The sequence below is a fragment of the Myxine glutinosa genome, chromosome 8, assembly GCF_964187855.1.
Source record: "Myxine glutinosa chromosome 8, kmMyxGlut1.1, whole genome shotgun sequence".
NCBI lineage: Eukaryota > Metazoa > Chordata > Myxini > Myxiniformes > Myxinidae > Myxine > Myxine glutinosa.
In genome coordinates, this window is record NC_136268.1 from 64,437,054 (window position 1) to 64,509,142 (window position 72,089).

General features: G+C 44.1%; 2 protein-coding genes across 2 annotated transcripts in view; one reads left to right on the forward strand and one right to left on the reverse strand.

Annotated features, from left to right (window-relative positions):
- The first annotated feature begins 32,305 nt into the window (after window positions 1–32,305).
- Window positions 32,306–48,140, forward strand: LOC137432555 (fatty acid-binding protein, heart). Its single transcript, XM_068124589.2, has 4 exons — window positions 32,306–32,608; window positions 39,809–39,981; window positions 46,206–46,307; window positions 47,744–48,140. Exons 1-4 carry the CDS (start codon window positions 32,332–32,334, stop codon window positions 47,792–47,794), a joined length of 603 nt encoding a protein of 200 aa, XP_067980690.2. The 5' UTR covers window positions 32,306–32,331; the 3' UTR covers window positions 47,795–48,140.
- Window positions 48,141–67,467: 19,327 nt separating this feature from the next.
- The window catches only part of ZCCHC17 (zinc finger CCHC-type containing 17), a 55,331-nt gene continuing 50,709 nt past the window's right edge, over window positions 67,468–72,089 (reverse strand). The window contains exons 7-8 of the mRNA XM_068124585.2: window positions 70,797–70,924; window positions 67,468–68,320 (exon numbers count right to left, since the gene is read on the reverse strand). Coding sequence (XP_067980686.1) covers window positions 68,102–68,320; window positions 70,797–70,924 — 347 coding nt within the window. The 3' untranslated portion in view covers window positions 67,468–68,101. The remainder of the gene's footprint in view (window positions 68,321–70,796; window positions 70,925–72,089) is intronic.

A 72,089-nucleotide genomic window follows, 5' to 3' on the forward strand; every position in this document is an offset into this window, starting at 1 on the left:
TAAAAGCAGAGTCATTGTAAATAATGCTCCCCACCATCAATGTATAGTTTGAAGACCATTCCGCAATTCGGTTAGCTGTGGGCGTGAGTCTGTTAGGTAGGGTGCAATGGAGCAGCGGGACATATTTATTTATGTTTTAAAACTGTCGCACTCAGGGTCAGGTTAAAAGTAGAGGGAACTACACCTACGTGTCACACTAAGTTAAAGTTATAGGCCCGGGAGGTGCCTAAGAGGAGGAGGGTGCAGTGGTGCAGTGTTGCGGTTATGAGGATTGTGTTTTTTTATTGTGTTGTATTGTATAGTAAATTGTTGTAAATATCACCCTCTGTAAAATGTAATGATTCCTTGTAAATACCCCCGTAGTGTAAAGGTCAAAGGGCGTCCCATAATTAGTCCATAAAGCATACACGTTAGCCAATCATAGAATACCCCTGTTCAATAGTTATATCTTTATTATGTGTATTAGGGTAAGGCCTTGTCTTCCATTAAGATGACACTCCATTGCACTGCATTAAATAAGAGTAGATCCCCTTCCTTTCACATTCCCCTTTCATCATTGCCAAGCCTCAATTGCCAATTACATCCCCTCCAAAACCACCATTGAACATGTGCTCGGGTCGGGGAAGAAAGGCGTGCCCGCCCGTCGTCATCAAGGGCGGAGCCAGAGGGTCACGCGACCAACCAGGGCCGAGGTGAGCACACCGATGGGCGTGTCCTGAAGGCCGGCGGCTTGATCGCCGGGGGCGCTATAAAGGCGCGCGCAAGAAGCAAGGAGTGGTCGGTGGTGAGGAGTGATTGGACCAAGAGAGAGAAAGAGTGGTTGGACCAAGAAAGAGAACATAGAGAACATCCAAGGAGAGGACATCCCGGAAAGCACAAAGCCTGCTATTCGTCGCCTTGCTCGCCAAGGTTGGACTGAGCAGTAGTTAATAGCAAGAAGCCTGTTGTAGTCCTGGAAAAGCGCGCGACGTCCACCGCCGCAGCAGCGGACAACAGCAGCAGCAGCGGCGGCCACAGCAGCAACGACAGCAGCGTGGGGCCTGGACGGCAGTTCCGGAGCAGGGCCGCGAAGGAACGGCGGCTGCTAAACGCGCCGATCGTGCTGCAGGACCCCCTTGGACCTTCCTCTCCCTCCAGCCATCCACCTGCTGCCTTTCCATCCTTTTGTGTACATGAGTTTGTTCTGTTTGTTTTGTCCTTGGGGATTTAATTAAGTTTGTATAAGCTAGGTTGCACTGTGTCTAATATCTTCTGTAAATTATTTTATTATCTTTCCTTCTTCCTTGGTTATTTTGAGCCTGTATATAGTAGGAATAAATTTAGTAGTATTTTCAACCTTTTTTTCGTCTTCTTCTTCTTCTTCACATCCGTGTCGCTTTTGTCTTTTCCATATTGAATATCTGTGGCGCGATCCGGCCAACGTTCGGGAATCGGGTTAGTCGGGGTAACTGTACGGCCGCGGGGCCATCCGCTCGGCAAACACAACATCTTATCCGCGGTCCGTAACAATACATTATGGTATACATATGCACATTATTACCCTGCGCTCGCAAAGCGAAAAGCAGGGTTAAGCATTTGTTTGCGTACGTGTGCCGTGTGCCGTACGTGTGCCACGTCTGCATTTTTAAAATTCATTTTCTCGGCAACCGTTGGTCTGATTGACACTAAATTTTACCATAGAAGCGCCTCCGCCTGTAGAAATGTTTTATTCATAATTATGATGTCATCGGTCACGTGGTACGGACACCATTTTAGAAAAACGTTACACCTCTATATCTCCCAAACCTCTCAATGGAAAAAATGGAAACATGGCTCATTCCCCATGGAGAATAAGATGTGTTGATGATGATGTCATCGGTGTCTTAATTATGACGTCGTCATAATTCAACAAGTGCAATGCTTGATCTGATCAGTATGAAAAAAAATTCCTCTGCAACTGTTAGTCCGATTGGCACGAAATTTTCAGAATATGAGCGGTTCCTCCTGTGGAATTTTTTAAATGATCATTTATGACGTCATATATCACGTGGTATGGGCGCCATCTTGGAAAACCCCAAAAACTTTGCACCTCTATATCTACGAAACCACTCCATGCAAAACAAGTACAAAAAGTTTTAATTAAAACAAAAGCCGCGTCGATGTTACACAATGCCTAGATGCAGCTGTGCCTATAACGTCGATGTTATAGGCACAGGACATTCCTATTGATTCGATTACTTGATGTTATTTTTGTGCAAAGTGAAAATATATCTCGGCAATTTCCCGTGTGTGGCGACGAATTTTTAATATATCTCGGCATTTTCCCGTCTGTTATTTCAGGCGGTGTCTGACTGACCATGCCGCGATTTTAAAAATATATATCTCGGCAATTTCCCGTGTGTGGCGACACGTGAACGAAGCTATGCTCCTCTCTCCACATTATTGTGACGACGTATAAATTAAATATTTCATCGTGACGATTGTCATCAAATGGACGAATTTTTAATATATCTCAGCATTTTCCCGTCTGTTATTTCAGGCGGTGTATGACTGACCATGCCGTGATTGTAAAACAAATATATCTCGGCAATTTCTCGTGTGTAGCGACACGTGAACGAAGCTATGCTCCTCTCTCCACATTATTGTGATGACGTATAAATTAAATATTTCATCGTGACGATTGTCATCAAATGGACGAATTTTTAATATATCTCGGCATTTTCCCGTCTCTTATTTCGGGCGGTGTATGACTGACCATGCCGTGATTGTAAAAAAATATATCTCAATGGACTTGAAGTTACAGGCCTTTGAGAATTCATTTCGTTCTATAAAGGGCAACTTTCATCGGATTTTCTTCCCGTTTTTTTTCAACCGAGTCTAAAACTATGTTAGCGACTGTGAAAAATGAAATGATATATCGAATTTGATTTGAAATAAAACTGTGTGAGAGAGGAAGACACCACGGGCCTACAAAACAGGCCTCAAAGCTATGCGAGTTAATAAAATGGTGGATATTTGTTTATATGAAGCCTCTCCCAAAATGGGTGGAGCTATGGTTCCCAGAATGGGTGGAGCTTTGAGGTTTTGTCTTCTCTGCAAGAACAAGAACAAGAAGAAGAAGAACAAGTAGAACAACAACAACAGCAGAGGGCACTCTATTAGTGGCGTCTGCGACGCGGCTAAAAATTGAGACCTGGCTCATTGTCACCGACTCCCCATGGGGAATAAGATATGTTAATGATGATGTCATCGGTGCCTTTGTTATGACGTCATAATTCGAGAAATACAACACTTATCCATCCGATCATTATCTTACTATAATTCACCAAATGTCTGTCTGTCCGTTCGAAGGTACCGTAAAAACTGCTTAACCGATCGCAAAGATATTTTGGGTGAATAATCCTGGGATCTCCAGGAGTAAAATAGGCTATTTAGATTTCCCAATTTCAGCTTTAGTCTCCAGCATTCTCAGGTTTGGACTCCCGCATAACATTCGCGTTTGCATGACGTTCATTGTGACGTCTTCTTACGTCGAGCAACGGTACCCGCCATATGGGCGGGGCTTCAATTGGGAGGCCCAAATGAAAAGGCTAAATATCGGAAATTGAAGGCTTTTTTTCTTTTAAACGATTTATATAAACATCCGTTAAATCTCGATCATTGCAGTCGTTTGTGCGGCACCCGGGAAAATAACGTCATGCGGGAGCAAGTATCAGCAGGATGTGGCAGTGTGGGAGTCAATGTTTGCACCGATTGCTGCACCGTGTGCCACACAAACGGCTGCACCGATCGCTGCACCATGTACCGCACAAACGATTGCACCGATCGCTGCACAGCTGCATCGATCGGATGTGGCATGAAGGAGGATCTGCACTTCGGCATGAAGGAGGATCAGATCTAACAGATCGCTGTCTCCATCGATCTTGCCAAGGCCATAACACCTATCGGCTCAAAAACCTTTTAACTGTTGATTTGGTACAGTTACACGTTTCGGGAATTTGGTACACGTATCGGGAGTACATACGACATAGCGATTGTGAGCACGATTATCGATCACGATTCACGATCATCACGATCATAGTGTATCGATCACGATTTGAAACACGATGGAATAATATTTACCGATATGAACAGTGATGTGTTTTTTATTGAAATTCTAAAGATACTGTTTAGATTTTGATGATTTGCCTGTGATATGATTCAACGGATGTTTATATGAATCGTTTAAAATAAAAAAAGCCTTCAATTTCTGATATTTTGCCATCGCCATATGCAGATTCGCCACGGACCCACGATCGATGTTTCTCTACGTGAACGTACCCGTTTGTTTGCGAACAGGTACGTTTTTCATGGAAGTCCTTCACGAACTTGCTGTCCATGTCTGACGTGCGACTGAAGGTGCTACAGGAATGTGGAAGTTATTGGTTTCATGCTTTAGCATTCACCATATCTGCATTGCCTGTTTGCTTCTGGCCTCCCACCTGTGCGTAGCACGGGTGTTTCTCTAGTTTTAAAAATTTCATCAACTGTTGGTCTGATGGACATGAAATTTTCACCATAGGAGCACCTCTCCTCCGTTAGAATATTTTAATGATAATCATGACGTCATAGGTCATGTGTTACACGCGCCATCTTGGAAAAACCGAAAAACGTTGCACCTCTATATCTCCAAAACCACTCTGGAAAAATTGAAACGTGGCTCATTGTAAATAACTCCATTAAACATGCATTTACTGATCTTGTTCAAATTTGGCACACAGATAATGATTGATGGGTTACATATGGACATCATTTTTTTCGAGATCAGATCCAAGATGGCCGACTGGCGGCAATTCTGTTACTTAAATGTGTCCCCATCCATTTGTTGGACATGCATGGACCGATTTTCTTCAAACTTGGCACAAAGACAATACATGAGTATGCATATGCAGAAGATTTTGTTTTGTCATCCGACCAACGATAGCCGGCTGACAGCCTTTAACTCCATACAGCAAAATTACTAAAACCATGGCGGGGGACAGGACATTTTATGTCTTTTTTTATTGTTCCATATATTTTCGCAACCTCTCAAAGGTTTTTGATATGGTAGTCGAGTAGCAGGGCTTAAAAGAAACGTAATGGCTTCTGTAATAGCAAAAACACCTGATTGACATAAACACTTGTAAAAGGTAAATAAAAATTGGTTAAAGTATTACAAATTAGTTGTTAAAATATATCGACAATTGTGATTAGTATGCAGTACTGTATATGCCAGCCCTCTCTGTTTCCACGTGCATACGTATTAAATGGATTATCCCTGAACTGGGTCGTGCCCAAAGTGAAATTGCATGATTAAAGCCTCGGAAATCCCTCCAATTTCGACATCGTATTATGAAGCGTCATCCTCTTTAATTAGTATGTGACCCAACATGTCTGCTTCGGTGTATATCCTGCAAAGGAAGGTTTTTCAAAGGTTATCTCCATTCTGCGGTTACATTGGAGAAATTGAAACCTCATTTAATTTCTTTACAATCTGAGAAATTCTGCACCATCGTGACGGTGATCTACGATTGTTTGGGTAGTCGCAGGGTAACATGGTCGTTGGTGTGAATGCGATTGACCGAAACCTTTCATCCTTGCTAGCTCCGCCACCAATGGTGGATGCAGGTTATGTTTTCACTTCAGTCTGTTTGTGGACGGATTCGGACAAAACTTGGTGGACAGGTCGGGTATGTGACAAGGAGGAAATTATTAGATTTTAGTGAAGATCCGGATCCGGCTTCTATAATTTGAAAGTAATTCTTCTCCATTGAGCGATAGGACAAAAAACGATATATAGCACGATATTTCAAAAAGTTTTGGACGGATTCGAACGAAACTTGGATTGGCTGGGTGTGTGACAAGGACAAATTGATTCGAGTTTGGTGAAGATCTAAATCCAGATCTGGTTCTGAGAGATTTCAAATCTTCAAGTGATTCTTCATCATTGAACAATCGGACCAGAAACGATATATAACATGATATTTAAAAAAGTTATGGACGAGTTATGACAAAACATGGTGGATGAGTTGGTTCGGTGACAAGAACAAGCCAATTCCATTTTGGTTCAGATCCAAATCCAGATCTGGTCTATCATGGGTTACAAAACATAAACTGTTCAGCCAGTGTCGTTCTAGTTTCCTCTAAACACAAAACCCAAGGTTGTTGACGGTGGTGGAGTCCACGGCTAGACTGATTCACTTTATCTGGCATCTGGTCATGAACCTCCTTTTTGGCTTGGTAGATGGACTCTCGTAAATTTGATGTCAACTTAGAGGACAAATGGCATAGCCAAGCTATGATAGAAGAACCCTGGTCTTGAAGATCGCCGCTAAATGTTGGTTGCATTATTAAATGCAAAGCATAACCGCGACCTCCAAGGTGCTTCTGATAAATGACCTATTTTCGAGCTAGTGATGGTGTTTCCTGAGCTACCAACAACCTTGTTGCTTGTTCAAGAGCAAAAGTAATTTGCTGCGACTTTAAGGCCCCAAAATGCGATCATTGTGTGCATTGACATTCTCTTTGTCTGCGCTTTCATGTCCCATGTCACTTTTTTTTCCTTTTCTTTTTTTACTGACCTTCCTCTGCGCCTACTGACTACTGACCTTCCTCTGTGCCTCTCAAGGGCTTGTTTGTGCAGGATGTGGGTTGTGCTGACATCTTCCGATCTGAACCCCTGGCTCTTGATGCAGAGAACCCAGGTTCAAATACCAAAACCAGAAATGTTTGTCCATTGTTTACTAAAATCCTTGTATATTTCATGTCAATATATGTATGTATATATACAGTCACGTGAAAAAGTAAGTACACCCCATGTAAAGTTTTGACTTTTTCAACATATTTCAACATACAGCTATTTGATCTTCATTTCAACAATATTGATAGATAAAGGTGATATAATATAACAAATATCATGAAACATTTACATTTTGTAGTCCATTGTATAATTTAAATAAACATAAATGCAAATTTCCCATGTGGAAAAAGTAAGTACACCCCTACATTTATCACTACTTCAAATATCTAAAATTAGAATCAGGTGCACCAGCTCAGGTGCAAATGATTAGAACATCGTTGGAGAGGATCTTGGAGGAACCTGTCTTATTTAAACCTTAGACATTTAGTTTGGTTTGCTCTTTGTTGTTGAAGTGTGCGGCGTCACCATGCCTAGATCAAAAGAGCTCTATGAGGCCTTCAGAAAGAAGGTTATAGATGCCTACGAGTCTGGGAAGGGATTTAAAAAGATCTCCAAACAATTTGAAATCAATCATTCGACTGTCCGGAAGATTATCTACAAGTGGAGAAGATTCCAAGCAACAGCCAACTTGTTCAGGCCAGGCCGCCCCAGCAAGTTCAGCCTGAGAGCAGACCGCAAGATGCTGAAAGAAGTCTCTAAGAACCCCAGAATGTCATCACGGGACCTACAGGTAGCTCTTGCCACTGTTGATGTCAAAGTGCACGAGTCTACCATGAGAAAGAGGCTGCACAAATTTGATCTACATGGGAGGTGTGCCAGGAGGAAACCTTGGCTGTCCAGAAAGAACATCAGGGCAAGACTAAAGTTTGCCAATGAACACCTAGGCAAAGACCAGCACTTCTGGAACAATGTGCTCTGCACAGATGAGTCAAAGGTAGAGCTATTTGGCCACAGTACCAGAAGACATGTTTTGCGAAAACCAAAGACAGCATTTGACCACATGAACCTGATACCAACTGTAAAGCATGGTGGTGGAAATATTATGGTTTGGGGCAGCTTTGCTGCATCAGGGCCTGGGCAGCTCACCATCATAGAATCCACTATGAATTCTTCATTGTACCAGAGGGTGCTTGAGGATAATGTGAGGCCATCTGTCAGAAAGTTGAAGCTCAACCGAAGGTGGACCTTGCAACATGACAATGACCCTAAACATACCAGTAAATCCACCAAGGAATGGCTGAAAAGAAAGAAATGGAGGGTTCTGGAATGGCCAAGTCAAAGCCCGGATCTAAATCCCATCGAGATGTGGGGGGATTTGAAACGAGCTGTGCAACAATTTTTTGTTGAATAAATTATTGCAAAGTCAATTTTTCATTGTTTTTTGTTCAATTAGATCACCTTTATCAATAGATACTGTTTAAATGAAGATCAAATATTGATATGTCCACATATGTTAAAAAGATTAAAAAATACATTTCATGGGGTGTACTTACTTTTTCCACATGCGAAATTTGCATTTATGTTTATTTAAATTATACAATGGACTACAAAATGTAAATGTTTCATGATATTTGTTATATTATATCACCTTTATCTGTCAATATTGTTGAAATGAAGATCAAATAGCTGTATGTTGAAATATGTTGAAAAAGTCAAAACTTTACATGGGGTGTACTTACTTTTTCACGTGACTGTACATATATATATATATATTGATGTCTTTGGCCTGCAAGTGATATATGGACAGTACCAGATCCTGTTTGAGAGTTAGATAATAAAAAAAAAAAACAAGCAATAAGAGGTTGCATGAGCCAATGGATTGCTTTTTTTTTAATTAGCTTCCTGATAACGTTGGGTTTATTCCATTGCTTTTGTCATGCTATGGATTCTACAAGACTAACCAATGACCTGTTCATCAGCAATATGTGTAGGTTATGATGCAAGTTGAATATGTGTAGACATCCGCAAACATCAGCAATATGTGTAGGTTATGATGCAAGTTGAATATGTGTAGACATCCACAAACATCAGCAATATGTGTAGGTTATGAAGTTAGTCAAGGTCAACTTCTGAAGAGTGAGGACTTGCATCATAACCTTAATGTAAACAGGTGAAAGTCGCATGATAATTCGTAGTAAAAGTGAAGAAAGTTATTAAACCTAAACAAGAAATGGTGGTGTGTAAAAATGGATGGTATATTCTGTCATGTCTTAATAATAATAATAATAATTCATTTATTTTGTATAGCGCTTTTCCAGAAGCCCAAAGGCGCTTTGACAGAGTGGCAAACATAATGCATAACAATACATGAAAACAACAATTGCAAAAAGACAAGAATCAATAGGGAAATATTTAAAGCAAAAGGAGGGAGAAGGAGAAGAGATAGTCAGGGGTTAAATGCTGTGGGTTGAATGTTGAATGCAGTGTTGAACAGGTGGGTCTTTAGTGATGTTTTGAATGTGGTGAGTGAGGAGGAGTCTCTGATGGTGTGAGGTAGTGAGTTCCAGAGGGTGGGAGCAGCGATGGAGAAGGCCCTGTCCCCCCAGGATCTGAATTTGGTCCGGATGGAGGGGGTCAGGAGGTTGGTACCAGCAGAGCGGAGGTTGCGGGTGGGAGTGTGTCTGGAGAGGAGGTCAGCCAGGTAGGATGGGGCCAGGTTATGGAGGGCTTTGTATGTCAAGAGGAGGATTTTGTACTGGATTCTCTGGGGGATGGGGAGCCAGTGAAGCTTGTAAAGGACGGGGGTGATGTGGTCACGGGTCCGGGAATGGGTGAGTAGACGGGCAGCGGAGTTCTGAATGTATTGGAGTTTATTGGTGATTTTTGAGGGTGAACCATAGAGGAGGCTATTGCAGTAGTCCAGACGGGAGGTGATGAAGGCGTGGATGAGGGTTTCTGCAGCCGTGGAGGAGAGGGATGAGCGGAGACGGGCAATGTTTTTCAGGTGAAAGAAGGCTGACTTTGTGATCTGTTTAGTGTATTTGTCGAAGGAAAGGGTTTGGTCAAAGATGACGCCAAGATTCCGGATGTGAGGGGAGGTGGATACTGGGATACCGTCGATGTTGAGGGCAAAGTTATGGGTGGATTTTGTGAGCGTTTTTGGGCCAATGATGATTATTTCAGATTTATCACAGTTAAGCTTGAGGAAGTTGATTTGAAGCCAGGATTTTATTTCAGTGATGCAGTTTGTCAGGATAGAGTGGGTGTCGGTGGAGACGGACTTGGTGGAGATGAAAAGCTGGATGTCATCGGCGAAGCAGTGGAATTGGAGACCATGACGGCGGATTAAGTGACCGAGCGGGGACAGGTAAAGGATGAAGAGGAGGGGGCCAAGAACTGAACCTTGGGGGACACCTTGGGGGAGGGGAGCAGTGGAGGATTTGCAGTTATTGATGGAGATGAACTGGCATCTGTCAGAGAGGTATGATTTAATCCAAGAGAGGGCAGTGCCGGTAACGTTAAAGGTGGATTCAAGTCGGGTGAGGAGGATGGTGTGATCGATGGTGTCAAAGGCAGCGCTGAGGTCGAGGAGGACGAGAATGTTGAGGTTGCCAGCGTCAGAGGAGAGGAGAAGGTCATTGGTGATTTTGAGGAGAGCAGTTTCAGTACTGTGGTTGGAGCGGAATCCGGATTGGAATGTTTCATACAGGTTATTGGCAGAGAGGTGATGTTTGAGTTGAGTGGCTACAGCGCGTTCCAAAACTTTTGACAGAAAGGGTAGGTTGGAGATGGGTCTGAAGTTGTTTAGGGTGTCAGGGTTTAGACCAGGTTTTTTTAGAATGGGGGTAACAGCAGCAATTTTGAGGGAAGGTGGGACGATGCCTGTAGACAGGGAGGAGTTTATTGTTGCAATGATAAGTGGAGAGAGAGCAGGGAGGGAGGCCTTGACAAAGCTGGAGGGGATGGGGTCAAGAGTGCAGGTGGCAGTTTTCACTCCGATGAGGAGTTCAGAGAGGTCAGTAAGGGAGATTGGGGAGAACCGAGACAGGGGATGGCAGGACAAGGGGGGGGCAGGTGGTTGGAGGGGGAGCGGGTGCGGCGGTGGTCAAGCTGTTGTAGATGTTGTCAATTTTGCGTTGGAAGAAGTTGCGTCTTGGTCAAAATATGAATGAATGAAAGAGATCATCACTATACATTCACCTTGGAGGAGGGTGAGGCAGGAGTGGTGGTGGTAGAGGTGTGGAGGTGTGGAGTGGTGGATGAAGGTGGAGAGGTGAGGGATGGGAAGGAGAAAAGGAAATTTTTATGATGTTTGTGCCTTGGCAAGATACTAACCAATAAAAAAAATAATCTTCTAACGTCATCAGTACCCACCTGGCCACGCTCCCAACCCCACCTCCCTCCCAAAAGTGTGTAAAATCAGAAACTCAAACTGAGGTGACAAGTCTCGTTAATCCCAATCCATGTCCAAATGGACTTGGTGTGACTTGAACATAGGATCGAGGATGATAAAGTGCACAAATACTTATTTTAATCTATCACGGGGTAGCATTCCAAGAGGTGGACAACCTGTAAAACTGAAAGTTTACGCTGGAAAAGTCTTCCATTACAGGTTACGGTCAAAGATGCCCGTTAATGAGGAAATTTGAAATGTACAGGTGCATGGTACACAATGGCCTACTTGTTTGAAAATGCAGTGTTTTGTGTTCAGAAAATGCAGGAAGTGCTACTTCCTGATAACATCCCCACCAAAACTTCAGGAAAATGTATGCTTTGATGTGACATCCTGACTTTGAAGCATGTTTGTTTGTGGCCGGATCGTACTCAGACAGATTCAACCAAGGCTGGTGGACATGATCAGTTGTAAGATCTCATTGTGTGTTATCAATGACAAATGTAACATTTCTTGACAGTTCAGCATGAATGAAAGTATTGTTAGGGTAGGAAGTCACACTCACCCACGTGATGTGCCTACATATGACCACACTCTAAATGAAAAATAAGGAATCCTGAATCACAGGGATGCTTTACAGTGAGACCTGGGAGTGAATGTGTCTAAATAATATTTTGTCCAAGTACTGCTAAAAAGGTGATTTGTGTTCTACATTATGATATTCAAGTATATAATTCGATTTAAATAAAATAAAGATTTTAAAGGTTGTACAATTTTTATTTTTAGAAGTTTACCGCTGTTGATGCAGCGTCTTTTACACCACATTATTTAACACGTTACATTATTTATTTGTGCCTGTTGTATGTGTTGTTTATGACGTCCTTAAACAGTAAGTTTCCTGTTTGGAATGATTTTCAATTTTGTTTTACTGTCAGGCAGGCGGACAGAGTAAAACGAGAATGACCCCACTGTGGTCACAATCTGCGACAAAATACGATAGCGGGCAGATCGTGAAACACACATTTAAAGCGCTCTTAAATGATGACAGAGCAGTTGTGAAACACACATTCAATGTGCTATTAAAAGATTAACTCGACACCTTTCATCCATGTCAGCCTCCACCACGGTTATATCAGAACAAGCTTATTCATCTCACGGTTAAGGATTGTTTAACCCCAATATGGGGCTGTTTAGAAATTACGTAACACTATTTTTTAGGGAGGCGTGTACCGACGGGCTTGATTAAACCAACCAACAAGACAAAATTAAACCTCGACCCAAACAAGAAATCTGAAACAAGAATAGAAATCTGATGCAACAAACCTGAGCATGTGGATGGGGGTGCTATGGTGGGTGGATTCAAGTCTGGGTGCTGTGGTGGGTGGAGTCGAGCGACAAATGCAGGTGGGGTCCGGCAGCTGTCCGATCAATAGGTGCACATTTCAAAAATCGATCCCTAACAAGAACGACAAAACATCCATGCGGAGCTCTTGTGGACCTGCATAACTAAAAATTATCTCACTCCTCTCTAGTGGGGCGGTTTAACCCAAATATTCAAAAGAATTGTGCATTTTGTGAAACAAGCACCAAATTTGGCACAAATGTACAGTAATATGTTGTGAACATTTTCAGATATTGGGCCACTTGAAATTCCGTAATTTTTTTTTTCAAATTTTTTCAAATTTCGTAATTTCAAATTTTTCGGGTGACACCGTCACAATTTCGGTCTTCGAGGCCGGCCGATAGGCAAAGTGTGACCGGAAGGGACGAGGTTCTCCTGACCACGTGGCCCTCGATCTGGGAAGCGAGAGGCGTTCCATTAGTGGACGCGCCCCTCACGCCCGACTTTTGGGCGGCCCCGGCAGGCCGTTTGTTTTGACGTTCCGTGACAGGCCCCGCACCCCCACCTCCAGGCCGACCGGAAGCTTGTGCTGAGTACATCATACCTGAACAACTCAGTGAGGCAGAACACAGCAGTGCACACCAGGGTGACCCCTTCAGTGCATAAACCAATTAACCTGTCCACTGCAGGGCATATAGAAATGAAGTTATTTTCTGCATATAATAATAATATAAGTTCAGTTCTATATAACAATTTCTGTTATCACCACTACCACTACAACTACCACTACTACAAGCTTTGTCTGGAATTTTGTGGACTAACAGACAAACAGACATACAGACAAGCTGGGATCAAAACATTACCTCCTTCCACCATTGAGTGAAGAGGTAAACATCATGGAAATTATATCATGCCCTAGATTTAATTCATGCTTACCCGTGTATTTGCTTCACTGGTTCACAAGGTCTTTTGCATACATGTAATTCAGACTCTCGTCTTCATTGCTGACCACACAATGTTCGCAACATATTGTTACAGATCGCGGATTAAGATGTTATAGACCGAGCGGTGGTGTAAGACCGCGACCTAACAAAACTCACCCGATTCACCCAGACTTTGGCCGTATCGCACCCCCGCTGCTCAATGAGGGAAAAGACGAAAACGACGCAATGCAAAGAGGAAAACGAAGGCAAAGAAAGGTTTGGAAATACGACTGAATTTATTGACTATTTACACACAAGCAAAAAGAAAGCAGTCACGTTTATTTACAAGCACATAAGACGCAGGTGACACAGGGAAAATACTAGCTTATACAGACTTAATTAACCCAGGACAGAACAAACAGAACTCTGACTCACGTGGGGAATGCCAGGAATGGCAGAAGGTGGATGGCTGGAGGTGAACGCTTGGTGGAGCCAACACGGAGCTTGGTGGAGCCAACACGGAGCTTGGTGGAGCCAACACGGAGCTTGGTGGAGCCAACACGGAGCTTGGTGGAGCCAACACGGAGCTTGGTGGAGGGGAACGCTCGGTGGAGCCAACACGGAGCTTGGTGGAGGGGAACGCTCGGTGGAGCCAACACGGAGCTTGGTGGAGCCTTGGTGTGACGGGTTCTCTCTTCTCTGTAAAAGCTCAACCGTCTTGTCTCTGGTAAAAGCTCAACTCTTCCAGTCTCTTGTAAAAGCGAATCTCTCTGACTCCTCTCCACGGCTTGGGCTGGGCTCCCTTGTGTCTGCCGGTAAAAACTCATCTCCTTGGCACACCCCTGCCTTGGGTTATATAGGCCCCCGCCCCTCAACCTTTGCGAACCTCCCCGACCGCTCTTCCTCCGCCCTCTGTAGCCAAACCCCTGGCTCATGGTTGGTCGAGCGGGGCTGGTTCACTCCTCCCCCTCTATGACGAGGTGGAGACACGCCTTTCTTCCCCAACCCTGCCTCGTGGCCAATGGTGGCAATTGGATCGGAGGTAATTGGTGATGGGAATGGAAGGGAATCTATCTCTTTCACTGGTGCAATGGAGTACTTCAATTAATGGGAGACACAGCCTTACCCTAAAACACAGAATAAGAGATAACTATCAACAGGTATATTCTATTACTTGGCTGACGTGTATGCTTGTGGACTATGGGACGCCCTTTTGGTCTTTACACAGCTCCGGAGGCAGGAGGCACAGAATAAACAATAATCACAATAGTACAGCACACAATCAAAAAATATACAGTCCTCATATCCACAACACTGCACCCTCCTCCTCTTAGGCACGTCCCGGGCCTACAACTTTTATTTAGTGTGACACGTAGGTGTAGTTCCCTCTACTTTTAACCTGACCCTGAGTGCGACAGTTTTAAAACATAAATAAATGTGTCCCGCTGCTCCATTGCACCCTGCCTAACAGACTTACGCCCACAGTTAACCGAATTGCGGAATGGTCTTCAAACTATACACTGACGGTGGGGAGCATTATCTACAATTGACGCTACTTTTATTTACAAAACTAACCCAGGACCTGTAATTGTTCTTTCTGGGGGGGAGACAGTCTGCTCTGCATCAATGCACCATGAAAGCACCTATAACGCACCAACACACCCTCAAGCACCAATCAGTGCAGTCACCACTGTTCATCAATAAAATAAATTCAACAACCCCTAACCCTGCAGGTGTCTCTTGCTCTTCGGCTCCCTCTGCTGGTAATTATTATTTGTTCTTCCAGATGTTGTCATTCTTTTGCTTTGCTTACTGGCGGCCTATTTTCAATAAAGTGTGCCCAATGTGTCCTTATTATTTGCTTTATTTATGGCCCACAGGGCCGACTACGTGTGGTTCACCTGTGGGGCATCGGTGCCCTGTGGCCAAGGTCCGCCAGCAAGATTTCGGGCCCTCATGGCCGGTTCCAGCAGAGGGGCCATGCCCCAACCCATGGGGTCCATAGGTGGTGCTCGGCCACAGACATGTGGTCCATAATGTGGTGCATCGATGCAGACAGCTGGTTCTGGGAATTTCGGGCGCACAATGGCCGACCCACGCACGCTCCCCTCGGCGCCCAACGGCGCACAGGTCATGTGGGAGACAAAAGGGGAAAGACAATTGAGCGAGGGGTAAGGTCACAAGGGTACACATCAATAAGGCAATGCAAGGCGAAATGCGTACGGAGGGCGAAGTGAGAAAGCTCGTCCCTACCGTACGTCACCCCCCTGTCACCTACACTACCCTTGCCCTTACCCCATATGTACAAAAATCTACACATTTACAAATTCGTCACTACTGTCACGTCTTCCCCATATTTCCCCTATACCAAATTCGTCTCCACAATCCCTCTACTTCAAAATTTGCCATCACCAATTCATCATCAATCCTCATAAGGAGGGAGAGATGGAATTACGCACAATGTCACACCCACGTCATGATGCGTCTCACAATCCAAACATTTGCATCATAAAAAAATAATCAAAACATGGCATGGTGCGGAGTACCTGTCACCTCAGGTGAGTGGATGCAGATGGTGCGAGGAGATCCTTCATCCTAACTATCCTCTAAATGATTTTAACACACTTTACACTACCCGGGGTCTTTCTCCGGCCAAACCATTGGCCCTCTTACACTATGGGTTCTAAAAACCAATTCCCATTGGCCAAACTGTGGTGCTTTTCAATTTGGGGTCTCACTCCCCCGATTCATCTCTCGGTGCCCTCGCACAATTTCTGGGCTGCGACGTGTAACTCTCCCAGCAGGTCTACCCACCTGCACACCCCCACCACTGCAGTTGCCTCCGAGCTTACCTGCTCCTTACCCTAACCTAACTACCTGGGGAAGGCCCTCTGGCGCTCTCCCCACTCGGTGCCCTCTCTGGCACTGGGCTGCCCGATCCACACCCGGGATCCTCAGGCACCCACTCACAACTACCGGCTCCCAGAGCCCACCTGCGGCCTCACCTGGCCGACATCCTCACAGTGGTGGAGTGCCCAACCAACTACACACACTAACAGGCTACACGCCCAGCCATTTCCACAACACTAATGCACCCATCCAAATACCATTCTGTCACCCGCACCACAGATGCCAATATCCAACCACAATTTACCTGTACCCTCTACCTAACACTTACACTACCCGCCCCGGGTATCCGTGATGGGGGTCCACTCTTCCCCCATTCACACCTTCGCACCATCCACTCCACTCCACAATTTCCACCATTCTCACTCCACGACCATCCATTCCAATCCTCCAGACCATTTATTCCATACACCTGTCTTCCATTCACCTGTCGTTGCACACCTGTGCAATCCTACCTGGTGCCACCTGCACCCTCCTCCTCTTCCTGGACCAGTTGGTCAACACAACACACAATCACCACTACTCCCTCATACACTGCTCCACACACCTGTTCAGTTGCACACCTGTGCAATCACACCTGTTCAATTCTCACACACACGGCATCATCTCAGCTAACTACTCCCCTCTGGAACTTGCGCTTCCCAGTCGCCCCTTTAAACTATTGCGCTCCCACGTCATTATCATCCATACTAATCTACCTGCGTCCCCACTACAGGTATCAGTCACTAACTAAACTTAACGTTACCTACTGTCATCTCTTCTAGATCCCTACAATATAACCTAACCCACCCGGGCTAGTTTTCACTGCCATACACCCCATAAGCTATTGCTCCTTTGCCCCACTGTGAGGGATGGTGGATTTGCCATCCCACCACATCGGGGGTCTCTCACTATCAATTTTGCTTACCAAATTCCAACCAATCAAAAATTTGCCAATCACTACTCATCATCTGCCAATCATTACTGCCAATCCTTTGCCAATCATCAAATTTTGTTTTTCTCTAATTTTGGGTCCAAAACACTATCACTATCACGATCACCATCATCACAGTCCGCTATATCCTAGCCTCGGTGCGTCATGACATCATTAAACTCGGCTTCGTAAAGCCGAGCAATGAATTCGGGTGGTTTGGTTGCCTGCAGGTTGAATCCGTCCGGCTTTCGGTTCAAGGGAGGTGGTTTGGTTGGACCGAGGCTCCACGCACCATCTCGGCGCGGCACCTTGCGGTCCCGGGCCCGATGGCTCAATCTCCCCCGGTCGGAACCCCGTCCCCACGAGGGGGCACCGTTCCGCCTCCTCCCACTCGCCCTCGAACCGGACCGGTCGCCTCGCCCGACAAAGCCCGGACTCGACCGTGCGGGGCGGGGCCAAGCCCGAATCGGCAACGACGCTTCGAAGAGAAGCGACGCAGCACCGATCCGCGCCGGGCCTCGCACCCAACAAAGCACCCCACGCCCCGAGTGCTCGCATCGGCTATCCGTCGCCCTAACCACTACCCTGGTTACCGTCGACGCTTTACTTGCATGCTTACAAGCATACGCTACCCCTTTCACCCTCACAAAACCTGGCGTTCCAACGCCGTCCGTACATTCCACCAACGCTCTCTCTGTTACACACCACACCTCTTGCGCACACTTCGGTCCACACCTCTCCTCCGTTACGTCCTCCGTAACACTCACCATGGGCGTGCACTCCGTATTGCTCTCACTCCCTGTGTCACACCCCGTACACACCGACGTGCATTCTCGCTCGCACTCGGTTTCACTCCCACACTTTATAACACACCCACTCGCCGACGCACACTTTTTCCTCCCACGCGTGCCATTTCCACTCACTCGGGACCCTTCACCAACGCCCGGGTGCTTCCTCGATCCCAAGCGCGCGAAAATTCTTTTGTCGCTAAACATCCTCTTACAAAATCTCCCCGCACAATACACAACAGCACGACTCACCTGGGGGATCCTTTTCTCCACGCGAACCTGCAAACTTCCATTCGGGTTAAGCACAGCATCGTGATGTGAGCAGGGACTTTGTACATAATCCATTTCTCCCTGCAATTCTCGGGCTACCTCCGTCAACTCTTCAATTTTAATTCCCGCTACTGCTTTTTCTTTATTAACCTCGGCGACCGTTGGCTTTAATAAAACACCCTCCTCTACCTCAGCGGTCGCCGGCTTTTCAAAACCCCGTGTCGCGATTTCTACCCCCGTCATTGTACCCGTGCTTTTCTCCACTTCGCTCAACCAGCGCTTTTCGACTCGCGTTACCTCCTCGTGCACCCCTGGGACCCTTTCGCCCAACTTGCGGTCTCTGTCCCTCTGCTCCCTTTCCTCCCTATCGGCCCTCATTCCGTTTATCATTTCTTCACCCGACTTAACCATAAGGGCCTTTATTTGTTCGAAAAAGAGGTCCCAATCTACCAGCGGCGCTACTACGGTCGCGGCAAAATTTGGTGCCGCTTCACCCACGTGCGTGAGGACGCCATTTTGTGCACCTGATACACCCTCAACCACACCTTCTTTACTCTCCTCCACCATTTTTTTTCCTAAGTCCTGGGTCGATTCTACCCCGTCTATCTCTCCCACCGGCATCCCGTCGCCTTGAACAGCCATGGCGCGATTTCAAAATTCGGGTTTTATAAAACAAAACAAATTTCGGCCGCTCCAAATTTTGACCAAATTTTTTTTTTTTCTCTATTCGTTTAAAAAAAAAAATTTTGGTCGGGCCTCGAATCCCACTCCCAGACACCAATTGTTACAGATCGCGGATTAAGATGTTATAGACCGAGCGGTGGTGTAAGACCGCGACCTAACAAAACTCACCCGATTCACCCAGACTTTGGCCGTATCGCACCCCCGCTGCTCAATGAGGGAAAAGACGAAAACGACGCAATGCAAAGAGGAAAACGAAGGCAAAGAAAGGTTTGGAAATACGACTGAATTTATTGACTATTTACACACAAGCAAAAAGAAAGCAGTCACTTTATTTACAAGCACATAAGACGCAGGTGACACAGGGAAAATACTAGCTTATACAGACTTAATTAACCCAGGACAGAACAAACAGAACTCTGACTCACGCGGGGAATGCCAGGAATGGCAGAAGGTGGATGGCTGGAGGTGAACGCTTGGTGGAGCCAACACGGAGCTTGGTGGAGCCAACACGGAGCTTGGTGGAGCCAACACGGAGCTTGGTGGAGCCAACACGGAGCTTGGTGGAGCCAACACGGAGCTTGGTGGAGGGGAACGCTCGGTGGAGCCAACACGGAGCTTGGTGGAGGGGAACGCTCGGTGGAGCCAACACGGAGCTTGGTGGAGCCTTGGTGTGACGGGTTCTCTCTTCTCTGTAAAAGCTCAACCGTCTTGTCTCTGGTAAAAGCTCAACTCTTCCAGTCTCTTGTAAAAGCGAATCTCTCTGACTCCTCTCCACGGCTTGGGCTGGGCTCCCTTGTGTCTGCCGGTAAAAACTCATCTCCTTGGCACACCGACACCCCTGCCTTGGGTTATATAGGCCCCCGCCCCTCAACCTTTGCGAACCTCCCCGACCGCTCTTCCTCCGCCCTCTGTAGCCAAACCCCTGGCTCATGGTTGGTCGAGCGGGGCTGGTTCACTCCTCCCCCTCTATGACGAGGTGGAGACACGCCTTTCTTCCCCAACCCTGCCTCGTGGCCAATGGCGGCAATTGGATCGGAGGTAATTGGTGATGGGAATGGAAGGGAATCTATCTCTTTCACTGGTGCAATGGAGTACTTCAATTAATGGGAGACACAGCCTTACCCTAAAACACAGAATAAGAGATAACTATCAACAGGTATATTCTATTACTTGGCTGACGTGTATGCTTGTGGACTATGGGACGCCCTTTTGGTCTTTACACAGCTCCGGAGGCAGGAGGCACAGAATAAACAATAATCACAATAGTACAGCACACAATCAAAAAATATACAGTCCTCATATCCACAACAATATTAATGTACATTTGTGCCAAATTTGGTGCTTGTATCACAAAATGCACAATTCTTTTGAATATTTGGGCTAAGCCGCCCCACTATATCGGCCGGCCTCGAAGACCGAAATTGTGACGGTGTCACCCGAAAAATTTTAAATTACGAAATTTGAAAAAATTTGAAAAAAAAAAATACGGAATTTCAAGTGGCCCAATATCTGAAAATGTTCGCAACATATTAATGTACATTTGTGCCAAATTTGGTGCTTGTATCACAAAATGCACAACAGGTTTGCTATGCTGCTACACTACTCTGCATATGTGCGATAAGGAAGATTTCCGAGCCAAATAACTGTTAAACTGCAGGTTTGATTTCCTATTCATGTTCCGATTCATGTTCAAAATATATAATTCCATTGAAACTAGGTTGTTTCTCCTTCGTAGACTGACATTTGTAGACATAATGAGACGGATAGAAGTGAACCAATTTCTTAACCCTGTTTTTCACTACGCATGGTGTGGTAATGACTGGGAAAGCAGGACTAAGGCCACAATACCAAAAAAGGAGGAAATAAACGTTCATTCACCAATCTTATTTAAATCTATCCTCCTCTTACTTAAACTTAAGCACAGCACAAGGTATGCACAACATATTCTTAAGTATTCCATTTCAATGCAGGATGGATGGACAGATGATCCTTCTCCCATTGGTTAACAATCCAGGATGGGTCGCCACTCCGCCAGTTAGGCTACTCGTCTGGCTTGCTCCGAGTAAGCTGGAACTCACTTTGCCAACTTCAGAAGGATGACGGGCTTAGTCAACCCGTCTGGTGTTATTTAAGCACGACTTTAGGATATTAAGCCACACGCTTAAATAGTCTCAGAAATCAGGTTATTTTGTATAGAAAAATCTAGGCTCATGAAAGATTGGGGCAATCAAAGTCAGGCGTCAGCGTTAAATATAAGGAGGGAAGGAATGAACGAACAGGAAAAAGGAGAGGGTTGATGAGTGTAAAAAGATCCACTTTGTTCAAGTTCTGCAGAGAAGAGAGCAACACGAAACTTTTGAAATGGCGTATGGATGCTAACGGTGTTTTGCGCATGCGCTGTGTGTGCGTTTTCATTAACTTGTTTCTGCTCACCGGGCACTTTTAACCTGCCGTTGCTATCACAAAATATGTGTTTCCAATATTCACTTCAAAAACATTTTCAGCATTTAGATTAAAGAGTGGTCATTTTAAAATGATTAACCCAAATTGCTCTGTTCCTGAATGCAAATTGGAATCATGGAAATACGAGAAATATCCGTGGATGAGAGATGTGGGGTTCCTACATTTTCCTGTTTGTACAAGCTGGCGGCAGCAGTGGATATATAAACACACACCACACACACCACACACACCACACACACCACACACACACACACACACACACACACACACACACACACACACACACACACACACACACACACACACACACACACACTTCTCCTTTTAACAATTGAGATGCAAAGATAGAGGAAAATGAATGTTGTGGGCCTGGAACCGAAAAAAATTACATTCATAACAGGGTCCTCACAGCCCATACAGCTCCCATTTCCACTCTCCCATCCCTCATCCCAAACATAATTAATACTTAATTTCATCATTTAAAACTTCTTTTGTGCATTGACAAGCCTTACCCCAGATATGACCTTCCCATCGGTGATAAGAAGGAACCAAACCAGTTAGAGTGTCTCCCTATGGGAAGTCTGCCTAAAGTTGGTAATGACAGCGTCATCTTTCCGATTGCAGACTCCATTAAATAAATCGCCAAGCATGCCTTGTTCATCTTACTATAATTCACCAAATGTCCGTGCGTCTGTCCGTTCGAAGGTACCGCAAAAACGGCTCAACCGAACGCAACGATATTTTGGGTGGGTAATCCTAGGACCCCACTGGAGTAAAATAGGCTATATTGTTTTTCCAAGTTTTCCAATTTTCCAGTTTTTCCAAACACGATGGAATAATATTTACCAATATGAACAGTGATGTGGCTTTTATTGAAATTCTACAAATACTGTTTAGATTTTGATGAGAATTATGAACCTGCCACGAATGCGGAAGTGGACCGATGACGGCAATGCGCGGATTTGATGATATACAAAAACAACCGTCATTCAATCGTAATGTTAAATCGTTAAACGTTAATCGTGTTAAATGTTTTGTTGAAGTATCAATTGATGATTGGAATTGAGTGAATACAATTACGATTTTGAATTCGTAATTGTGTTCACCCAACCATACAGAACTTCACATCAGGATTTAAATATTTGTTTATGTCACGAATGTTGTTAAAAGTTAATTTTTTATATTAATGTTATTTAATTGTGATTGGAGTTATGCTGTTTGGAATGAAAAAAGAGATCTCTAGTTCAAGTGAATGACGGAATGCCGTGATGGTTTCGACTTTCTAAATGTGAATTCACGGATCGCCATATGCAGATTCGCCATTGACTGGGTATGGAACAAACGTACCCGTTTGTTTGCGAATGGGTACGTTTTTCATGGAAGTCCTTCACGAACTTGCTGTCCATGTCTGACATGCGACTGAAGGTGCCACAGTAATGTGGAATTTATTGGTTTCATGCTTTAGCATTCGCTGTTTCTGCATTGTCAGTTCGCTTCTGGCCTCCCACCCATGCGTAGCACGGGTACCTCACTAGTCTTACTATAATTCACCAAATGTCCATCCGTCTGTCTGTCCGTCCGTTCGAAGGTACCGCAAAAACGGCTGAACCGATCGCAACGATATTTTGGGTGGGTAATCCTGAGACATCCTGGAGTAAAATAGGCTATATTGTTTTTCCAATTTCAGCTTTGGTCTCCAGAATTTTCAGGTTTGCACTCCCACATAACGTTATTTTCCCGGGTACCGCACAAATGGCTACACCGATCGCAACCTGATGAATGAAAACACACAGTTAAAAATAATAACCTCGGACAAAGACCTTTTATAAGGACATGGGTTGAATCCCTGCTTGAGATAAAGCCAACCCCCACCCCGCTATCACGGTCGTCTCTCCAACTCACAATCTGACAAGATATGTGGAAAGGATGACCCAAAACCAATTATCTTCTTTTTGATTCGTATATAAACATAATTGAAAGTAAATAATGACCTCGGCCAAAGTTCAAACAATGTGGGTTTAATCTCTACATGAGAGAATTCCACATAGCTATTTGGGCGGAGAATAAGCTAACAGATCGCTGCCTCCATCAATCTTGCCAAGGCCATAACACCTATCAGCTCAAAATCCTTTTAACTGTTGACTTGGTAGTTTTTACAATGAAGGAAACATTAACAATGTTGTTAAAAGTTTATTTTTTATATTAATGCTATTTAATTTGTGATTGGAGTTATGCTGTTTGGAATGAAAAAAGATATCGAGTTCAAGTGAATGACGAAATGCCGTGACGGTTCCTACCTTCTAAACGTGAAATTTGCGGATCGCCATATGCAGATTCGCCACGGACCAACGATCGATGTTTCTATACGTGAACGTACCCGTTTGTTTGCGAACGGGTACGTTTTTCATAGAAGTCCTTCACAAATTTCCTGTCCATGTCTGACGTGCAACTGAAGGTGCTACAGGAATGTGGAATTTATTGGTTTCATGCTTTAACATTCGCTGTTTCTGCATTGTCTGTTTGCTTCTGGCCTCCCACGCATGTGTAGCACGGGTACCTCACTAGTACAAGGTTATCCCGGAAGCTCCAAAGTACACTCACTGGCAGCGATGGTAAAAGGTTTGGGTGGAACCCTCCCATCAATAAACCTATGGCTTTGCACCGATCCACGCCGCCTCTGGGAGTTTGCAGTACGGGGAGCTGCAAGCATTCCGTTTTTTGGGGCATGTTCTTGAAGATCTCCAACTCTTGTGTTGTACGGAAACACACCCCTTTCTCGCAGGTACATTTCCAAGTATTTTTGGCTTCTTTTAGAAGCTTTGTAAGCCATTTCAAGTAACAATCCTTATCTGGTACGCACGACATAGGTAACAATCCCCGATGAACCGCAGTGCCACAGGTTTCTGCACATGTCCGCCAAGCATTCTGGGGCAGATTATATCATTTTGAAAGTTGCGTATTGAAGGCAGTTCTGCAATGAGAGAAAAAGAGCAACAAAGGAATGGAGGTTTGCTGCAAGCCTGGATTTTGGGAGTTCAACTGTTCCTTCACTCTCCCCTCACATGTTGCTAGTACTCATGTTCCTTAACACCATGGTGTCCAGAGAACTGAATGTTCCAAGTCGTCTCTTTTCCAAGAGCTTTTCACCCGATCTCTCAATGCTGAAGAATCAATATTTAGCTTCTAAAATTAAATAAATTTTGTAGCCGAATCTATATTCAGATCTTCACTAAAATCGAAACGATTAGTCCTTTTCACACACACAACCTCTCCACCAAGTTTCGTCCAAATCCGTCCACAACTTTTTGAGATATCCTGTATATGTTGGTTTTAGCCCTATCTCCTAATGGTGAAGAATCACTTAAAAATTAAATAATTCTCATATCCGAATCCATATTCAGACTTCACCAAAATCGAATCTATTTGTCCTTGTCAGACACCCAACCGGTCCACCAAGTTTCGTCTAAATCCGTCCAGAGAACTGAATGTTCCAAGTGAATGAAATAGAACATCAATAAGTAAAATTAGAAGAAGCTAAATATAAGAAAAGGCTAAGATCTATCCTTGGGGCGAAACGGAGTGGACAAATAAAAGGATTCACAACGTGTGGAACACCAACAATGTCATATACATGGATGGTAGAGAAGACTGAACCAAAGAACTTAGAAACACAGACAAAAAGAGAAGAAAACAAGAACAACTCGAACAGCACTCAGTGGAGAGCACACCTCCGCCTGGTGAACAGTTTACATTTTGTATCCCACTGATATGCCGGTTCTGGATTCGGACCTGAACCAAAATCTAATCGGCTGGTTCTTGTCACCGAACCAACTCGTCCACCAAGTTTATTCATAACTCATCCATAACGTTTTTAAATATCATGTTATATATCGCTTTCCACCCGATCTCTCAATGCTGAAGAATCAATATTTAGCTTCTAAAATTAAATACTTTTTGTAGCCGAATCCACATTCAGATCTTCACCAAAATTGAATCGATTCTTCCTCATGACACGAACAACCTGTCCAACAAGTTTCGTCCAAATCCATCCATAACATTTTGAGATATCCTACTATATGTTGGTTTTAGCCCAATCTCCCAATGTTGAAGAATCACTTTAAAATTAAATAATTCTCATATCCGAATCCATATTCAAACTTCACCAAAATCGAATCTATTTGTCCTTGTCAGACACCCAACCGGTCCACCAAGTTTTGTCCAAATCCATCCACAACTTTTTGAGATATCCTGCTGTGTATCGTTTTTGGCCCGATCTCCCAATGGTGAAGAATCACTTCAAATTTTCTAGTAGCCGGATCCGAATCCGGGTCTTCATCAAAATCTATTCAATTCCTCCTTGTCACATACGCTACATCTCTGCCAAATTTCATCCGAATCCGTCCACAACTTTTTGAGATATCTTGTTCACAAACAGACAGACAAACGGACAGAAATCGAATCTATGTGTCATTGTGACACACATGACACACACAACACAATCACACAGACAGACAGGGGTGAAAACATAAGCTCCATCCACTTTTGGTGGCGGAGGTAAAAAGACACAACGTGTCCTAGCCCCCGCCATTGTTTTAGGAATTTTGCCATACAGAGTTAAACGTTGTCAGTTGGCCATCTTTGGACGGATGACAAAACAAAATCTTCTGCATATGTATACTCATGTATTTTCTTTGTGCCAAGTTTGAAGAAAATCGGTCCATGCATGTCCAAGAAATGGATGGGGACACGTTTAAGGAACAAAATGGCCGCCAGACAGCCATCTTGGATATGATCTTGAAAAAATGATGTCCATATGTAACCCATCATTCTTTATCTGTGTGCCAAATTTGAACAAGATCAGTAAATGCATGTCCGAGAAATGATTGAGGACGTGGTCAATATCAGGGTTTTTTTTACAACTGAAATGGGCACCAGTCTACCAGTCGGCCATCTTTGATGAATTGCAAAATAAAGTGAACTGCACGTATATGCCGTCATGTGCTGTGTTTGTGCCAAGTTTGAACAAAATCGGACCATGCATGTTCAATAAATGGTTGGGGACACGTTTAAGTAACAAAATGGCCACCAGTCGGCCATATTGGATCTGATCTCGAAAAAAAAATGACGCACATATGTTAGCCATCATTCGTTATCTGTGTGCCAGTATTGAACAAGACTGGTAAATGCTTGCCCGAGAAATGGTTGAGGACGTGTTCGATATCAGGTTTTTTACAACTAAAATGGCTGCCAGTCTAACTGTCGGCCATCTTTGATCAGATCGCAAAATAAAATAAGGCGCAAGTGTATGCCATCATGTACTCTGCTTTACCATAGAACACAGATGTGATGGCGATTGAGTACCATAGAACACAGCATCAACCAACATCGTACATAGCCATATTGGTGGCCTCTTCTTCACCTAAAAACACATGCCATGCCCTCTCATGCTATGTATTGATATATTGGGTAGTTCTTGGAAGTATTATGAAGGACATTTGTATCCTACAGTCTTCGAGTATAGTTCAATTTAAATAAAAGGTTTAAAGAGGTTTAAAAGTGTTTAAGTAAATTAATTCTGGGTTTTACTGCCATTTCCCCATAGTGTCTGTTGCACCACCCTATCTAACACGTTACATTAGTTGTTCGTGCATGTTGTTTGTGTCATTTATAACATCCTTAAAAACGAGAAGTTTCATGTTTGGAATGATTTTAAATTTTCTTTCACTGCCAGGTAGGCAGACAATAAAAATATTATATTTCCTACAATTCTGTTTCCGACCACGAGCAAGTTGTACAGGAAGTGACATCGATGGTGGTCAAAGCTTTCTGGGTAAAACCATGTTTTTGGCCAAATGTCATGCTGTGGAACACAAGTGTATCATCTACTTTCTTGTGAAGAAGAATGTTAAACAAGCGTTACGCCTAGGTCCTCCGTCGGTGAAGTGATGTGAGTTGACAAAGTGGAAGACGTAAGGCGGCCATCTTGGATTTTGACGTGGCGACCCAATTTCAATAGCGTTCTCCCTGATGCGTAGATACACCCACACACCAGATTATAAGCTAGTAGTTCGTTTATTTTTCAAAATATTTCGCTCAAAAGGTTCAGCCATACATGGCGGCGGCCATCTTGGATTTTGACGTGGCGACCCAATTTTCAATAGCGTTCTTCCTTATGCCGAGATACACCCACACACCAGATTAGAAGTTGGTACTTCGCTTATTTTTCAAGATATTCCGCTCACAAGGTTTAGACATACATGGCGGTGGCCATCTTGGATTTTAACGTAGCGACCCAATTTTCAATAGCGTTCTTCCTTATGCCTAGATACACCCACACACCAGATTATAAGTTAGTAGTTCGTTTATTTTTCAAAATATTTCGCTCACAAGGTTGACATATATATGGTGGCGGCCATCTTGGATTTTGACGTGGCGACCCAATTTTCAATAGCTTTCTTCCTTATACCTAGATACACCCACACACCAGATTACAAGTTGGTACTTCGCTTATTTTTCAAGATATTCCACTCAAAAGGTTCAGCCATACATGGCGGCGGCCATCTTGAATTTTGACGTGGCGACCCAATTTTCAATAGCGTTCTTCCTTATGCCGAGATACACCCACACACCAGATTAGAAGTTGGTACTTCGCTTATTTTTCAAGATGTTCCGCTCACAAGGTTTAGACATACATGGCGGTGGCCATCTTGGATTTTAACGTAGCGACCCAATTTTCAATAGCGTTCTTCCTTATGCCTAGATACACCCACACACCAGATTAGAAGTTGGTACTTCGCTTATTTTTCAAGATATTCCGCTCACAAGTTTCAGACATACATGGCGTCAGACATACATGGCGGCGGCCATCTTGGATTTTAACGTAGCGACCCAATTTTCAATAGCGTTCTTCCTTATGCCTAGATACACCCACACACCAGATTAGAAGTTGGTACTTCGCTTATTTTTCAAGATATTCCGCTCACAAGGTTCAGACATACATGGCGTCAGACATACATGGCGGCGGCCATCTTGGATTTTGATGTGGGTTACACCCACACGCCAAATTAGAATTCGGTCCTTCGCTTACGCACGCACGCACACCCGCACGCACGCACAGACGGATGGGAAAACCATAGTCTCCCTTTCGCTCTGCGGTGCGACGGGGGACAACCAGGAGACTGATTGTACAATTTGATGACTATTTGGTGGAGTAAGTTGTGCATCAACGGTGCAACAACTTCAAAATGGCTGTGAGTTGGTGAGCTGCCGTGGTTCATGTGCAGCCTGTGGCTGCTTGGTCTGAATCATTCTCTGTGGGTGCAGCTGTGCTGCTGATGCAATGCCCCCATATTACCAGTCATCTGGTACTCATTTTTCCAAACCTCAGAAGGATGACAGGCTGGGTCAACCCACCTAGTGTTATTTCAACAGCCTGACATTGGATTGAACTCAGGTCCCTAAGACCTCAAGCCAGCCATCTTAACCGTGAAGCCAATGCCAAGCTTAATAGGTGAGCTAAGGAGCTCTTTATGACCTTCAGCTTTGACAAAGAGAGTTTTGTCACTACATCGGTTACCGGCATTGTTAGTAACCCTCTCAGCTCAGAGTCACGTTTCCTAGTGGAAGCCTGGTGTTGGTTTAGCGGTTAGGGTGCCGGCTTGGGATCCTAGGATCCTGGGTTTGAATCCTGGTCAATCAGTAAATTAACACCAGGGGGGTTGACTCAGTCTGTTCATCCTTCCAAGGTCGGCAAATTGAGTACCAGTTCACTGGTAATTCCCTGTGTGTCGCAAGAGGCGACCAACAGGGTTGGCGGCAGGAAGAGCATCCGGCCATAAAACATTGCTTCAAAAAGGGGACCACGGTGCGTCGAAAAAGACCAACCCCTGCTCTGCGGGGAAAATGGCTTCTAAAGGTGGTTCACTGTTTTCTAGTGGAGTAAACCTTTCCAGCACCGAGTTGCGCGAGTTGCGCAGAAGTTTGCGTTCTTCCAGGAGCTCGTTCGGTTTCATATTAGTTGCATTTCAATCAGTTAGATGTTAGAAAGATATGGAGGTCATCGCATCTTTTTCTAAGAACACGGTCACTCAAAGCTTTCGTGTCTGTGATGTTGAATATAAAGTTGAGACGAAGCACAACTGCTGGAATCGACAGTGCCTTCAGGCAAACATAATTAGCCAGGTGGAGAAAAATTCAACTTTCAACTTTACCTGTGGGTCTGAAACCAGTTCATCTGCAGACTCCTCTGAAAAATACAGGATTTTTTTGGAATGTACAACTATACACTCGAATTTATTTTCTCTGGCAAGCAGAAGCTCAGGTTCAACCATGGCATTACTCCACACACGCGAAGCGAAATACAGGGTAAAGCAATCGGTTGTGTATGTGTCTGCATTTTGTTAAGAACGTACATCGAAAAGCGTTCGACTGAGGAAATTGAAACTATACCACATGTTACCTGACCATTTGATATAGCGCATACTGAGTGTACATCAAAAACCGTTCAACAGAGGAAATTTAAACTTTACCACATGTTACATGACCATTTGATATAGCGCATACTGAGTGTACATCAAAAACCGTCCAACAGAGGAAATTGAAACTTTACCACATGTTACATGACTATTTGATATAGCGCATACTGAGTGTACATCAAAAACCGTTCAACAGAGGAAATTTAAACTTTACCACATGTTACCTGACCATTTGATATAGCGCATACTGAGTGTACATCAAAAACTGTTCAACAGAGGAAATTTAAACTTTACCACATGTTACCTGACCATTTGATATAGCGCATACTGAGTGTACATCAAAAACCGTTCAACAGAGGAAATTTAAACTTTACCACATGTGGCATGACTTTGATATAGCGCATATTGAGTGTACATCAAAAACCGTTCAACAGAGGAAATTTGAACTTTACCACATGTTACATGACCATTTGATATATAGCGCATATTGAGTGTACATAAAAAACCGTTCAACAGAGGAAATTTAAACTTTACCACATGTTACCTGACCATTTGATATAGCGCATATTGAGAGTACATCAAAAACCGTTCAACAGAGGAAATTTAAACTTTACCACATGTTACCTGACCATTTGATATAGCGCATACTGAGTGTACATCAAAAACCGTTCAACAGAGGAAATTTAAACTTTACCACATGTTACATGACCATTTGATATATAGCACATATTGAGTGTACCGTTCAACCGTTCAACCGTTCATATTGAGTGTACCGTAAAAAACCGTTCAACAGAGGAAATTTAAACTTTACCACATGTTACCTGACCATTTGATATAGCGCATATTGAGAGTACATCAAAAACCGTTCAACAGAGGAAATTTAAACTTTACCAGATGTTACCTGACCATTTTATATAGCGCATACTGAGTGTACATCAAAAACCGTTCAACAGAGGAAATTTAGACTTTACCACATGTTACATGACCATTTGATATAGCGCATATTGAGTGTATATCAAAAACCGTTCAACAGAGGAAATTAAAACTTCACCACATGTTACATGACCATTTGATATAGCGCATATTGGGCGTACATCAAAAAGCGTTCAACAGAAGAAATTTTAATTTAAAGTCCTTATTCCACCTTTATTTACACATCGTAACCCACAACTTCCAAGTGAAAAACAAACTCTACAAATTTCAGAAAATTAATTAAAAATACAAAACTAGAATTATCGTGCTTGGATGAGTGTCCCCTCCCCCCCCCCCTCCCCCCCTCCCCCCCTCCCCCCCACCCCTCCTCTACCTCCCTGAGTTAATGTTTGGTGGACGCACCGATGACAGCAATTCAGCTGTGAGTCTGTTGGGATCGATCTCTACCAACTTCGCACACCTTGACTGGGCAATATTTGCCCATTCTTCTGTGCAAAACTGTTCAAGCCCAGTCAAGTTGTGTGGGGAGCGTTGATGAACAGCAATCTTCAAGTCATGCCACAGAGTTTCGATTGGATTTAGGGTGGGACCACTCAGGGACATTTATCATTTCATTCCTTTTCATTCTTTTTTGTTCCTCCAGTGTAGCTTTGGCTGTGTGCTTCGGGTAGTTGTCATGCTGAAAGGTGAACTTCTGTCCCAATTTCAGTTTTCTTGCAGAGGGCAGCAGGTTTTCCTCTAAGATTTTTCTGTATTTTGCTCCATCTATTTTCCCTTCCATCCTGACAAGTGCCCCAGTCCCTGCTGATGAGAAACTTCTCCATAACATGATGCTGCCACCACCATGCTTCACAGTAGGGATGGTGTTCTTTGGGTGATGTGCTGTGTTGGGTTTGCGCCATTCCGAATCTCCGAAGTGTGGAAGGGAGTGTGGACACTCATCCAACCAAGATATTTTAGTTTTGTATTTTTAATTAATTTTCTGAAGTTTGTAGAATTTGTTTTTCACTTGGAAGTTGTGGGTTACGATCTGTAAATAAAGGTGCAAAAAGTGTGGTTTAATGCATTTTAATTCCAGGCTATAAGACAACTAAAGGTGAAAATTCTGAAAGGGGGTGTAGACTTTCTTTCGGCAGTGTACATCGAAAACCGTGCGAAGTTAGAATCATTATAATTGCCTCAGCCTTTACTGTGCTGGCTGAGAACAAAATGGAAGAAGAAGAAGAAGTACCATTTTCCGCTTTAACGATCTCACGATTTATACTTCAGCGATCTATTGTGACGTCATTATCAGTCTTATGAATGTACTCTATGGCAGATTTTTCAAAGTATAATTTGTACACATTTACCTCAGAAGTGTAGGTGGATGCAATTACTTCACAAGTATTCTATAAAATCCATCAAGTACTTTTTTTTTTAAGATAGGATGATTGCACAACAAACAACCGGCTTAACTAGCAGCGACACTCCTCCAGAAGGACGTGTTCCATCGTGTCCATCAGACACCGAAGGCTTTTGTAGTGGTTGCGTAAAAGCCGCGTTCAGCTTACCTCAAACCGACTACGCCTTCCTCATGCAAGACAACAGGAGGTCTCACCCTCCCCATGACACACATCACTCTTTCCCTCTCCTCTCTCTCCGTCGGTCCCTCCCCTTCCATTCAGCCCTCTTCCCCCCCCCCCCCCCCCCATACCCTCATACATTTACACCCGTCACATGCTTGTCACACGTTACAAACAGCCGCACTCCGCAAGAGCCGACGGTTCGGTTACAGCTCCGAGGTTAACAGTCTGACTCCGTTTCCCGGGACCATGGACGCTTTCTGCGGCACGTGGAAGATCAAGTCCTCCGACAACTTCGATGCATATTTGCAAGCGCTAAGTACGTGGTAGGCCTACCGTTCGTGCGTCTGTGTGTGTCCATGTGCGAGCCGTGCCGGGACCCTAATATAAACCGCGACCGAAACGTGCTCGGCTCGGCTCGCCTGTGGAGTGGACACGGTAAGCGACCCGAGAGCTCTCGGCACGCCTGTTGGGAAAGGGCGGGGAACGAGTCCACGTGTCGAGGCCATTCGATCGTTACGTGAACGTCGGCCCATAGTCACGTGTGCACGTTTACAATGAGTTATATATAGTGTGCTCGCAAGTTTCCAGTGCCCGCACAGGATTCTAACCGGGGTTGGGATGGGGGCGGAAAAAATGCAAATGGTGTCTCGTGTCATCGAGCCGGAAAGATGGGATCAACCATTCCCATTTATTACCACATCTGATGCAATTTAAAATGAAATGCTCCAGTAGCCAATATTGTATAATTATGGGATTGCCATGTTGTCCTTTCAGGTTTAAGTTGTCCAGTCGAAGTTCGATTCTCGACCAGACTATAATCTTCACATGACGTTAAGCCGGGTGTCCTGCATGCTAGCGCTCGGTGATACACGCTAAATATCCCACAGTGTGTTCCGTGCGCTGCCAGTAGTACCCTGAACGAATGACTAATTGCTGCCATGACCTCCAAAGGGCACAGCTGCCCCAGTGCTGATGCAACCTCCGAACACGTGCTGCATGCGAATGAATTACTTACTTGTCCCACACGCTACAGTGCAATGTTGTAGTACTGAACTTTTGCGTCTGTACGCCATTGGTTGCAGAACAGAGTGGACACAACATAAGAAATGTAACGGCAGGAGAAAGGGGAAATGGTAAACAGCACGGTGGGACAAAATAGACGGAGACGGACAAACAAGGGATGCAGGTAACGATGAGGGGTAAGGGAGAACGCAAAGGGTGGACAAGATGGACACGTAAGGAAAATGTTTGGGAAGGGTGCTGAAGGTGTAACAGGTGTAGAAAAGATCATGATTTTGGATGGGGGATGATTTGAGATAGTGGTTAACAGCTGTCTTTAACACCTGGAGGGATGAATGAGATTGAAGAGATTATGGAAGGTTGTTCCACAGGTGGGGGAAAAAGGAATAAATGAGAGGTGAACAATGGTTCTGGATTTAGGCAGTTTCACGAAGAGGGGGTTGCTGGTGGACCATGTGTGTCCTGCAGAAACTTATGGCGGAGGGGGGTTGGGGGGGGTGCAACACCAGAAATGAAATGAAAGAAGACAGAGAGCCCCCCAACATCATTCATATCTTGCTTTGCCCCCCCCCCCAACATCATTCCTCTCTTGCCTTGCCCCCCAACATCATTCATATCTTGCCTTCTCCCCCCACCCCAACATCATTCATCTCTTGCCTTGCCCCCCCCAACATCATTCATATCTCCCCCCCCCCCCAACATCATTCATCTCTTGCCTTGCCACCTCCCAACATCATTCATCTCTTGCCCTGCCCCCCCCACCAACATCATTCATCTCTTGCCTTGCCCCCCAACATCATCAATCATCTCTTGCCTTGCCCCCCAACATCATTCATCTCTTGCCTTGCCCCTCAACATCATTCAACTCTTGCCTTGCCCCCCAACATCATTCATCTCTTGCCTTGCTCCCCAACATCATTCGTCTCTTGCCTTGCTCCCCAACATCATTCATCTCTTGCCTTGCCCCCCAACATCATTCATCTCTTGCCTTTCCCCCCAACATCATTCATCTCTTGCCATGCCCCCCAACATCATTCATCTCTTGCCTTGCCCCCCATCATCATTAATCTCTTGCCTTGCCCCCCAACATCATTCATCTCTTGCCTTGCCCCCCAACATCATTCATATCTTGCCTTGCCCGCCCCCAACATCATCCATCTTTTGCCTTGTCTCCCCCAACATCATTCATCTCTTGCGTTGCCCCCCAACATCATTAATCTCTTGCCTTGCCCCCCAACATCATTAATCTCTTGCCGTGCCCCCCCCAACATCATTAATCTCTTGCCTTGCCCCCCAACAACATTCATCTCTTGCCTTGCCCCCCCCAACATCATTCATATCTTGCCTTGCCTCCCCCAACATCATTCATCTCTTGCCTTGCCCCCCCCCCCAACATCATTCATATCTTGCCTTGCCTCCCCCAACATCATTCATCTCTTGCCTTGCCCCCCCCCCCACCAACATCATTCATATCTTGCCTTGCCTCCCCCAACATCATTCATCTCTTGCCTTGCCCCCCCCCCCATCCTCATTCATATCTTGCCTTGCCCGCCCCCAACATCATCCATCTTTTGCCTTGTCTCCCCCAACATCATTCATCTCTTGCGTTGCCCCCCAACATCATTAATCTCTTGCCTTGCCCCCCAACATCATTAATCTCTTGCCTTGCCCACCAACATCATTAATCTCTTGCCTTGCCCCCAAACATCATTAATCTCTTGCCTTGCCCCCCAACATCATTAATCTCTTGCGTTGCCCCCCAACATCATTCATCTCTTGCGTTGTCCCCCAACATCATTTATCTCTTGCCTTGCCCCCCAACATCATTCATCTCTTGCCTTGCCCCCCAACATCATTCACCTCTTGCGTTGCCCCCCAACATCATTAATCTCTTGCCTTGCCCCCCAACATCATTAATCTCTTGCCTTGCCCCCCAACATCATTAATTTCTTGCCGTTCCCCCCAACATCAAGCATCTTTTGCCTTGTCTCCCCCAACATCATTCATCTCTTGCGTTGCCCCCCGACATCATTCATCTCTTGCCTTGCCCCCCAACATCATTAATCTCTTGCCTTGCCCCCCAACATCATTAATTTCTTGCCGTTCCCCCCAACATCATCATCTTTTGCCTTGTCTCCCCCAACATCATTCATCTCTTGCCTTGCCCCCCAACATCATTAATCTCTTGCCTTGCCCCCCAACATCATGAATCTCTTGCGTTGCCCCCCAACATCATTCATCTCTTGCGTTGCCCCCCAACATCATTAATCTCTTGCCGTGCCCCCCAACATCATTAATCTCTTGCCGTGCCCCCCAACATCATTCATCTCTTGCGTTGCCCCCCAACATCATTCTTCTCTTGCGTTGCCCCCCAACATCATTAATCTCTTGCGTTGCCCCCCAACATCATTAATCTCTTGCCTTGCCCCCCAACATCATTAATCTCTTGCCTTGCCCCCCCACATCATTCATCTCTTGCCTTGCCCCCCAACATCATTAATCTCTTGCGTTGCCCCCCAACATCATTAATCTCTTGCCTTGCCCCCCAACATCATTCTTCTCTTGCGTTGCCCCCCAACATCATTAATCTCTTGCCTTGCCCCCCAACATCATTAATCTCTTGCCATGCCCCCAACATCATTAATCTCTTGCCTTGCCCCCCCACATCATTCATCTCTTGCCTTGTCGACCTGTCGGCGATGGCGAAGTGCTCGGCCCAGAGACTCAGCTTTATTGCGAGAGATTCCCATGACCAAGTTTGTTATGAAGTTTCAAGAGAAGTTTCTTATATTTTTCCAACTTTAACATGTTGGGTTTCATTCCTTTTGCTCCCCCTATTTTTAATCCCCATTCATGTCTCTGAGCTCGACCTCCCCTCTCCCCCCACATGTCATGTCAGTTCCTCTTCTCTGTCTCCACCTGGTCAGTGGTGCCCTGAAGGACGGTCACCTCGAAGCCGAACTATGCCTCGCTGCTCGATGCTCCACCGCACTCGACACGTTCTGTAAACGCACGACTCCCGAGTATCTTGGAACCGGACACATTTCGAGATTTTATTCTTCTTTCTTGGTGTTGCCACTTTGTTTGGGAAGGGCTGGGTAAATTGTGGGGTGGGGGTGGCAAGGGGACCCGGTTGTACATCTAATAAACCGCCACCCTGGTGTTGCACAGGCCAGTTACGGCATCAATGGTCTCAAGAGTTACAACAACTAGTTTGAAAAGAACTCCTGTTTTTGTGTGTGTACAAGATCGAGGCTCGTGTAAGAGCGAACATTAATCACAAAAAAAACGGACACATAAAACTTAAGATAAAGGGAGCGGGAGACAAGATGCGGAGAGAAGGAGAAGCACACAAGTACAACATTTGAGAGCAGGGACATCGGGAGATCTGTGGGAGGGAGAGGGCTTGGGGGAAGGAGGCACGGGAAGGGGGGCGTGGGTGGTATAAAACACATGGACACTGCTAGGACTTCCAGGAAAGAACTATGGAAATGAAATGAAAATCTGTTGTTTCTATGGAAATGAAAATCATCGTCTTTCGGAAGGACGTTTAGCCAGCAGACCCGTACGCTAGCATTGGTGCTTGGTGGACCCGGAGCAAATGACAAATTCTCCGCCCTAACTACTGCTGGGAAGGTATTGGCAAACCACCCGGTCCCACCCTAAATCACAGGACCCTTGCCAAGAAACTGCTTCGGCAGTGCTGCACCTACTTTCGGTGAGAAACCCACAATACGAATACGTCACCTGACGCTTATTTCCCCACGCGCGTGAAGTGAAAAGTGGGGATAAGCAATTGGGTCACTTTGTCTGTCTGTCTACAACTATCAGTCTACGATCGAAGAACTACTTGATTTCAATTCATTGTTGTATTTTGAACACAAATCGGAAAACGAACCTGCAGTTTAGCCGTACTTTGGCTCCAAATTTAGCAAATTGTACGGAATCTCATCCCGATTGCACATGCACAAGGGAATAAGGTAGGTTTTAAGCGGTAATTCCGCTTCAATATTTGGCTATGTCCAATGTTTGATCAAAAATGAAGAAGAAGAACCTTTCAACCTTGTTTAATTCTAAAGGGTAATTATATAATAGGTTCTAAAGGGTAATTCTAAAGGGTTTCGTTCATTTATAGGCTTTGCCTATTTCATATTAAAAATGCCAAACACTTCCTTTGGACACAGGTGCGATTTCTTTTTAAGTCTGTCTGCCTGTTAGTCAAACAAAATGGAATCATTCCAAACAGTAAGCCTACTGTTTTAGGGACATCATAAAGGACACACACAACAGGCACGTATAACAAATGTAACATGTTAAATAAGGTTGCATTACAATCAGCTAACATTACTGCATTACAAAAAATGTGCAAACACTGATCCCCTTACCTACAGACCTCTCAGCTTACTTCCAATCAGCATCAAGGTCATGGAATCCATCATCACAGTTGATATGAAATCCTTCATTTTCTCCAACAACCTCATCTCAAATCACCAATTTGGTTTCAGACCAGGTCACTCAACATTGGACATGATGCTTCTGCTCTCCCAACAATGGATGGAGGCCATGGAGGCCCGCAATGTCATTTACGAGATCAGGGCCGTCTGTCTGGACATGTATCGTGCTTTTGATACAGTCTGTCATCCTGCCTTACTCTCCAAACTCTCGGCCAATGGCATCCAAGGCTAACTCCACACATGGCTTCCTGACTTCCTCTACTCTCCTAACAAACGTATGGATTTCAATGGAATCCTTCGACGAAATGATTCGATTTTGAAGATCCGGATTCGGATCCGGCTACTAGAATTTTATGTGATTTTTCACCATTGAGTGAGGCCAAAACCGATACATAGCACGATATCTCAAAAAGGTTGTGGCCGGATTTGGACGAAACTTGGTGGAGAGGTTGTGTGTGTGACAAGGAAGAATTGATTCGATTTTGGTGAAGATCTGAATATGGATTCGGATACGAGCATTATTTAATTATATAAGTGATTCTTCACCATTGAGTGATGGGGCTAAAACCGATACATAGCACGATATCTCAAAAAGTTAAGGACGGATTTGGACGAAACTTGGTGGAGAGGTTGTGTGTGTGACAAGGAAGAATCGATTCGATTTTGGTGAAGATCTGAATATGGATTCGGATACGAGCATTATTTCATTATATAAGTGATTCTTCACCATTGAGTGATGGGGCTAAAACCGATACATAGCACGATATCTCAAAAAGTTAAGGACGGATTTGGACGAAACTTGGTGGAGAGGTTGTGTGTGTGACAAGGACGAATCGATTCGATTTTGGTGAAGATCTGAATATGGATTCGGATAGGATAATTATTTAATTATATAAGTGATTCTTCACCATTGAGTGATGGGGCTAAAACCGATACATAGCACGATATCTCAAAAAGTTAAGGACGGATTTGGACGAAACTTGGTGGACTTATTGTGTATGTGAAAAGGAAGAATCGATTCGATTTTGGTGAAGATCTGAATATGGATTCGGATACGAGCATTATTTAATTATATAAGTGATTCTTCACCATTGAGTGATCGGGCTAAAACCGATACATAGCACGATATCTCAAAAAGTTAAGGACGGATTTGGACGAAACTTGGTGGACTTATTGTGTATGTGAAAAGGAAGAATCGATTCGATTTTGGTGAAGATCTCAATATGGATTCGGATAGGATAATTATTTAAATTTTAAGTGATTCTTCACCATTGAGAGATCGGGCAAAAGCGATTACATAACATGATATTTTAAAAGGTTACGGATGACATGATTAAACTAGGTGAAAGTTGGTTATGTGACAAGAAGAAGCAGATTCGATTTTGGTTCAGGTCCGAATCCAGATCCGGCCTATCAGTGGGATACAAAACATGACCTGTTCAGCCTGGTGGAGGTGTGAGCTCTACCGAGTGCCGTTGTAGTTTTTTAAATTTAATGATAAACATTACATGACACTGTAGAGCACAAATAACCTTCTTGTCACTTACAAAAACTTTCCATTCAACTTGGACAAAATATTACGCCATTTTACGTCATCTCGCCCAATCAGATGTGCAGTTCACGCTCTCAGCGTTGGGGAATATCAAGATTCATTTACTGTACTGGTAGGAAATACAGTAAATGTACAGTAAACACAGTAAGCAATAGTCGAACAGACCCTTCCCAGGTCCTTCACGTGATACCATAACCTAGATGGAAACCAATTTACATCCTTATTGTCTGGAAAAGTGCAGCAGATACTGAATGAGCAACAATTTCCTTACCACTCTGGATCATAATTGCATCATCCTTCTGATTAAAAAGCATACGCATGCTCCTGTTGGGCAAGAGATGGGATTTAACAAGAGATCCTATCAGCACATCAGGGCCACATAATCATAGGTGTCTGTGTACCTGTGAACACTTATAATAACAGCCTTGCATGATAGTAAGTACCATAATTACAGGACACTAACACTTGCTTCGTTGTTTTGCACGCTCAGATGTCGGGTTAGTAACGAGGAAGATCGCAGGCACGCAGAGTCCCACGGTGAAAATCACCAAAGATGGAGATACGGTCACCATAAAGACGAGCAGCACCTTCAAAACCTCGGAGATCACCTTCAAACTCGGGGAGGAGTTTGACGAAACCACGGCCGATGACCGAAAAGTGAAGGTGAATTGCGGAGGTGTGCCGAGTACCGGTGAATCTTTACATTTTTACACTGAAGTTCTTAAAGTTGAAGTTTATTTTAAACAAGAAGTCTACAACGTTTTGTGAAAAGGAAGGACATTTTGCGCATCTCTGTGTAAAACTTTGCGCATCTCGTGTGAACCAAAGCAGACGAGATTAACGCTTTGCACATCTCATTATAATAGAGCAAACATGTATGGTTATGTGTGCGACTAAACGGCTTCTTCTTCTTCTTCTTCAAATAAAGTTATTAACACCCTCTTAATTATGTTTAGACTACTGAGACCCCGCAGATCTTTGACGACCCTTTAATTCCCCCATGACCCTTTATACCACCAAGACCCCTGAAGACCCAAAATACCCTTAAAGACCCAAAAGACCCTGAAGATTCCAAAGACCCCAAAGACCCAAAACACCCCCAAAGACCCAAAATACCCTTGAAGGCCCAGAGGCTCAAAAAGACCCTGAAGACCCAAATGGCCCCGAAGTCCCAAAAAACCCCAAAGACCCAAAACACCCCAAAGACCCAAAACACCCTGAAGACCCAAAAATACCCAAAAATACCCCGAAGACCCAAAATACTCCGAAGACCCAAAATACCCCAAATACCCAAAACACCCTGAAGACCACAAAGACCCCGAAGACCCAAAAGACCCTGAAGATCACAAAGACCACAAAGACCCCGTAGACCCAAAATACCCAAAAGACCCAAAATACCCTTAAAGGCCCAGAGGATCCAAAAGACCCTGAAGACCCAAAAGACCCCGAAGACCCAAAAGACCCCGAAGACCCAAAAGACCCCGAAGACACAAAAGACACCGAAGACCAAAAAGACCCAAATACCATTAAAGACCCAGAGGAACCAAAAGACCCTTAAGACCCAAAAGCCCCTGAAGACATTGAAGACCCCAAAGACCCTGAAGACCCAAAAGACCCCGACGACCCAAAAAACCCTGAATACCCCAAAATACCCCGAATACCCAAAAGACCCAAAACACCCTGAAGACCCTATATACCCTATAGACCCAAAAGACCCTTAAATAGCCCAAATAACCAAAATACCCCAACGACACTTAAAGACCCAGAGGAAACAAAAGACCTTTAAGACACAAAAGCCCCTGAAGACACCGAAGACCCAAAACACCCCAAAGACCCAAAATACCCTCAAAGGCCCAGAGGATCCAAAATACCTTGAAGACCCAAAACACCATGAAGATCCAAAAGACCCAAAATACACCAAAATGGTCAAAGATGCCTATCCCTCTGAAACGACGTATGGTAAGGTGCACGGAGTCACGCTAGTTTTTACCATGGTCTGATGAAGACCCGAGTTTCAAGTATGCTTTGTATTGAGGTTTGAGACCCCTTTCCCTCCACAACTACATATCTCACCACTTTAACACAGCTCACTCGAGATGGGTTGAAACGGCCAAAATGTCCCAAGCGCACCCCACTCGCCACCATCGACAACGACTGAGCTTCCACGACTGTACCAAGACACACACTCGTGTGAAAGATTCTCACAACAAACATGGACAATAAAGACAAACTTTGGATCTCTAACTTCCTCTCTGGCAGGTAGCACGTGTTACTCTCGACAACACCTATCATCCCAAACGGTCGGTGTCCCTCAGGGAGCTGGTCGGTCCACAGGACTTTTTAACCTTTTCCTCCACGACATCCCAGAACCCCCACCCCATGTGATAATTTCCATGTACACAGACAACCTTTCCATACCAGAACAAAGCGACACCACAAATGCAAGCACACGCTAACTTCAACGATACATAACGATTCCAACACTGGCTCCTGCTTAACAGAATCAACAACTTCCATAACAACAACAACTCACTGAACAGAACAACTTCCCATAAACAAAAACCCAAAATACTCGGAATCACAGTCTACTCTCACATGACTTTCAATAAACACGTACGACAAACCAGAGACGGAGTCAATCAAAAAGTTAACCCACTAAAGGTAATAAGTAACATTAAATTTGGTCCACAAAATGAACACCTAACTACAATTTATATCGGAACCACGATCTATTATGCCATTCCAAAGTGCACTCTTACGATTATCCAAAACAAAACGCATTAAACCTTCAAAAAACCGAAAACAAAGCACAGGTCGTACCAACTCAACCACATAGATCACCTTAACGTTGAAACAACAATACTTCCCCTCCAACACCATGTCACATCAGTGGTACACTCTTCATTAAAACCACCCGGACATCAGAGCATCCGTGTCACCACTCGCTCAATTAGCCACCTCATCCCAGACAAAAAACCCTCATCTGTAGACCCCTACTACTTCTTCTTCTCTAACCACACTCCATGATTCATCCATCCGAACAAACCCTTCTGCGCTCCTCCATGAGTGGGCTATCCAACTCCATTCTGGTAATCATTCTGCAATCAAAACATGTCAACACAAACTCATTTCAATTCGGAACCTGCTCTGCCCATGCTGTCATCTTGAAGCCAACTATGCACACTACCTGATCACAACCCGTACACCACCAAACCACAACCCATACACTACCCGGTCACAACCCGTACACCACCCAACCACAACCCGTACACAACCCGGTTACAATCCGTACACCACCCAACCACAACCCATACACCACCCAACCACAACCCGTACACCACCAAACCACAACCCATACACTACCCGGTCACAACCCGTACACCACCCAACCACAACCCGTACACAACCCGGTTACAACCCATACACCACCCGGTCACAACCCGTACACCACCCAACCACAACCCGTACACAACCCGGTTACAATCCGTACACCACCCAACCACAACCCGTACACCACCCTGTCACAACCCTTACACCACCCGATCACAACTCGTATACCACCCGATCACAACTCGTATACCACCCGATCACAACCCGTATACCACCCGATCACAACTCGTATACCACCCAATCACAACCCGTATACCACCCGATCACAACCGTACAACATCTATTCTTGTAACGATTTTTGGGGGAATTTGGTTGGAGAGGCCTTGAGGCTTGAGGCTTCCATTGAGGCTTTCATAAAGGATTCCATTGAGGCTTCCATTGAGTCTTTCATTGAGACTTCCATTGAGGCTTTCATTGAGGCTTTCATTGAGGCTTTCATTGAAGCTTTAATTGAGGCTCCCATTGAGGCTTCCATTGAGGCTTTCATTGAGGCTTCCACGGAGGATTCCATTGAGGCTTCCACTGAGGCTTCCATTGAGGCTTCCATTGAAGCTTACATTGAGGCTTCCATTGAGGATGCCATGATGATGATGATGATTATGATAGTAAGTCCTGCAAGGCCATTGCATTGAGTTTTAATTTCCATTCAAAGGTAACATCATTTAGCTTGGCTTCGTCTCTTCGCGAAAACGACTTACCATCAATTGATGCAAAATGCACTTATTTCATTATATAACCTTTTATAAGCTTTTAATGGATTTCCAACCAAGATGATTGTCATCAAGTAAAGTTTCACCAGACTCGGCGGCATTGTGGTCAGAGCATCTACTCTGAGTCTGGTGGGGCTGACCCTGTCTGGTGGTTTGATTCTGACCCTGTCTGGTGGTTTGATTCTGACCCTGTCTGGTGGTTTGATTCTGACCCTGTCTGGAGGTTTGATTCTGACCCTGTCTGGTGGTTTGATTCTGACCCTGTCTGGAGGTTTGATTCTGACCCTGTCTGGTGGTTTGATTCTGACCCTGTCTGGTGGTTTGATTCTGACCTTGTCTGGTGCTTTGATTCTGACCCTGTCTGGTGGTTTGATTCTGACCCTGTCTGGTGGTTTGATTCTGACCTTGTCTGGTGCTTTGATTCTGACCCTGTCTGGAGGTTTGATTCTGACCCTGTCTGGAGGTTTGATTCTGACCCTGTCTGGTGCTTTGATTCTGACCCTGTCTGGTGCTTTGATTCTGACCTTGTCTGGTGGTTTGATTCTGACCCTGTCTGGTGCTTTGATTCTGACCCTGTCTGGTGGTTTGATTCTGACCCTGTCTGGTGGTTTGATTCTGACCCTGTCTGGTGCTTTCATTTTGACCTTGTCTGGTGGTTTGATTCTGACCCTGTCTGGTGGTTTGATTCTGACCCTGTCTGGTGGTTTGATTCTGACCCTGTCTGGTGGTTTGATTCTGACCCTGTCTGGTGGTTTGATTCTGACCCTGTCTGGTGGTTTGATTCTGACCCTGTCTGGTGGTTTGATTCTGACCCTGTCTGGTGGTTTGATTCTGACCCTGTCTGGTGGTTTCATTCTGACCCTGTCTGGTGCTTTGATATTGACCCTGTTTCTGGTGGTTTGATTCTGACCCTGTCTGGTGGTTTGATTCTGACCCTGTCTGGTGGTTTGATTCTGACCCTGTCTGGTGGTTTGATTCTGACCCTGTCTGGTGCTTTGATTTTGACCCTGTGTGGTGGTTTGATTCTGACCCTGTCTGGTGCTTTGATTCTGACCCTGTCTGTGTCTGGTGGTTTGATTCTGACCCTGTCTGGTGCTTTGATTCTGACCCTGTCTGGTGCTTTGATTCTGACCCTGTCTGGAGGTTTGATTCTGACCCTGTCTGGTGGTTTGATTCTGACCCTGTCTGGTGGTTTGATTCTGACCCTGTCAGGTGGTTTGATTCTGACCCTGTCTGGTGGTTTGATTCTCACCTTGTCTGGTGCTTTGATTCTGACCCTGTCTGTGTCTGGCGGTTTTATTCTGACCCTGTCTGGTGGTTTCATTCTGACCCTGTCTGTGTCTGGTGGTTTCATTCTGACCCTGTCTGGTGGTTTGATTCTGACCCTGTCTGGTGCTTTGATTCTGACCCTGTCTGTGTCTGGTGGTTTGATTCTGACCCTGTCTGGTGGTTTGATTCTGACCCTGTCTGGTGCTTTGATTCTGACCCTGTCTGGTGCTTTGATTCTGACCCTGTCTGGTGGTTTGATTCTGACCCTGTCTGGTGGTTTGATTCTGACCCTGTCTGTGTTTGGTGCTTTGATTCTGACCCTGTCTGGTGGTTTGATTCTGACCCTGTCTGGTGGTTTGATTCTGACCCTGTCTGGTGGTTTGATTGTGACCCTGTCTGGTGCTTTGATTCTGACCCTGTCTGGTGCTTTGATTCTGACCCTGTCTGTGTCTGGTGGTTTGATTCTGACCCTGTCTGGTGGTTTGATTCTGACCCTGTCTGTGTCTGGTGGTTTGATTCTGACCCTGTCTGGTGCTTTGATATTGACCCTGTTTCTGGTGGTTTGATTCTGACCCTGTCTGGTGGTTTGATTCTGACCCTGTCTGGTGGTTCGATTCTGACCCTGTCTGGTGCTTTGATTTTGACCCTGTGTGGTGGTTTGATTCTGACCCTGTCTGTGTCTGGTGGTTTGATTCTGACCCTGTCTGTGTCTGGTGCTTTGATTCTGACCCTGTCTGGTGCTTTGATTCTGACCCTGTCTGGTGCTTTGATTCTGACCCTGTCTGGAGGTTTGATTCTGACCCTGTCTGGTGGTTTGATTCTGACCCTGTCTGGTGCTTTGATTCTGACCCTGTCTGGTGCTTTGATTCTGACCCTGTCTGTGTCAGGTGGTTTGATTCTGACCCTGTCTGGTGGTTTGATTCTCACCCTGTCTGGTGGTTTGATTCTGACCCTGTCTGTGTCTGGTGGTTTGATTCTGACCCTGTCTGGTGGTTTGATTCTGACCCTGTCTGGTGGTTTCATTCTGACCCTGTCTGTGTCTGGTGGTTTGATTCTGACCCTGTCTGGTGGTTTGATTCTGACCCTGTCTGGTGGTTTGATTCTGACCCTGTCTGTGTCTGGTGGTTTGATTCTGACCCTTTCTGGTGGTTTGATTCTGACCCTGTCTGGTGGTTTGATTCTGACCCTGTCTGTGTCTGGTGGTTTGATTCTGACCCTGTCTGGTGGTTTGATTCTGACCCTGTCTGGTGGATTCTGACCCTGTCTGGATCATTCCGAAGATTTTTACAAATGGCGCATGCATGATTTCCTTGCTTTGCACTCAGCATTTAGAGGAAAGAGCACAGGTAAACCCTCTGGATTGACATTCCGTGCAAAGGGTGGTGGAGAGGCCCAAGGGGCACTACTTTGATAAAATTACAAATTCCGGTCCAGTGGTTGCCCTCAATGTCCAATTGTACATAAAGATGATGATTATGATGGAGGTGAAGGTAATTCTGTCTTCTCTCCGCACCACAGAGCCTCGTTACCATAGAAAATGGAAAGTTGGTGCACCTGCAGAAATGGGATGGAAAAGAGACCACCCTGGTTCGAGAACCGAAGGATGACAAGTTCATTCTGGTACGGCTTGAATACGTCGGATTATTCTGGAGGCAATTTGTGAAACGGTGGTTTGTGTGGTGACGCTTAGAAAAAGCCGCCGTTTGCCTGAAGGTGCTGACTAAGCATATTTACTGGAAAAGGAAGCGGGCAAGTTGAGGCATTTGAATGAATGAATGAATTTGTCAAGTTGAGGCATTGCCGCAAGGTGGGAACGAGTCGGGTTTTACCGACGATGAACTGTACTTTGGGAGTGGAGTTTTGGACCAACACAGGGAAACATGGCAAACGCATTTACGTCGTAGTTTTTTTTCTTATAACTGTGGTGACGGTGTCGGAATTGGATTGCTCGGCCAAGCGGACAAATTGAACGTGCTGCTCACCGGGTAGTCCAGCATGCACACGAGATTTTTTTTTTTGAATGTCCCTTCTTTTCTATACTTTGCCACATGGCACATACAATATATAAAGGGGCACATACAATATCATAAGATACATTTCAAATATGAACAAAACGCATTTGTTCATCGTACAAGACTTTATTGAAGACGATATAAAACACTTGAAAAAATAAGGGGAAAAACATTCAACCCAGACAGGATTTGAACTCATATATAATCCCCAGCTTGGGAGTCTGATGCCTTTTCCATAACGCCATTAACCCAACACATAAAATTTGGGTAACAATATTTTGAAGAATTATAAAGTGTGTGTGTGTATATATATATATACCACCACCAGACCTTTTGAGGCCATTTTTCCCTGCAGAGCAGGGGTTGGCCTTTTTTGGGGCACCGTGGTCCCCTTTTTGAAGCAATGTTTTATGGCCAGATGCCCTTCCTGCCACCAACCCTGTTAGTTGCCACTTGCGACACACAGGGAATTACCAGCAAGCTGGTACTCAATTTGCCGACCTCGGAAGGATGACAGGCTGAGTCAACCCCCCTGGCGTTAATTCAGCGATCGACCGGGATTCGAACCCAGGATCCTGGGATCCCAAGCCAGCACCTTAACCGCTAAGCCAACACCAGGATATTTCATGCATATAATTGAAGTATGTATTTTATTATGACTTGTAATACCTATTCCCATTAGAAATTGCACTATACGATACACATTTACAAAGAAAATATGCGTCGCCACTTGGGCTCAAACAAATGGGGCTGTGAATGTATTTTAACGGCCAGAAACATTACCGGGTACACCACCAGGACAACCACCAAGTTTCAATTCATTCCGTCCAGTGGTTTAGGATGGGAGATGTTATTGCTGAGCTTTGCTGAGTGAACGTACAATGAGCTCATTTTGATGTGTAGAACATACTGTATACAACATGATATAAACTACATTTCAAATCAAATGTTTCCTGAAGCACTGTCGTTGAAATCAACATGAAATTGTTCATATGATTCAATGAAATGACGATTTGTCTGAGGTGAGACCTTTTCTCTTGGCAGACCTGCACTATGGGCAATGTTGTGTGCACGCGTACCTACGAGAAAGAATAACAAGGCAGCAACAATTTTGGGGAACAAATTGCCATGCCAGTCATGCTACGTCTTCATCACAGAATCAACGAGACAACCTGCTGTGAAGAGAGGGTTTATGGCTGTGGCAGTGAATAGAGGGATAGGGAGCGGGTGGGGTAGGGTTGAACTAGGTAGCGGAGGAGGGTGGGGGGGATAAAATAAAGAGGATTTTAGTAATAAAATTTCTTGTTAACTGTGATATAAATGGTTAATTGTGTCATTCTCTTGAGTGGTGGAGTAGTGCGTATAATGATGTGTCACAATCCATCAAACTGTTACACTATTTGTTAAAGTACTGGAATACATGACTCTACCAATTATTTAATTGTGTTTTTGATGTCGCAATTCATTTGGTACTGGGTTTTGAGTGAACACCAATATTTTACAAAATGGCACTACCTTGGGCAGTGTGGGGGTAATCAGATAGGCCAATGCTGCCCTAAAGTTGATTGTAATTTTTACAAGACCACAATAGACCACATAAATACGTTGATCAACTAAAACGGCACTCAGTGGAGAGCATACCTCCGCCTGGTGAACAGTTTACGTTTTGTATCTCAGAGTAAACCAGAAAATCAAAAACAAACAACATGCATTTTAAGGCCATTTTCCCTGCGAGAGCGGGGGTTAGTCTTGCGGTCCCCATGACAATCTTCTCCATTTTGCCCTATTTTGTGCATCTCCCCTTGTTAACCCCCTTGTTGGCATTTCTTCTTCCACCACCTTTAGCCAAGTCTTTCTCGGTCTTCCCCGGCCTCTACTTCCTTCTACATTCATTTCCATCACTCTTCTCAACCAGTCACTTTCATCCTTCCTCAACACATGACCAAACCATCTCAACCTGTTGCTCTTCACTGCATCAATCACAGGCTCAATATCCATCATCTTTTGCAATTCATCATTTGTCTTCCTCTCTCTCAACGATACTCCACACATCCACCGAACCATTCGCATTTCCACCCTTTCCAGCCTTCGTTGCTGCTCTACGTTCATTACGCATGTCTCGCTCCCATAAATCGTAACACTTCTCACACATGCAGCATACACCTTTCCCTTCAGCTTCAACGACACTCCCCTCCTCGTCAGCACGCCACTCAGTTCCCGAAACTTCTTCCATGCACATCTCACTCCAGCAACCGTTGCCGAGTCTGATCCACCTTCTCCATTCAGCATGTCTCCTAGGTAGCAAAATGTTTTCACACCTTCCAGCTTCACGCCGTCTCCAAGATCCAACTCAACATTTCCTCCATCTGCAGCTTCCTCCACACACCTTACACTTGAATGTAGCTGCCACACTGGTTAATGACCCTCTCAGACCAGGACATTTTTGATGAACCCACTCAGCGCACATTGTACATTGAATGGAGTTCACTCCGACACCCTTCCTGCACACAGCACATGGCCACTTCCCAGTTCTTTCCACGTCACCACATGCTTTACCACTTGCCATCACCTTCGTCTTTCCAACATTCACTTTCAGACCTTTTGTCTTCATACATTCCTTCCACTTGTTCATCTTCTCCTTCAGTCCATCCATACTTTCTGCAATCACACGAGATCATCTGCACACAACAACTCCCAGGGTAAACCCTCCTTTACATTCCAAGCCAGCACCTCCATCACAGCTACAAATAGTAGTGGACTTGGTACCGACCCCTGATGCACTCCCACCTTCACGTCAAACTCACCACTGTTCCCGTCCTTTGTCCTTACAGCTGTGCGCTCTCTTTCATACATTGCCATCACCACTCTGATCAACCATTCCTCCACTCCTAACTTCCTCAATGCCCGTGTCACTACTTCACATGGAACCGTATCGAATTCTTTCTCCAGATCAACAAACCCAAGAAACAACTTCTTCCTCTTCTCCATGTACTTCTCCTGCAACTGCCTTACAATAAAAAGCACGTCTGTTGTTCCTCTTCCTGGCATAAATCCAAACTTCATTTCGTCGATCTTCACAATCTTCCTTATCCTCCTCTCCAACACCCTTTCCAATACCTTCATTCCATGTTCCAATAACTTTATCGCTCGATACGAGCCACAATCCAGAGGGTCACCTTTCCCCTTGTATGGAGGGACGAGGGTATTCAGTTCCCAATCCACTGGATTGCGGCCTTCTTTCACCACCAGATTACAGATCTCTGTCATTCTCTTCACACCCCAACTTCTCGCTGCCTTCAACATATCTCCCACAACTCCCGTCGGCCCTCCCGCTTTTCTACTCTTCATTGCTTTTATCGCTTCAACTTTCTTCTCAGTTATCTTCTCTGCCGGTCCGAAAACTGGGTTACTCTCTATGTTGCTGTCCCATTCATTCTCTGTATTCAACAGCATTTCCATATATCTCTTCCATCTTCCTTTAATTCCATCTGGGTCCACAACGATTTGTCCCACTTCATCCTTCAAGCAACTCACCCCCATCACATCGCACCTCTCTTTCGCTATCTGCTTTGCAATCCTGAATGCCGCTCTCTGACCCTCTTCCGAATCCAAGCGTTCTCCGAACATTTTCCGACATGCCTCCTGCGCCTTTGCTACCTCTTTATTTGCAGCCTTATAACTTTCATGCTCTGTCTCTTCTGCCCCCGTACTCTTCTCCTTCTGCCACTCCTTGAACTTCTTCCTCTTCTTGTCAATCATCTTTCCAACTTCATCATCCCACCACCATGTTTCCGAGTGCCTCGGTGGTCCTTTTGTCCATCCACATACCTCACCAACGGCTCCCAACAGACTATCTTTCATTGACATCCAACCACGTTCAAGCTCAACCACATCATCCTCTATCATACTCAGCCTCTCTTTTAATGCCTCCCTCACTGTCACCTCTTTCAACCTCCACACCTTCATTCTCGGTTGGTACTTCACCCGCCGAGCTCTCCTCGCACCTTTCACCCTTATGTCGCAGACAACCAAATGGTGCTGTGAAACAGCCTCCTCCCCTGAGATCACCTTTCTGTCCCGGAGGTGCCCCCTATCTCGCCTACGCACCGTCAGGTAGTCATCGGTTGTCGTCGACCCACCTGACGTGTATGTAACAAGCTTATTATCCTCTTTCTGGAGTAAACCAGAAAATCACAATACAGAATTTATATAGTGTAGAAACATTCTTCACCAAAATTGAATCGATTCTTCCTTGTCACACACACAACCTGTCCAACAAGTTTCGTCGAAATCCATCCATAACTTTTTGAGATATCCTGCTATGTATCGTTTTTGGCCCTATCTCCCAATGGTGAAGAATCACTTGAAAAATTTAATAATTCTCGTATCCGAATCCATATTCAGATCCTCACCAAAATTGAATCGAATCGTCTTGTCAAACACCCAACCGGTCCACCAAGTTTCGTCCAAACCCATCCATAACTTTTTGAGATATCCTGCTATGTATCGTTTTTGCCCCATCTCCCAATTGTGAAGAATCACTTTAAAAATTTCAGTAGCCAGTTCGGAATCCGGATCTTCACCAAAATCTAATAATTTCGTCCTTGTCACATACGCTGCCTCTCTGCCAAATTTCGTCCAAATTTGGTCTTTTGAGATATCTTGTTCACAAACTTTTTCCACAACAACAAAAACAGCTACCCTGCTTCCTGCAACCACAAAATTATCGTCCACAACTTTTTGAGATATCTTGTTCACAAACGGACAGACAATTCCCTGCTGCTGGGGATTGCAGGACAGACAATCAAACAGACAGACAGACAGGGGTGAAAACATAACCTCCATCCACCTTTGGTGGCGGAGGTTATAAGTAGGCGCCAGATTTATAGTCGAGTGTGACCTTGCCTATCAATTGAACAAACATTCCAGTCTCTTGTGTTTTAAAAGAAAACAAGACCAAAAGTTCTAACAGCAGCGTAACCGGGCTTGTAAAATATTATAAACCACAAACACATGATTCGCTTTTTAAACAGACGCTAATGCTGTTTATAACATTAAACAAAGAAATTTGGAGGAATCCCGACATCCATGAGGTAAGTTTTGCTTACAGAACTGAGCGAAGATCTTCTGTAATCTATATACCCCACAAGGGTTGGAGGTGTGCTCATTTACCAAGCAGCTAGCTAGTGCTTGCCAAGCCAGCCGTTCCTAAGGGTTTTGAATGCAATGCTTGCTCGAATGCTTAAACCATTTGGCGATCTCTCCACAAGAAACTTGGTAAATGAACACATACCTAATGTTCTTGAGACCCGATCATATATCGACTGTAATATATATATACCCCAAAGAGGAATGACCTTTCCTGCTGCTCTCAAAATGATCGGGTGTTTACGCCGTAATGACATCATGTACGTAATGACGTAGAATGATGGCCGGACACAAAACTGCCGCTACTTTAATATAAATAAGATATATATTTAACCTCCAATAACGTTGCAGTCACTACAAAGGGATTAGTGTTACGATTAGATTTACTATAATAATGTTACATTATTATTACGAAAATTATATTTTAAAAAAAACCGAGGTGAAATCCTTACTTCCACGGTTACGCCACTTCAATCCGTCAACTTTACATTCACAACATTGGGATTAAAGTGTTATGGTTATATTTACTATAATATTATTATTACTCTGAAAACGATACGACTGAAACGATACCACTGTATTAAGCTACCTTGGCTTAATTTGTCCAAAGCGGAGGGTGAGTCATAACGCCTAAGGCCTATACGTACCTATTGTTGGAAGAGACGTAACGCTGATGCTTTCAATATTTGATTGTCATTTTAACAATCGGTTTGTTTGTGTTGCACACAGAATGAACAACGTAAAGGTAGAGCATGGCGATTGTGATATATGACAGGTTCGACAATATGTTCGGCTTGAACGGCATATAAATCAAAATGGCGATGCGTGGAGAGTCAGCCACAGCACCACCGTAATGACATCAGACGTAATCACATCACCATGTCATGTGACAAGATTCTCAGCTCTGATTGGTATATGTTTGAGGGGACATACATACACATACTGTCGCGTGACTCCCCCTTGGTTAATACCGGGGAAATTACGGATAGCAAAGCCAGCTTTAACTCCAAAGGCGTTCAGTTCAAATACTGATTTCACTATATATGCGCGGGAGGAAGAAAGAAGAAGAAGAAGCGGGAAGCTTTTACCTGACGGTCCGCGCGGCAGCCTTCAATCCTGTAGGAAATTAACTCAAGTGGGAGCGGGTTTAGAATATACAGGGGAAAATAATATAAGGGTTTATTTACAACGGAATGCTAGGAACAAGAAAACGCACCAGTTACTAACTAATATTTCTAAAATGGAGCGCTCCCACACCAGACGTCTAAAACACACAAGGGAGAATTTAACTTAAAATAAAGGGGTCATGCGTGCGGGTGTGTGTGGACTTATCTCAACTTGGCTGAGGTGTGTTAGGGATCGTCAGGCCCCAAGCGCAGTCCGAACGTGGCTCCGGTGTTGGCGGGAGGAAGGTCGCCCGGTCGTTGGCGCAAACCAGGCCTTGACGCGCCCTTGCTTGTGTGCTGCTAGGCCAGCATACGCTGCAGCGGCAAGCCTCGCTTGTACGCTCGTACGTGAACACAGGGGAGGAGAATCGTCAGCGCTCCTTTTGCAAGGGAATTCCAACACGAGACGTCAACGCAAGGGAATTCCAACACGAGAAGGCAGTCCAAACGAGAGGAAAATGTCGGTCCATGACCATCCGCTATGGCATCCAGAACGAGAAGGGGCAAAATGCCAGCGAGTTATTTTATTGCTCGTAGTCTCGTGACGTCAGCTGTCCTCCCTACCAATCAGCGTGCCGCTTCTTACTTGCCCCTGACGTCATCGGCGGTACCTGGCCAATCGGCGCTCTGCTTCCCCCTTGGCCTTCCTTCCACCAATCAGTGGCCCGCTTCTTGCCCCTGCCTTGACCAATCATGAGTCCCTCCTTACCCTGGCCTTCCCGTTGGTCGACACCTGGCCCAATGGTGTGATCTCCCCATCAACTCCTCGACCAATCCATTGTGAGGTGGCATGGCCTCAATTAATGAAATGAACAATGAATGTTGCTATGCAAGTTGGTGATGTAGCTGGCTGCGGTTCTATCGGCAGCGCCCCGACTGGCTTCCGGGTGGGTTTCCATTATTATTGTGGGGGGGGGAATTTAAGTAGTGTGTGTGGTGTAACTAATGGGCCTAAATTGGGGATGCCCATTCATTTGGTGATACTTTTGAGATCGCCAGAACTCAAGGACATGCATTTAGGTCAAGGTCAAATTACATTATATATCTATTTTTATGATACTGCAGTTGGAACTGTAATTGGAAAAAGTTCATTTGAACCTTTAAAACGTTATTTTTTCAGGTACAGGGATAGGTACAGAACACCCAAAGACCAGAAATGATGAAAAAAAGTGTTTACACTGCAAGGAATGATGCAATAACCTCTGAAAAAATAACTGTAGTTAACCAAGTATGTCCACAAAAACTTACATTAAATCAAGTGCAATGATGAAAATTGGTAATGATCAAAATCTAACAGTCTCCAGAACAGAAGCACAGTGCAGTGCACTTGAGTGCAGCTTTGGCACACTTGCAGCATCCAGTGCACCCTTTCTTGCAGCCACAGTGGATCAATTCATGGCACGATTTTGATGCTTCAAGGAGAGTGGTCCAAGAGGCTGCCACCCAGTTGTTTCCTTTGTCCAGCCCCAGTCAGATGGGTCTGGCATCTCTGGATCCATGACCAATGCCTGGTTCCAACAGTTAGCCTGGTAGCAAGTGTGCTTGATGTGCTGCTTGAGTGCTGCCTGGGTTGGAGGAATGTTCTCTGGAGTTCTACACTTCGTGTGAAGAGCTGTTTCCTGGCATCATTCACTTCCGTGCTCTCACTGGTTCGGTCGTACATCAGCACCACAAATCGCTCTAGCAGTAACATTGAGCCTTCAGTGACCTCACTTGGCATGCCTAGGAGTTCATTGAAAGCATCATTCACCTCTGGGAAAGACTTCCAAGTTTCCCAGGAAGTCTTCTTTCTTCTGCCAGCGAATGCAGATACAGTATCACACCCGGTGAAAGCGTGAAAGACTGGGAGAGTCAGACACTGTGTTGGATTCAATGTGGCAACCATTTCGTGAACAGCTATGTACCGAAAGCTTTACCCGACACCAAAGGCAACCCACAGCTCATCAGGAGCATCCCCAATTTAGTTGGAAATGACACCTATAATGTTTTTCTACACTGTTTGGTTCCAAAATTAAGCGCGTTTGAACATTAGACTCAGTGGACTGGTAGTCATTTTGGATTTGACCTCTCACGGTCCTCAGAGGTCAAATCTGACTTCCCTCCACATCTGAAAATAAACATTATGGTATGCTCTAACTATGTTAGAAATTTCATGCTTTTCTTATAAAATGCACAATTGTTATAATACGAAAGCTTATCCGCCGTACTACTCGCCCACAGAATCTTGTTTCTCATAGTCTGAGAGTCCTTTAGGTGCCTTTTTGCAAACTCCAAGCGGGCTTTCATGTGTCTTTCACTGAGGAGAGGCTTCCGTCTGGCCACTCTGCCATAAAGCCCAGATTGGTGGAGTGTTGCAGTGATGGTTGTCCTTCTGGAAGTTTCCCCCATCTCCACACAGGATCTCTGGAGCTCAGCCAGAGTGACCATCGGGTTTTTGGTCACTTCTCTTACCAAGGCCCTTCTCCCCCGATTGCTCAGTTTGGCCGGGCGGCCAGCTCTAGGAAGAGTCCTGGTTGTTCCAAAATCTTTCCATTTAAGAATTATGGAGGCCATTGTGCTCTTGGGAACCTTCAATGCAGCAGAAATTTTTTTGTAGGCTTCCCCAGATCTGTGCCTCGACACAATCCTGTCTCTGAGCTCTGCAGGCAGTTCCTTCGACCTCATGGCTTGGTTTTTGCTCTGATATGCATTGTCAGCTGTGAGACCTTATATAGACAGGTGTGTGCCTTTCCAAATCAAGTCCAATCAATTGAATTTACCACAGGTGGACTCCAATCAAGGTGTAGAAACATCTCAAAGATGATCAAGAGAAATGGGAGGCACCTGAGCTAAATTTCAAGTGTCATAGCAAAGGGTATGAATACTTATGGCAATGTGATATTTCAGTTTTTTCTTTTTAATAAATTTGCAAAACTTTCTAAAATCCTGTTTTCTCTTTGTCATTATGGGGTATTGAGTGTAGATTGATAAGGGAAAAAATGAATTTAAACGATTGCAGCATAAGACTGCAACATAACAAAATGTGAAAAAAGTGAAGGGGTCTGAATATTTTTTGAATGCTCTGCACATCAAAATAAAGAGAGATCGCTTAAAATTGTAATAAAGGACTGTCTGAAAAAAAACATGTTTACAATAAGTGTTTATTACTTAGTTGTGACCTTTTATGCCTGGCCATAGCCATCAATTTAAACTGCAATTCAAACTATTTAATATGTTTATTTTATTTTATTACAAGCAAAAGGTACCCAGCGTTGCCAGGCAATGCAGGGTTGCTTCGCTGATGGGAATATTGAGATGTGGGGGTTGGGGGGGGGGGGGGAGAGGTGGGGTGAGAGGAGTGGAAGCGGGTGTGGGGAGGGAGAGTGGAGGGGAGAGTGAGAGGAGGGTAAGGGGGAGCAAGAGGAAGAGAAGGGGGAGTGGATGGGAGGAGCGAGAGGAGGGGAGGTGGAGTGGAGGAGGAAGGGGGAGAGAGGAGGAGAAAGGGGGAGAGAGGAGGGGAGGGGGGGGGGGGGGAGAGAGGACGGAGAGGGGAAGGGGGAGGGTTTTTTTAGCAAAGATAATGATATGTTATGGTGTGAGAATGTTATGATGCTCAACTTGAACTTGACTCATGACTCTCATGAGATGACTCAACTTGAACTCATGAGATGACATAACAACGATGACTCTCAACTTGAACCAAATTAAAAAATTTAAACTGCAGAATTGAGCATAGAAGTAGTTCTGACTGTTAAAAAAGTGTTTATTTGTTCTTCGGGCATCTCCGGATGGGCAGCAGGGATAAAGTACACCAACACAAAAACAGCAAATACAAAAATTTACCTTTAAATAGAGTTCTTTAAACGTGAAATTCAAGTCGAAAATTAGCGAAATGCAATTCACCACAATGAGCACACAAAATGTCAGTCTGCACCTTGCTAGCTAGAGCTCTACATGGCAGAGTTACAAATTGTTCCATGAGAGTAGATCGGGTTTCCAAGGCAAGGCTTTTTGAGTACGCCGAATCAAAAGAACCCTGCGAGGTGATGCTGGGCTGATGAAGGATAAAGCCTTCCATGAAGGTAATCCGTTATGTCTCTTCAAAAGGGGTGTTTAGATTTATCCAAGCACCCAGTTTTCATTCAGGAACTCCTTTGGAGTTCCCTTTGTACACATGCTAAGTTTGGGGTTGCTAGGTTTCATGGTTTTGGAGTTATGGAGGAGACACACTGACTGACTGACACACATTGTATTTTATTATTATAGATTTGGATTCAAACATCTCCCTCCTCTCTCACCCCGTTGCAGGTTATATTTGGAGCCTGGTTGCTTTTTTAACAGCTTCAGTTTAATTAAATTGATGAGAAGTTTACATTCTCACATAAGAATTCAGAATTTATGTTCAGCATTACCTACTTAATATGACGTCATTCAGCAAATCAGATCTGGTAGTTTGTCGAGCCTTCTACATGAATGCTTGAAAACGTTTCAATCGGGTTCAGGTCATTTGTTAATAAGAGACAAGGTATTTACTCAAACAGAGGATCTTGATGTCAATTACACATCTATATGTTCTCAAGTTTGAGAAAATACAGAAAGAAAATGGTTAAACAAAGATTACAAGTTGAAAATATACAGAGGTACAGAGACATTAATCTTATTTTTTACAACTAATAAAACCAACAAACTTGGTGCATTGATCAACCTGAATGTTCGTTTCCATGATATAGTAAGTCTAATTCTTAACATTTTCCCCGAGTTTTTCTTTTTTTTTACATCCTTATCCATTAATTATTTTCCAAAAGTATCTTCCCAAAATCCGTATTTTCTCCTCCTCTCCCTTTTTATTAAAATCAATATAAGTTCAAATCTGCTGTTGCATTTTCTTGTGTTATCAATTCAGCAAATTTTACACAGGATAAAATCCCTGGTACGAACAACCTCAACCCGAGTACAAGTATCACCATTCTCAGGGAGTATCTGAAGAAGAAGCCTCCTTCTTCTAATCGCCCGGCTCGTCTTAGTGAACTCTCGCAATTTCGCAATTTGCAATACAAAACAACACTCATGTTTCTGTGCTTTCCTGTAATGAGAAGAGTACGAACAGATTATAACTTATTGTAAGCAATAACTCACTTTCAAGGACAGCGTGACATTTCAACCAATTCAGAAGTCCATGCGGACTTCTACAGTACCCTAAAAAGTTACCCTTTCGTTATGTACAATTGCACGATTATAGACAAGATAATCAGCTTAACATTCCTTGTCCAGAAATTGCACCGGAATGTCATTTTTTTTAAAATTGACAATTCATTCCACCTTGGGATTAAATCCAGAACTAGACATCACAGGAATCAGAAAACTACCAATTGAGCTATCCTGCTGCCCTGTGGCATCCAACGTATGTGGCCGAACCCTTTGAGAGAAGGAAAATAGTCATACTAGCAACGGTACACGCCCTATGGGTGGGGCTTCAATTGGGAGGCCCATATGAAAAGGCAAAATATCAGAAATTGAAGGCTTTTATTTTTTATTATTTTGAACGATTCATATCAACATCCGTTGAATCATATCACACGCAAATCATCAAAATCTAAACAGTACATGGCGCCAATTTTGAAAAAAGATTAAATTCTGCAAAACGTAAGCGGCCGTTACACGTCTTTCTCAGTCGCACGTTTATGTGTGAAGAGTGTGCGCCGAATCTGTAACACGGAAGCGGCCGCTACACCTGTTTCTCAGTCGCTTTGCACACGCTGCCATGTTACTTTGGAGCCGCACGTTTATATAGCAAGAGTTCGTCAGGAGTCGATCTACTCTCTCCTGCTATGTAGAATAAACAGTATTTGTAGAATTTCAACAAAAGCCACATCACTGTTCATATCGGTAAATATTATTCCATCGTGTTTGGAAAAACTGGAAAATTGGAAAACTTTGAAAAACAATGTAGCCTATTTTACTCCCAGGGGTCCTAGGAATACCCACCCAAAATATCGTTGCGATCGGTTGAGCCGTTTTTGCGGTACCTTCGAACGGACAAACGGACATTTGGTGAATTATGGTAAGGTAGCCGAGAATACACTGCACTTCTGAACAATACCTCCATTACAATGATTAGGAAATACAAAATAGAACTATAAAATGCGACTGTGTCACCAATATGCCTCCGTATAGTCCCACAACAGGTAGATGCTATCACTCTGCATATGTATGGGTAGTGGATCACGTTTGTGAAGTTTCGTGTTGATAGGACAAGGTTCGTTTTTTTTTTCTATCCTAGATGGCTGCCAAACCACATGACCTATGACATAATCATTTTCAAACTATATGCAACAGTGCTGTTAGATGAAATTTGTAAAATTTCGCATCAATAGGGTGAGCGGTTTCAGAGATATAATTATTTAATATTTTCCTTCAATCCAAAATGGCTGCCAAACCATCCACCAAACCAATATAAATGGGTCATAGATCATGTGCATGCAATTTCAGATTTTTAGGACAAGGAATTCGATTAAAACATTTTTGGCTGCGATACCACTTTACCTATGTCATCATTATCATGCTTTTGTTCCCCATTGGGAGTACTTGACAATGTACCAAGTTTCAAATTTTTCCATTCAGCGGTTTCCGAGAAAGCATTTTTTAATTATTTCCTTTTAATCCAAGATGGCTGCCATACCACGTGACCTATGACGTCACAATTATCATAAAAACATTCTGCATGGGTGTCACTCCTTCCCTGAAAGTTTCGTCTCAATCGGACATATGGTTGCTGAGAAAAACGAGGTTTAGCCCGTACGGAAGGACGGACAACCCGAAAACATAATGCCTCCGGCGACTTTGTTGGCGGAGGCATAAATATCAGGGGGAAAATAACAACAAAACCTCCCTCCCTGAAATTCAGAATAGGCCCCAGGCCTTATACAGTCCCTGTAGCATGTCTGGGAATAACAATCGGCAGCTTCAGCAGTCAGTGACCTTGTGTTTCCAATGACAGGTCATCGTTCACTTTGTGCCACTCGGTACAGTTACTATTTGCTGCACAGTATCACAGGACAACAAATCATGCAATCGCTGCTTTGGAACTAGGCCACCACAACCCAATGGAAAATCTGCAAGATAAGGCCACCTGACCTACATTTGCAGTCACTTTTACTCGATTTGACATTCTGGAATATGAGATTTTAAAAAGGGGATTTTACTGAGACATTGTACATTTGCTTTGTGAGAATGTTTTTGTTTGTTAGAATTTTTACTGACCAATACTTTTTTTCTGGCTGCAAATTCAACGTAGGTTGCTGAGGTTTTGTACAATTCGGGTTATATTTCCAATCTTGTTTCTGCAAACATTCCTTGAAGCAAAGTTGCTTTTTCTTTGAGAAAAGTTACTTTTTCTTTGTTGTTTGCAAAGGCCAAGAAAGCTTACACAAGAACAACTTTATTCATCAACACATACGACCGCAAATCTACGTCTGCTACACGTTGAATGTCCAGAGGCCATGATGTTTTATTTTGCACGCAAACATACAAGCCCATAAAATGGAAGGTCTTCATCGATTCTCAACGAATAAATATAAAAGGTCTCCACTCAAGAAATGTCAAATAACTTGTTACATTACCAACTTCTGTAACATGTACCATGCAGACGCCGCGACCTTTTGGGCAAAGTTTTGTGAGCCTGGAATCTACGCATTTATCAAACTCTCAAAAAGTCAAGGGCCTTGAAATTTGAAGGAACCAATAAACGTTTGAAAACACTACTATCAATGTGCAAACAAGTTCAATATGTCAGACCGTCCTAACAATAATCCGTAGGTAAAGGTAAACAGCATGTAGAAATGCAATTTGACAAATTCCTACACACGATAATGCAGTGAAAAAGGGCACATTGTAAGACAAGACTCGGTTAGTGCATCCGCTCCGAGTCTAGGAGGTCAGCGGTTCGAACCCTGGCCGAGTCATACCGAAGACTAAAAATGGTACGTGTGCTGCTTCCTTGCTTCACGTTAGGCATTTAAAAGGTTAAGAGCACGGATAATCCCCATAGGGTGGGGGTACCGTTGCTAGTTGGTAATAATACATGATCTCTCAACGTCAAGTGTGATTCAATGAGGTTCCATGTCCTGCATAGAGGAGAAACGCTCATTTGGCGAAAAACAAATAAATAAAACCAATACTGTGCATGAGAGGTGAGAACACACAGAAATAGCAAATCAAGTTCTACATCAAACATGCACAACTGATAAAAGACAGTGTTTTGAAGAACAAAAAGGTGTTTCTTCTGTGGTTGTTCACAATCTGCTAAGAGGAGGAAACGCATACGATAACTTATTCTCATCTGTACCTTTAATACATTGGATATACTCCAGTTATTGTTACTTCAGTACAAGATACTTTACAAACCGACTTGCATACTCACTGATCCACAAATGAGATTGTCACACAGTGCAGGCTCAGTCATATACAGTCGTGGCCGAAAATAATGGCACCCTTGCACTTTTTTCAAATAATGCACTATTTCTTCCAGAAAATTGTTGAAATTTAAAAATCTTTTGGTATCCACATATGTATTTCTTTGGTTTGCAGTGGAACAAAACAAAAATGCTGAAAAAATTACAAAATCTTAACTTATTCCACACAGAAATCCTAAAATGGCCCGGACAATATTATTGGCATCTTTTAGAAGTTGATAGAAATAATTACATTTCAAGCAGGTGTTTCTCCTTTACTTTGGAATTGAACTCACCTGTGGTGAGTGGCAGGTGCCTGCAATATAAAAATCACTCAATCGATCAGTTTGAATAGACAAAAGGAGTCATTCTGCTGTTTTGTGTCACTGTATGTACTGCAATGAGCATGCAGAAAAGAAAGAAAACCAGAGAATTGTCTGAGGAGGTCAGACACGAGATTGAAGCCAAGCATGGACAATCTCAAGGCTACAAGTCCATCTCCAGAGACCTTCATGTTCCAGTGTCCAACGTATGCAATGTTATCAGGAAGTTTAAGGCCCATGGCACTGTAGCCAACCTCCCTGGACGTGGCCGCAAGAGAAAACTTGATCGAAGATTGCAGCAAAGGATTATTCGAATGGTGGAGAAAGCACCTCAATCAACTGACAAACAGATTCAAGCTGACATTCAGACACAAGGTACGACAGTTTCAACTCACACCATCCGTCACCAACTCAATGAAAGGGGGTTCTATGGTAGGAGACCCAGAGGACCCCACTGCTGAAAAAGTGCGACTGAAGATTTCCAAAAAACACCTGAACAAACCAAATTCCTTCTGGGAAAATGTCCTGTGGACAGATGAGACCAAATTAGAGCTTTTTGGTAAAGCACATCATCTCTATACAAACAAACAACAACATGCATTTTAAGGCCATTTTCCCTGCTAGAGCGGGGGTTAGCCTTGCGGTCTCCATGACAATCTTCTCCATTTTGCTCTATTTTCTGCATCTCTCCTTGTTAACCCCCTTGCCCGCATTTCTTCTTCCACCATCTTTAGCGAAGTCTTTCTCGGTCTTCCCCGTCCTCTACTTCCTTCCACATTCATTTCCATCACTCTTCTCAACCAGTCACTTTCATCCTTCCTCAACACATGACCAAACCATCTCAACATGTTCCTCTTCACAGCATCCATCACGGGCTCTATTCCCATCATCTTTTGCAATTCATCATTTGTCTTCCTCTCTCTCAACGATACTCCGCACATCCACCGAACCATTCGCATTTCCACCCTTTCCAGCCTCCGTTGCTGCTCTACATTCATGACCCATGTCTCGCTCCCATAAATCCATCATCTCTATGTTTACAGAAAACAAAATGAAGCCTTCAAAGAAAAGAACATCTTCCCTACAGTCAAACATGGGGGAGGTTCAGTGATGTTTTGGGGTTTCTGTGCTGCCTCTGGCAATGGGTGCCTTGAATGTGTGCATGGCATCATGAAATCAGGAGACTACCAAGGCATTTTGAAGTGCAATGTTGAACCCAGTGTCAGAAAGCTGGGTCTCCGTCAAAGGTCTAGGGTCTTGCAGCAGGACAATGACCCCAAACACACTTCAAAAAGCAACCAGGAATGGTTCAAGACAAAACGCTGGACTGATCTGAAGTTGCCAGAAATGAGTCCAGATCTAAATCCCATTGAACACCTGTGGGGAGATCTGAAAACAGCAGTTGGGAGAAGGCACCCTTCAAATCTGGTAGAACTGGAGCAGTTTGCACAAGAAGAGTGGGCCAAACTGCCAGTGGAGAGATGTAGGAAGCGCATTCATGGCTATGGGAAGCGCTTGACTGCAGTTATTTTGTCCAAAGGTTGTGCTACCAAATATTACGTCTCGGGTGTCAATAATTTTGTCAATGCCATTTCTTTTTATTTTCTGATTTAAAAGGATATATTAAGTTCTGAATCAAAAACAAAGGTTCTACAATATTACCAGTGAAATAAAGAATGGTGGAGACCAAATACTTTTGTCAAGTTCAATTTACTTTCAGAGAAAATTGTGAGTTATTTGAAAAAGGTGCAAGGGTGCCAATATTTTTGGCCACGACTGTAAAAATAAATAAAATGACGACATCACACGATCTTCGCCACAACCATGGCCCTGTGCGATGACACAATATGAGGTCTTTGAAAGGACAATTCCTATCACAGCTTAGTATATTGTTATATTGTATTTTTTAAGCCATGAGGATTTGGCCTTCAATGCTGATAACTGCAAATAGATGCGAGATAGTCAGGGGCTTTGGAGAGAAAGGTCATTCAGAACAACCGAAAGAGCCAAACGGGTCAAAAGCATTGCACGGCTTCTGCTCATTTACATCGAACCTTCATTACCATGCAAATTAGTTTCATCAAGGGGCATGGTAGCCAAATTCAGGTCTGGATAAGTACAAATAGAGGTTCTCCTGGTGAAGTGATCAATCATTTTGGAAGGCAGTCATGTTATGATCTAAAAGGTCCTCATTGGATGCTCGATACCCAAACATGATCAAACCGCTGGCTCAGCCCACGTGTTCAGAGGACCGAGTGTCATTGACATCTATTAGGAGGTCAATAATGAATTTGGAACTTCATTTGGATGATCCACTGGGGGAACATAAATGGTAATGGTAAGACTGAAAATAGTACGTAAACTCAACTCGTATAGTGAACGTAAACATCGTGTCGGCATTTGCGGAGGTCTTTAGCGCACCATCTGTCGCGACAATATATTTGCAATTATTTATTTATTTCAATAATCCGAAAGTAAATGTTTCCATGCAATACCTTTGATTAGGGCTGACAGGATGGCCAAGAGGTAAGCACACTCACATCCAAGCTGTCAAGCCTGGGATCGAATACCGACCCAGCTTTAAACTGTCATCCTGGTGTTTCACAGGCATGGTGATTCACCAATGTGTGTGCCGTCCTTCGGATGGACGTTAAACTGGGAGTCCCGTCTGCCAGCATGGGTTGGTGGATGTTAAAGATCCCATGGTGTGCTTTGCAAAGAGTAGGCGAGTATCCCCGGCACCATGGCCAAATTCCAAATTCCTGCCTTAACTAGGTGAAGGTCACAAGTGTCAGGAATGTCCAAATTCCTGGCCATCCGATGCGTGAAAGACTTGGGCCAAGCTTCCGGTGACCGACCGCATAAGGTGGGATAATAGCAGCCATTAAAGAGCAACAAATCTTTGATTGGAGGAAGGAAGTGACGGACTGATTGGCCACCGACCGATGGCATGAGGAGGAGAGCGCGTAGCGCTCGACCAATGGTGAAAGACTGACGTGGGAAGAACATTCTAGAGGTCGAGAGGCGACGGACTGATTGGAATAGAGGACCGATGACGTCAAGAGACAGGACGTAAAAACCACGGCTGGCTGGCATTTTTCTCCCTCTTGTTTTTTGGATCCCTTGGTGCCTGGACCTCGTTCGCTACTGCCCTCACGATTCCTCTACTCTGACCTCTTGTCCTCAAGCCTTCTTTCACCCTCGACCCTCTCTCCCTTCTGATACGGACGTTGGGTGCATCGCAGTTCCGTGCCGAATTCGTGAGGACATTGTATGACCTTCATCGGGGTCGAGCGAACAAGGGTGAGTCGAGGCCTTCTTGGCGCCAAGGCATTTTGGCGCGCACGGAGCCGTGTCCGGACTGCGCACACAGGGCCGACGCCATCCCCGACGAGACCCGAGTGGTTGAGCTAAACACACACACACACACACACACACACACACACACACACACCGCTTTATTTTCATATATTCTTCCCTTGTGTCTGTGTTTAAGTCTGGTGTGAGGGATCCCAATTTAGGACATTTATTTGAGCGTCACGTTTTCATTGTTCTCGGGTTCCGTTTAATAAACCTGTTTATTTTTGTACATTTTCAATCCGGTTTTCGTTTGAGTTACTTTTCGCAGGGTGAAGACATCATTGAGGGCATCCAGGTAAAAGCTTCCAGCTTCTTCTTCTCTCTTCCTGCCATGCGGATAATAAATCCGCTATTGAACAACGCCTCAAAGTAACGCTCGATTGCTATCCGTGATTTCCCGGTCTTCACCGAGGGGAATCACGCGACAGTATGTATGTATGTCCCCTCAAACGTATACCAATCAGAGCTGAGGATCTGGTCACATGACAGGGGTGATGTGATGTCATTACGGAAGTACGACCGCTGACTCCACACCGCCATTTTGATTCCTATGCCATTCAGACCGGACATATCTTTGAACCTGCCATGTATCACAATCTGCATGCTCTACCTTTACGTGTTTCATTCAGTGTGAAACACAAACAAACACGTGAAACACATGAAGTAAAACACGTGAAAATAAGGATATTTTACAACACTCGATTGTTATCATGGCTGTGGTTGTTGTTGTTTGTGGGCCCCTTCTGTGTAGGTTTATATATTTTTCTATTTCTTCGCAAAATATCACTACTGTATATATGGAGAAAAGTCGATTTCTACCGTCGTAAAATAATAAATGTTTCCGTTCAAATTGCTGTGTGAATAAACCATACATCAGCGATTCTTCCTCTTCTTCAAATTCGCAAAGAGCTTTTGGATCTGTCAAATTCGTGATTAAACAAACGATTTTGTTTTACGGCGTAGATGTTTGGTTCCTGTGTTTATAGCGTTTGTCTCTCCGTATGTATGTATGTATGTCCCTCACATATTTATCCTACATATTGGGTGAGTTTTATATCTGACAATTGCGCTTCTGAAAGGTAGAATGTAATGCCATTTGGCTTTGCCAGTTGTTTATTTCGACACCCTTTCGGGAGCGTTCATATATTAAGTCATATACCTGGTTGGGGCAAATTATTACACTTGATGATTGGGGGACACTGAAATTATGACAACAGGGTGATGATATATGATGGGGTAGGGGGGGGGGCAGGAGGGGGGGAAGACCCTCAGATCATATATAATTAAAACTTTGATTAAGGGCTCTTAAAATAGTGAAGCTATTCTTATGACTGCCTCCAACCACCCGAAGCCTGGTGTTGGCTTAACGGTTAGGGTGGAGGGCTTGGGATCTGAGGGTCCTGAGTTTGAATCCTGTTCAGCTGTTAAATTCACACCAGGTGGGGTAGACTCAGCCTGTCATCCTTCTCAGGTCGCAAAAATGAGTACCAATTCACTGGGTCCTCTCTCAAGGAGGTTGGTGGAAGGATTTGCACTTTGGTTGCCGTAAAACACCTCATTCCATCACACACAGTGGTGTGTGTCGGGATGGTGCTGAGGTCACTTTGATAGTGTTGACTGACCAGCATATAGAATAAATCAGTGTCTAACTGCAATCTCTTCACTTCCACGGTGACAGACAGCTTAGAGACTTGGAGTACTTCAAAATAATTTAATTCTTACATTATTTACTAACTGGGTATTTACTAACAGGGGAACCTCCACCCAGGACATACTATCCTCTTCAACTAAAGTATCAAACAAGCCCGGCTATGTCGCTGTTAGACTTTCGGTCTTGTTTTAAATATACAGATGTCTCAGCTCATGGAGGACAATTCAACAATGGAGGATAGTGAGAGTAAATATACCAAATGTGTATAATGACATCTCACTCCTTTAAAATGGTGCCCTAGGCTCACAGAGAGGAACTTCCGAGCCTATAAATTGCAACCAGCAACGAACCCATCCATACACATGGGTTAATTCCCCCAGAATTGGTGTATATTATTGAGATTGTGATATCCCCTCCCACCTATACAATACATATGCATATAGAGGAAAATCCCTCCACCCACCCTGAACCCCCAGGACGATTAATTATTTTACCACCTAAAACCTTCCCATGCACACCCTGAGTACAACCAGCATTCATCACCTCCTTTGGTCCAGCAGTTCAGCAGTGCATAGAAGACAGACAGACACATCCATATACAGACACACACCTCAAATTATTGTATAATAATAACAAAGACATTATGGATTTCAACTTGAGATCCCAGCATCACAAGGCAAGTGCTCAGATGGGAATTGCAAGCAGGTTTTTAATTTGCGTTTTAAAAACCAAACAGCACGAACATCTGGAAGGGATACGACATAACAGGTGATATTCAAATGCATTGGGTTTTATGCTCGTTGCACAACGTGTTTGCCTCTAATGTAAAAACGTATAATCTCCAGGTATCACAGGTGAGCTAGAAAAACAAATATATACAAGGAAATTGTGTTGAAGTTAATTTGAGTTATTGCAGGCAAGTTATGGCAAGGCAAGTGGTTTGAATAACATGGATGGGCCTTAAGGCATGCATTCCTGCCAAAAAAGAAGAAATTAAAATATTTAAATGCCCCCCCCCCCCCCCCAGACCCCCCAAGGAAAAACATGGTGACGATTCTTCCGCCTTGGGAGCTGATGCACTTTCCTATTATTGTTGGCTAAGAAAAGCCGCAATTCCACAAATTCCTGTTGAAAAAATTAGGTTGTTCACGATTTTCACGGCAAAATATCCATCACGCTCCGAAGTTCCTCCCTCCCTTTGACTTTTCCTTTTCCTCAGCACTTTAAAGCTATGGAGATGGCACAAAAGCATCTCTTCATCATAAAACCACGAGCTCATCTCACAAGGCCTTCAACGGCTCTTGATAAACATCAGGAAAGACCTTTCAATCGCTGCTGCTGCTTCTGTGCTTTCTCTTGTGTGACTTTTTCTCACTTTTCTTCTTCTTATCATTTCCCCTCTTATTATTTTTCTTCTTCTTCTCCATTTTGCATTTCTTTCGCTTATGTTTGTGCCCATTTCCGCCACTGTCCTCATCTTCGTCCAAAGATGAATCATCCGTTGCAGTCCTCTTTTTTCTTTTTTTCTGTCTCTTTTCCTTTCCCTGGAAGGAAAAGAGAAACATAGGGGTAATACCCCTGGCGCTCACCTGGTAGAATAAACAGTATACTGCAGTGACTAAAGGTATTTTAAACCAATTTCAATGCTTGCTAGAAGACAGGGCAGCATGTAGAATCATACTAACATATTCATAAGATTTTAAACAAACAAACAAAAAACACCTATTATTTTAGGGGGCAACCCCTCCATCCGCCACCCCGTGTACCTCCTCAGATCCCAATTTTTCCAATGCCAGGAACAAACTTTGGTACAACACAGATGATTAAGGTTGTGGTCAAGTTTAATCAGAATTGCATGTGTAGTTTCTGAGAAGAAAGCAAATACCTATTTTGGGGGGCAACCCCCCCAGTAGATCCCCAAATGGGCAGATTTTTTTTAATGCCGTGAACAAACGTTGGTATATCACGGGTGATGAAGGTTGTGGTGAAGTTTCATCGAAATTGAGTGTGTAGTTTCTGAGAAGAAAGCAAATATCTATTTTGAGGGGTCAAACCTGGATCCACTTTGACCCCCGGTAAACCCCCTTAGACCCCGATTTTAAAAAATGCCATGAACAAACTTTAGTCACAACACAACAAATATAATTTGTGCCAAATTTTGTCGCAATCCCATCAGCGGTTTCGGAGAAGAAGTTTTAAGTGTTTACGGACCGACGGAAGGATGGACTAATGGACGACGCGCCATTGCATAAGCTCCCCTGAACTTCGTTCCAGGTGTGCTAAAATTGGAGTGATTTAAACCCCAAAATTAAAATCATCCACATGTTTGCCTCATCCTTAGATGGTCTTTTTCCCATTATTGTTTAAAGTGCACAAATACGCTGGTTGAGGGTACACCAGACACACGGGTGGCCACATGACCTTTTCCAATCAAATTATCTTTACGGCAAAATAAGTTGTTCAACATTGAAACTTTGAATGATCAAAACAATCCTTTAAGTTTCAGACAATGTCGACTTCGGCCAAGCCCTATGTACAAGTGAATATTGGGGGAATGAGTTTGAGGGGAGGTTGTGGGAAAGATTTTCAATTTGAGTCGCATCGTTGTATGACTGGAATGTGAACTGTGACCCTCAAGACTAGATATGAAACTCCTATTTCTGTAAATACGCTGAGCATGGATTTAGTAAATACACTGTTAGATTTATCTTTATATTTTGGTGTCTGTATGAAAAAATAAACATCCTCCTACTACTTGGACAGACTAATTACAAATCCTTTCTCACCGTTTTCTGTAAAATTACAAATCTCAGGGCGTGTTGAAAAGTAATGTCTCCTATTTCTTTTTCTATTAAACAGGTTAAGATATTTGAATGAATCGAAACACAATCCACACATTAGTTCATCCCACCACTGGGTGTGAAGTTTCGTGATTCCGACACGAGATGTGACAGTATTACGTTAGTAAAGATGGCAGGGGGCAGCACGACGTTATTGGTGTGAAGTGTGTAGCTCTGGAAATGACAGTTGGGATGACTGACTGGAGATGACAGTTTGATGCACCATGAAGATCCTGAGTGTGAGGTCAACGGAGACCGCCATGAAGGATCACCAGCCCCGATTTGGCTCCGTTAGATTTCCATCTTTCCCCAAACTTAAGGAAGACATTTGTGAAGAACATTTTTCATTTTCCGAAGCTGTCAAAACTACTGTGAAGCGCTGGTTAAGTAAGCAGGATGTCTGCTATGGATAGTAACATGATCCCACAACATTCCATTGTGATGGCATCACAAAACTACTTAAACGTTGAGAGAAATATATGGATCTCAGTGGTGATGATGTTGAGAAATAAATATGCACCGAGGTAGAATAGAGACTGATGTTCGTATCTGTCTTTGCTTCATTCAAATATCTCTTCTACTTATTTTGGAGAAAACTAATAGGAGGCATTACCTTTCAACATGCCCTCATACATAAACTTGCTCATGGCCATTGGAATGAGCGATGTTCATTCGTTTTACTGCAATCTGAGTTCTTATGGTGCAACAAAGGAAATCATTCCAAAGTCCAGTAAGAGGAAGAGAACGACTCACAAGTTCTAGTCTTCAAGAACCCGTTTGGCTCCGTTACATTAAATCTGTGAAGAGTTACTTTCAAAGATTTATTTCATACCAAAGAGCCATTTCCATGCCAGTATCTTCACAGACCTCTTACCATCTGCTTGCAGGATTTTGTCGCTGGATTTCATTGTAACGCTTACCTCTTACCAAAATACCGCAAGGTATTAAACCTAAAAGTGGAGTCTCTTTTACAAAACAAATACTCTAAGTTAGAGCAAAAGCAATGTGTCAAAAATATGTGAGACAACATCCTGTGATGCACGATGGGCATTGCAAGGCCAGAACATCTCACTGAAGTGCTGCCCTCTAGTGAGTACCATGTTACTATACATAGCATGAGCAAACTGTTTTGGATCGATGATGCTTTGCAAAAACAAGTACAGTACATGCGTGCATGTACCTTGTTTGCCTTTCCTTTGTCAGGTAAAGGCTCTGGGATGTGTGGCAAAGTGTCAGGTGATTCATCATCAGGTATGAGCTCATACTTTGTGCCACCAGGGACGACGTAGCAGTCCTTTGCAAAGTGCCCTACGGGCAGATGTGTTGGGAGAGAGACTTTTCTATATGCAGATGTAACAAGAAAAATAAATAAATGGGTACATTTCCAGGTTCACCATTTTGAAGGCTTCATCACCTGCTTCAGGTTGTCCACTTACAACATCACATGCATTCCTGAGTAACACATTATGTTACATCCCTGCATTCCAAAGTTGAAAATGGAAAGCCTTGTATTAAAGCAGAAAATATGAAATACGCGCCCAACAGGATGGTGCAGAGGTAGCAGATTTACTTTTGAGCCTTATAGAGTGGGTTCGATTTTGGCCTGACTATAATAATACAACAACAACATGCATTTTAAAAGGCCATTTTCCCTGCTAGAGCGGGGGTTAGCCTTGCGGTCCCCATGACAATCTTCTCCATTTTGCCCTATTTTCTGCATCTCTCCTTGTTAACCCCCTTGCCCGCATTTCTTCTTCCACCATCTTTAGCCAAGTCTTTCTCGGTCTTCCCCGTCTTCTACTTCCTTCTACATTCATTTCCATCACTCTTCTCAACCAGTCACTTTCATCCTTCCTCAACACATGACCAAACCATCTCAACCTGTTCCTCTTCACAGCATCAATCACAGGCTCTATTCCCATCATCTTTCGCAATTCATCATTTGTCTTCCTCTCTCTCAACGATACTCCGCACATCCGTCGAACCATTCGCATTTCCACCCTTTCCAACCTTCGTTGCTGCTCTACGTTCATTACCCATGTCTCGCTCCCATAAATCATAACACTTCTCACACATGCAGCATACACCTTTCCCTTCAGCTTCAACGACACTCCCCTCATCATCAGCACGCCACTCAATTCCCGAAACTTCTTCCATGCACATCTCACTCGAGCAACCGTTGCCGAGTCTGATCCACCTTCTCCATTCAGCATGTCTCCGAGGTAGCAAAATGTTTTCACACCTTCCAGCTTCACACCGTCTCCAAGATCCAACTCAACATCTCCTCCATCTGCAGCTCCCTCTGTGCACACCTTACATTTGAATGTAGCTGCCACACTGGTCAATGACCCTCTCAGACCACTACATCCTTGATGAACCCACTCAGCGCACATTGTACACTGAATGGAGTTCACTCCGACACCCTTCCTACACACAGCACAGGGCCACTTCCCAGTTCTTTCCACCTCACCAC

Bases quoted from the DNA above. Each gene is read 5' to 3' on its own strand.
- LOC137432555 (XM_068124589.2), top strand. From the start codon at position 32,332: ATGACACACATCACTCTTTCCCTCTCCTCTCTCTCCGTCGGTCCCTCC. The intron at 32,609-39,808 runs GTACGTGGTAGG...TTGCACGCTCAG, and splicing joins TGCATATTTGCAAGCGCTAA to ATGTCGGGTTAGTAACGAGG. The intron at 46,308-47,743 runs GTACGGCTTGAA...TTCTCTTGGCAG, and splicing joins AGGATGACAAGTTCATTCTG to ACCTGCACTATGGGCAATGT.